Source organism: Pongo abelii, chromosome 6, assembly GCF_028885655.2.
Source record: "Pongo abelii isolate AG06213 chromosome 6, NHGRI_mPonAbe1-v2.0_pri, whole genome shotgun sequence".
In the NCBI taxonomy this organism is placed as follows: domain Eukaryota; kingdom Metazoa; phylum Chordata; class Mammalia; order Primates; family Hominidae; genus Pongo; species Pongo abelii.
The window spans coordinates 105,788,193-105,860,281 of NC_071991.2; positions in this window are offsets into that span (position 1 = coordinate 105,788,193).

Sequence of the window (72,089 nt, forward strand, 5' to 3'; positions counted from 1 at the left end):
ATTAAACATATAAATATGTTTAAAATTCACAAACCTTCATGTGGTTGACAGTAGGCAAAAGCATGACATTTGAAATTGTGTCTTTATTGCCTTCTGAGGGCATGAGATGATTGGCACATCATAACCTACTTGTAACTGTGAGACTGAACAAGTTATTCACATAAATTTATTTTCTTCATGTTTGGGGCTTAGATAATTGGATTAAATCATAGCAAAATAAATGAGGCCTGGTATACTTATGCTTCCTTCAATGGATGAGATTAGCTATTCTGGCAAAATGCACGTATTTAAAAAATGTCATTATATGTATGATTCTTTAAAAAGCAAGCAAAATATCCCGTTTTAAAATAAATAAAGTAACATATAATAATTAGACTCCATGGCTTTTGATTTCCTCAGCTTTAATATGGAGGTCAAGTTAAGGTTGTACTAATTGACTTCTATAGACCCTTCCAATTATAACATTTTATGATCTCTAAAAGTAGTTTCAGTGGGTGAGCTATCTGTAGTTGAGTTATTAACCTGGACAATGCCATATACTAGTTTTCCAACATATCTTTTCCTTTTTTCCTCCAAGAAAGCATTTCCTTAGTTCTTTTTGAGATAATTATGCCTTTTTACTTCAAGTTGTTAAGGTAGCTCAAATGGAATGTGGGAGTAATTTCAAACCTCATTTTTAAATGGCAGGAGTCTTATGGAAAAATTTTCATGGAATTTATTAAAATGCAAATTTCCAGAACCCATCTCCTAAGCTTACAATTTAATGGTTTGAGACTGGGCCTGGGAATATGCATTTTAGAAAGTACTCAGATGGTTCTGAGGTGGGTGGCCAAAAAAAAAAAAAAAAAAAAAATCACACACATTAAAACCCTGTCCCTATAATCCCAGCACTTTGGGAGGCCGAGGTGGGCAGATCACCTGAGGTTGGGAGTTCAAGACCAGCCTGACCAACATGGAGAAACCCTATCTCTACTAAAAATACAAAACTAGCTGGGCATGGTGGCACATGCCTGTAATCCCAGCTACTCGGGAGGCGGAGGCAGGAGAATCACTTGAACCCAGTAGGTGGAGGTTGCAGTGAGCCAAGATCGTGCCATTGCACTCCAGCCTGGGCGATAAGAGTGAAACTCTGTCTGAAACAAACAAACAAAACAAACAAAAAATCCGCCTGTCTTACTTAATATATAGAATTTAGGTAGCTATGTATATATGACTGATTTAGTAATACTGGACATAAGGACCCAATTCGCATGATGTTTAGCTGAAAAATCAAAAGATGCTGAAAATTAACAAAGAAATAGAAAATAAAGGAGAGTATGGCAATCTTCCCAGCTTGCTAAACCTGGAAGAAAACTGCACTGGGAGAAGGTTGAAAGATGTTGCAGTAGAAGTTGTCATATGTACTTTTTATTCAATTATAATATATAGCCTTTCGCGTGAGTTGGGAGGCACCAAAATATTGAGTCCAGAAAGTGACACATCGTATCATGATGTTAAAAAAAAAAACAGCTCAGCTTTGTCTTCTGTTAGTGCCTCCAGACCCACACAAGACAACAGCTACTGAAAATATGGATCTTAAATTTGTAAATAATAAAGTTCTGTATCTCCATCCTGAAATCTATGTTGAATCCAGAAAACTATCAGTTGAAAGTTATTGGATATTAAGAATCCTGTTGAACGATGCTGCTAAGTTGCCTCCCTCCCTCCTTCCCTTCCCAACTCCCTTCCTTCTTCCATCTCTCCTTCTCTCTCTGTTTGTCCTGGTAGTGTTTTTTTCACATTTAGATCTTGTGTATGTGTTCTACAGTTAAGAGGAAAGCCTTATCCATTTTTTTTGCCTTCAAAAAGTTGCTTTTATATTTTTTTAAATTACAACTTCCATAAAGGTAAGAGCTATGACAAATACTGTACTTATCTTATAAATCCTTACTATTTTCTACTGTAATGGGCAATATTAGAATTGCAACCAATATTTTAATGAGCTTTCTGCTGTTTCTTTCTTTCTTTCTATTTCTCTTTTTTTTTTTTTTTTGAGATGGAGTCTTGCTCTTGTCACCCAGGCTGGAGTGCAATGGCGTGATCTCTGCTCACTGCAACCTCTGCCTCCCAGGTTCAAGCGATTCTCCTGCCTCAGCTTCCCAAGTTGCTGGGATTACAGGTGCCCACACCACGCCCAGCTAATTTTTTGTATTTGTAGTAGAGATGGGGTTTCACCGTGATGCCCAGGCTGGTCTTGAACTCATAACCTCAAGTGATCCACCTGCTGTGGTCTCCCAAGGTGCTGGGATTACAGGCGTGAGCCACCACACCTGGCCTCTGCTGTTTCTTTTCTTTTCTTTCTTTTTTTTTTTAAAGACTATTTCCTGTCTTTATTTTTGTTTGTAAACTAAAAAGTTAAGTCTGAGACTTGAACCTTTTGATAGTGAGGAAGATAACAAAGTATGTCCTTGTATTTATTTATTCATTTATTTATTTTTAAATTATACTTTAAGTTCTGGGGTACATGTGCAGAACCTGCAGGTTTGTTACACAGGTATACATGTGCCGTGGTTTGAATCTCAAAGAACTAGTAGGATTCTACCTTAGCAAGAGAATGAGAAATACACTTCAAGCAAAAGAAACAGCAGAGGCATGTGTGACGGTTTGATGGATGCCTCTGCTGTTTCTTTTCCTTGAAGTGTATTTCTCATTCTCTTGCTAGGGGTAGAATCCTACTAGTTCTTTGAGATTCAATGAAACCCTTACTTCTTTAGGATCACTACCCTGCAGCCTCCCCATTCCCCTAAATTAATTGCCTTGTCCTCTGAGTTTTCATAATAGTTTTACCATACTACTTATCAGCTTATGAGCTCCTTAAGTAGGAGGACCATATAACTTAATTTGTTTGAGTTACTTTTCCTGGCATAAGTATTAACGGACCACCCTTTCACTCTGTAAAGTGTTACAGTTTGGATAGTAGATGATGTGTCCGTCTATTATGTCTTTTTATCTCTAGTGTTTAACCTATTACCTGGTAAAAGTTTAATCAAATTCTGTCAATGAGTTGTAATTGAATTTATTATTTGATGGCTGGAAGGACTGTTAAAGTTCCGGCAGAGGCCTGTGGGTATTTTATAGATATTATTATTTATAGGTATTAATGTTTTAAGAGAGCCACACTGGGACCCCACAAAGCTATTAGTGACTCTGAAAAAGGCAGAGATACATAACGTTGCCCAGCCTTTGAGGATTTGGCTGTAACCTAGAGCCCATTGGTTTCTAAATGCTGATCCAGAAAATGTCCAAAGGAAAGTAGAAATCCTTGAAGATATGTTTATTGTTTCATGGCAAAAAGGAAAAAAATAAGGTGCGGGTAGTGAGTTACAACTGAATTTATTATATTTATTGGATTGTTCTTTATTTTAAGATTATAGACTGTTTGTATGTTAGAATTTTCTTTCTTTTCTTAATTGATGGTAATTACTTAAAACACTCTTTCCTTGTCAAAATAAGAACTTGTCAATCCCAAAGTCTGGCAAACATTGTCTAAGAAAATGGGCTGGAGATGGACAGTGCTACCTGGACTCATAAGATAAGAATAATGGAAGGACTCAAATCTGTCAATTATAGAAAGATCAGTCCTCTTTGCTATCCCCTTCTGGGAAACTCCCGTTTGAGAGGGGTAGTGTCTGTTTTGTCCACTGTTTTATTCCCAGGACTTACACAGTGCCTAGCACATGGTATTTAATAATTATTTGTTATATAAATGAATGCATAGACTCTATGAGTAAAATCATCTGCTAAGAACATCTGAAGTGGCCCAGCCTGGCAAACAGTTCAGCCACTGTGCCTGGTTGGATGTCCAGGCTTCCCTGTGAGCAGGTATCAGTTACTACTCCTAGCTCTTATTTTGGTTAAAATTTTGGCTAAGCGTTCAATGTTTCTTTGTGTGGGTTATTGCAATGGTAACTCTTTTTCAGTTTTTAAAGCTCAAAAAAATTGTGGTAAAATACATATAACATTTATTATCTTAACCATTTTTAAGCATACAGTTTGGTAGCACTAAGTACATTCATTTCCTTGTATTACCACCATGGCCATCCATCCACAGAATTCTTCATCGGCAAAACTGAAACTGTCTACCTACTAAACAATAATTTCCCATTCTCTCCTCCTCCCAACCCCTGGAAACCTCTATTCTACTTGCAATCTCTATGCATTTGACTACTGTAGGTACCTCATACAAGTGGAATCTAACAATATTTGTCCTTTGTGACTTACGAGTTTCATTTATCATAGTTTGTCTTCAAAGTTCATTTTGTTGCATGTGCCAGAATTTCCTTCCTTTTTAAAGACTGAGTGCTATTTCATTGCATGTATACATCATATTTTGTTTATTCATTTATTCATTAATAGACACTTGGGTTACTTCTAACTTTTGGCTATTGAGAAGAGTGCTGCTATGAGCATGACTTACAAATATCTCTTCAAGTTCCTGCTTTCAGTTCTTTAGTGTATATATACCCAAAGTGGAATTGCTGGATCATATGGTAATTTTATTTGTAATATTATGAGGAACTGACATACTGTTTTCCATAGTAGCCACAATATTTTACATTCTCACCAATTCACCAATAGTTTGCAAGAGTTCCGATTTCTTTTTATTATTATTTTTTTTTTATGGAGATAGAGTTTTGCTCCATTGTGCAGGCTGGAGTGCAGTGGTGTCATCTGGGCTCACTGCAGCCTCTGCCTCCTAGGTTCCAGTGATTCTCCTGCCTCAGCCTCCTGGGTAGCTGGGATTACAGGCACACACCACCACACCTGACTAATTTTTGTGTTTTTAGTAAAGATGGGGTTTCACCATGTTGGCCAGGCTTGTCTTGAACTCCTGACCTCTGGTGATCTGCCCGCCTCTGCCTCCCAAAGTGCTAGGATTACAGGCATGAGCCACTGTGCCCAGCCAAGAGTCCCAATTTGTCATCTTTGCCAACAATAGTCATTTTCTGTGTGCATGTGTGTGGGTTTTTTTTTCTTTATAGCAGCCTTTTTAAGAGGTGTGTTGTAATGGTCTGTTAGCTGGCCTGCTTGTCTCCAGGACCACTCTCATTCAATCAATCCTCTTCACTATAGCTAGAGTACTTTTTCTTACCTGCATATCTGACCATGGCAAATTTATCCATGACTCTCTTTGTTTCTTGCTTTAAATTCTAAACTTCTTAACATGCTTCCTTCATGGGACTCATTTCTATCCACTCTATTTGTATTCTAGTTGTAAATATCTGCGCTTCTTTATACTTACTGTCTTACCTGATCTGTCACTCAAGTCCCTACAACTTTGTACTGGTGACTTTTTCAGTATGGATTACCTTAATCCTGTGTTTCCCAGATTTTGTGTATTACTTTTGTACCTTTTCCCTCATTCTTCATTTCCCAACTATAGATTACTTTTCTATAACTTTTTCCTTTGGTAAATTGTAAACAGTTTACTTTTTAAAACATTCTCATTCTTAGCAAAAATATCCATGAAATAAGGGATTTAATGAGCTGGTCATATTCTTCTTCACACATCTTGAATGAATTCATATTAAATAAAAAGTCTGTCTATATATTACCAGAAATTCATCTCCGCCAGTGCTGTATGAGCCACACTTTGTAAAAAGACTATGCTAATTTACCCTCCCAGTCTACCTGATCATCTTTAACTCATCTTTAGGATGAGCTCATCCATTGGTATTAAATAGTGTAGTGAATCATGGTGTTAGCTCTGGAGTTAGATGAGTGGTCCAAAGCCTAATCTGTCACTCCCTAATTGGGTAAACTTGGACTGTTCCTTAACCTCAGTAAACTCTGTTTTCTCTTTTGCAAAATGAATTAATAATTCCTACTTGAAAGACTTGTTGTGAGAAGTTAGAGGATAATGTGTGCAGAACTCAATATTTTCTAACTATTCTAGCTTTCCTTTTGCTCTCTATATCATTAAAAGATGATCAACATTTGCTTCAGTGAATTCATTCAAAGTTCTTCCATTATGAAATTGATGAACAAAACAGTAAAGTGGAATCAATATAAGATATGCTTTTATGGTTGTTCTAACATAAGGCATGTATTGCAATCTTTTTAATTTCAGAGCCAAATGGGATGTAAAGTTGACCCTGAGGATATTTTTCCTATCTGTTTTAGTCAAATTCTGTAAGATTAGGTAATGTATCTCTAATGGAATAGACGCAGCTGAACGTGAAGCCAAGTGTCAACAGCGGCCTCTTTGGGATCCCAGTGGCTTCATAGACAACTAGATAAGATTGAATATTTATTTCAGTTTCTAGAATTAGAGAACATGAGAACAGTTTTAGGAATTGCTTATATCTCTCAGCCTTGTTCCTTTCCAAGTCTCTTGAGTCCAAGTTAGATTTTTCTCTATTCTCTATTGTATTTGCTGGTTCCCTTGGCAGCTCTTTGTGCTTAAAACTGTCTGCTTTCTTTACTCTTTTGCCCTCAAAATGCAGTTTTTTTCATTTGCCATTTTTGCACAAATTCCCTGTGCAAAGAAACTGAAGGAAGAAAAAAAAATGAAAGTATAAGAGGAATAAAAAAGAAGAAAAATCAAGAGATGGTTGAAAGCCTGTTCTTCTGTAACTCTGACGTTTAACTGAAGCATTGGCTTTCTTGTTATATGTAAATGACTTTGTTTGTATTTCTTAGATAGTAAGCCCGTTGGGCAGAACCCATACCTCTGCCTGCCCTGTATGGTGTGAACATTCCATAAGGAGTGATACCATATTATTATCTTCAAACTGAAAGACTCTCTTTGTAACATAAGTGACAGGCAATCAGAAGAATGCTATTTTTTTTCTACCAGATCCATTTTGGTCTTACGTATTGAATAGAAACAAGATTTATAAGTTATTATTTCCATATTAATAAAATAGAAGGGTAGGCATGATTTTCTTTTGAAATGTTCCTTTTTATCTGAAGTCAACTTAAAAAATTAAGATTTTTTCCTTAGTAGTCGCTTAATGTATAATATTTATGTATCCAAGACTTTATCTTCCAACTTTATGGACTTCTAACATTTAACCTATGTGAACATGACATTTAAGATGAAGTAGGTGGTGTGGCAGTGACACCTGAAAAACCAGGAGTGTACTATTTTTCATTTCTCTAGCTCCAAGTTCTTATGATGCCTTCAGAGACATTAGACCTTTTGATTCTAATACAATATTTTGTATTTAAAGACTAATAGGCTATTTGTCAAGAATGCTCATTAAATGAAAGGTCATATCTTTGGGCAGAAAATATGAATTATGAATAATACAAGTGAGTTTACTAGAGAATTCAAATTATATTTCAAAAGAAGTTCACAGCTTACTTTGGTAAATGAGTTCTTAGTGCTTTTAGTTAATCAATTCTGGCAAAATAATGATTAGTTGAATGCAAAAAAGAGTCAGATCACAGTTCTTTTTGTATTGATTCATTTCTGCATATTTCTACCAAAAGTTGTGTGTCAAACCAAACTTTATTTTTATGTTGTCATAGAAAAATTTAGTAACACTTGTTACTTAAAACAATCTCCTTGAGCAGCAGAAGAGATTTAATTACATGTCTCTATGAGAACCATAACCCAATTTTATAAAATAAAATTAAAGCATTTTCAGAGTTGCTGCAAAAGGAAGCATCTTCAAGCAAAGAATATGTGAATTATGTAATGGAATGTGGGGTACCTTGGGGAAAACAAATTGCCAAGGATTTCCAATTATTAATTTTAATTAAAAGGAGTAAAATATAATGTAGCTATAATTCTTAGGAGGGAGAAAGAAGGATTAAATGTTAATCCTCACCTGCATGTTATTTTCCCATTTTAAATAGTGAATGTACTGTTCTGAATCCCTTTGATTAGCACGAGCTTACTCTACAGAGACCTGGAACCCTGGTTGGGGAGGGGTTTGGTTATTCTGAGATATACTCAAGAACATGGTCAGTTCTGTTAGACCAGTTCTAGCTTAGGATGGGATCTGGGCTGCATGGCAGCTTATATCTGGCAGCAGATATAAGCTGTGACTGAAACGTTCTTGTAGCATAGCTGAAAAGAGCCTTCTGAGCAGATATCGTTAAGATTTGTAAAGACTCTAGATTAGCAGCTGCCATAAGTGGCTGAGAGGTAATAATAAAAACTGATAGAGAATCAGCATTTAGAGATTCAAAAAGCCCTGGGTTAGTAGGTCAGAGAATGGCTCAATTGAGAAGCATTTTGAAGTCCAGGATGGCTCAGGGTAATTGATTAGGACCTTTAACTCCATGCCAAATTGTTGCTTCACTTAGCAGGTATTTCCTCAAAAAACACGCAAACAAGTCTTAATATATCAGGACAGTAGGGTTTCTTTCAAGTGGGTGTCAAAATCTAGTCTTGGAAGGAAAGATGAGTAAGAAGAGCTGCTACATAAGAAAGGTTAAGTGACACTACTTCACAGAACACAGAACAGGACAATAAAGAAACCTCGAACTGTTGCCTTGTACAGTTCTCTGCTTCAGTCCTGATAACTGGTTTGGCTCTAACTCCTTTAGTATTATAGAACACTGCAAGCATTAATTGCTCAACATGAAAAATCATTTTCACATTATGCAATATGTATAACATTTAAAATCAGCTGTAAGTCTTATCTTTCTGCCCCTCCAAATACACAGTTGGGGGGAAAGTACCAGCTCTTTGATGCTTTCTGATGTGAGGAATGACCTAATTGATGAAGACGATGAGTTATTTTAACTTTTCAACTGAAGAGTCTTTCCACAGGGAAACCAGAAGGGCTGCCAATTACATTTCAGCTTTTTCCTCTAAGTCACTTTGTAAGATTACATCTCTCACAGATGAAATGATAAAATTAATGAGGGCGTATAATAATGTTTGGATATAATAAATGATACCAAATGGAATTTCTGTCATCCAGTCCAGTAGATCTGTGGTTGACCATTATTCTCTAGTGAAAGCTTTGAAAGCAAAAATAAAGTCATAATAAAGTACCCTACTGAGATGTGAGAAAATCTTGGCTTAAATTTACCTTCCATCTCAGAATTAATCATGTGTTAGTTGAGGCAGAGTGTGGAGCAAAACAAAACTCATGAGTTCTCTCCTTTTAGTTTGGCTACTTGTTTGAAAAGTGTAGTAGGGAGATTAATTTTATTAAGTAATATTGATGAAATTCTTAATATATGGAAGGAACAATAGGGAACAAAAAGGGTTAAAGCATTGCATCTCTGTTAAAGAATTTACCATGTTCTGGGAGAGATAAAAATCTAAACAAAAGTGACTATTAAGATACAAAGGGTTGTAATAAGTCAAATCTCTGTAAATAAGACTGGGAGACGTGGAGGTCATTACAATGATATGAAGAACAGAGAAGAAAATACACCCCTTTCTAAAGACTTGGTGCTTGCTACTCCTTATAAATTTTTTACTAAGTGTATAATGTTGGTGTCTTAGTGTGAAATCTCCATAGGCTTCTCTCATTTACCCTCCATCTTTAATCCTTCCCCAAACTAGGGAATGATAATTTAGTTGCTAAAATTCAGGGCATTGATTAGGCAGTATTTGCTAGTGTGCAAATTGGACACTGCACATCGAAAATTACACACATACATTTTGTGCGTTTTCTTCTTCTTGCCCAATGCAGCTGAGGCGATAAGCTGATCCAGGGTGCACTATCAGAACAATCCTGGCCAGATTTCATCATATATTTCCTTTCTCCTTCTTCTTTGTCAAAGAGCTTTGTCCAGCTTTCTGGGAGTAAAGTTACCCATCTGTTTTCTGCTCTCTGATGTTCCGGCCACATCTGGACTTAAAGCTTTGGCCCTGTTCTATCTAGGCAACCTTGACATTAACCTTGGAAGAAAATTCCTTTTGTTTCATCTACTGCAGGATTTTGGAATGTGTGTTGGATATGACTTTCAGCATACTGCAGTGGTAAAGTCCTATACTGGGTCTGGAGGTGGTGGAAAAACACAGGCATTACATATTTTTTAATATGGTTAGTATGGCATGTTTTCTAGTATAGCTTTCTGTGATAGAGTGGGAACACCTAAATGGAGACTTATGTTTGGGAAGTGATGTGCCTCATAGCAAGATGAAACATCCGTCTGTTTTACGTGGCTGTCACAAAATAGTCAAAAACTGAGTAATTTATAAAGAACAAAAATTTATTTCTCATAGTTCTGGAGGCTGAGAAGTCCAAGACCAAAGTGCTGGCATCTTATGAGGGTCTTCTTCCTGTGTCCCCACAGGGCATAAGAGTGTAAGACTATGAACTCATTTCTGCAAGCCCTTTATACAATGATGTTAATTCATTCATGAGAGTGGGGACCTCATGACCTAAACACCTCCCATTAAATTCTACCTCCCAACACTGTTGCACTGTGCATTGAGTTTCTAACACATAAATTTTGGGGGGCACATTCAGACCATAACATGGAGTTTTCTGCATTGAGAGATGAAGGATCCATTTAATACAGGGATCTCAAAATATAAAGAGCAAACTGACTGGCTGTATGGAGCTAGACAAAGAGAAATAAGAAACTACTATTTGCAAGGCTGTGTAATTCCAAGGACTGTTATTCTTGGATACTATGATGTTTTTAAAGAACAAACTACTATACATTTGCAAGTTATTAAATTATTAATATTATTTAAGAATTTCAAATGGCTTAACTAATCAATGTGACATAGTGGGAAAATTGGGCCTTTAGTTGAAGATACAGTTTGCTGATTACCACTTGGTAACTTAGCCCTTGCTTCCCTAACCCTCAGTTCATCTTGTAAAATGCATTAGTTCTACTCCATAGGGGTATTGTGAGATTTAAACTCAGTGCAGCATATTAAGCACCCAATGTAGTCCCTGATACATAGTGAAACATCAATAATAAATTGTTGCTACTGGTAGAAATCTCTTGGCATTTGGTAGATTTCCAATAAATACTAATTCTTCTAAAACTTTTAATAATTATGTAGATAGATATATGCCTAGATCTGGTAACATATATGCTATATCGATAGTCAAAACATTCTCTCTTAATTTTATTATGATATATATTGGAAATCTTAGTGTGGTTTTGATTATACTAACGTAATTATATGGCATTAGTATGCCAAATGTACTCACAGTTATGCCAAAATTACCTGCCCCAAATTACAGCTAATCCTTTCTGTGGTCCTAGGAAAGATACACACACTAGGAATATCACCATGGAAGCCAAGAAACACTTTATTACTGCCTGGGCTTGTATCTGAAATTCTAAGACAGAGTTCTTATAACATGGACTTTTCCTTGCCTCCTAGTTCAAGCTTGAGGGTTTACTGTGCTCTTGCAGGGAAAGATAAAAGAAAGTGTCAGAGTGAAGGAATGGTCAAATGTATGAACTCTTCTTTGATTTATTAATTTAAATACAGTGACTCTGTTCACTAGTAAACACACCTAACCCCTGTCTTAGAGTCAGATTAACATCTTCTTTGAGGACGGCCCAAAGAGGAAAAATGCAAGGATGAAGCCTAGAGAGGTTTCCATCTCATATACTTATATTCCACTATCTTTGGTTCTTTCTTTCAACTATTAGACTTAAACCCAACTGTATAATTAATCAAACATGTGGATATTTCCTTGGAGGAAGAAATAGAGAAGTGTCAGGGAAGTTCGACCACCACCTAAGTGTGTCTGCTTTTTTAATATTGCCTTATGGTCTAAAGAGATGGGTCAAAAGCAGGGTATTCATTTCAAGGCCATACTATATTATATGCCATCTATTCACTCCAGGCTGCTTGTTGTTAAGGAAGAATAAAAACCTTGATATCAAAGAGAATTAAGCTCTCAAAATTAGTTACCCTTTCACATACGAAAGTAACCTTGAGCTTTCCAGCCTGCAAATTTCTCTCCCTTAATATTCTTTCTCTGTTCCGTTCCACTGAAAGTGATGTCACACTGGTGTAGTTAGAATTTGGGTTTCTCTTTCCTACAGAATGGTTCTTCAGTACCTCTAGAAAGAAAACAGTCCAACATCAAGTCTTGCATGAGTTTTCCTTTACCAAAGATCTAGTAGTCTACAAGATATTTAAAAATCACATTATTGAGCCCACATCTGCAAAAAGGAGAAGCATATACAATATTCTTAGAACTCAATACATATTACTTGTGTACTTGTCTTTGCATGGACACATGTTTTAATTTCTCTCGCGTAAACACCTAGGGTTGGCATTGCTGACCCACATGGTAAGTGTATGTTTACCTTTATAAGCGTCTGACAGTTTTCCAAAGTGACTGTACCATATTAAATTTCCATTAGCACTGTTTACAATTTCCAGTTGCTCTGTATCCTTTCCAGCAAGTGGTATTGTCAGTATGTTTAATTTTAGCCATGATAGTTAAGTGTAGAATGATATCAAATTATGGTTTTAATTTGCATTTCACTAAAGAATAATAATATATTTGCATGTACTTATTTGTCATCAATATTTCTTCTTTGGTGAACAGTTCAAATGTTTTGTGCATTTTTATAGGGTTGTCTTCTTATTAATAAGTTGTCAGAATTCTTCAGTCTGAATACCTGCTACAAATTTTGCATTATTTTATCTCAGTGTGTGACTCGCCTTTTAATTTTATTAATATAATTTTTCAAAGAGCAGAAGTTTTAAAATTTTGATTGTCTCAATTATCTATTTTTTTATGGGTTGTGCTTTTGATGTTTTACCTAAGAAATCTTTGCCTAACCTAAAGCCCCAAAGATCTTCTTCAACATTTTCTTTTAAAAGATTTTTAGTTTTAGGTTTCACATTTAGGTATATGATCCACTTTAATTTTTACATATGGTACAAGGTAAAGGTCAAGAACCATTTTTCCTTTCCTTTTCCTTTTTCTTTTCTTTCTTTCTTTCTTTTTTTTTTTTTTTTGCATATAGATGTTCCAGTGCTATTGCTTAGAAGGTCATTCTTTCCTTATTTATGTATCTCTTTAGCAATTTTATCAAAAATAAATTGAGCTCATACCTGTGGGTCTGTTTTTGAATTCTCTATTCTTTTCCATTGATCTATATGTATGTGTGTGTCCTTAGACCAATAATTACTTTAGCTTTAGACTAATCTTTAAATTAGGAAGTGTTAGTCTTCTGACACTGTTCTTTTAACAATTATTTTGGTTTGCATTTCTTTATAAATTTTATAATCAGTTTGTTAATTTCTAAAAAACATCCTGTTGAATCTATACATCAATTTGGACCTGACATTTTAATGATAATAAGTTTTCCAACCCATAAATATAACTATTAGTTTTGGTTTTCTTTAATTTCTCGCATCAATATTTTCCAGTTTCCAGTATATACAGTGTACTTATATTCCATTAAATTTATTTCTAAGTCAGCACCCTTTTAGTTTTCTGAATATCATGAATAGTTACTAAATTATGGTAAATGCCTTGTCTGGGACATCTGTTGAGATGATCATATGGTTTTACCTTTTGTACACTGCTGACATAAAGAATTAAATGGACTGATTTTTAAATGTTGAATAATCATTGCATTACTGAGGTCAGGCCTACTCTTCAAAATATATTAAATTTTATTTGCTAATATTTTTGTATGGATTTTTACATCTATGTCTATGAATAGTTTATTTTCCTCTAATATCTCTGTCTGGTTTCTGTATCAGGGTAATATCAGCCTCATAAAATGAATTGAGAAGTGTTCCCTCTGCTATGCCTCCTGGAAGATTTAAGGAAATTGGTATTATTTATTTATTTATTATTTAATAGAATTGAACAGTGAAGCTTTATGGGCTGAGTTTTCCTTATGGAAAGATTTTTAGACTACAAATTAAATTTATTGTATAAACATTGGGACATTCAGTTTATCTATTCCTTCCTGAGTGATGACTGGTAGTTTGTATCTTTCAAGGAATTTTGCTATTTTATTTATCAAAATTATTGGGATTATGTTGTTCATGATAATTTCTTTGTATGCCTTTAACTGTGTAATATGCAGTGATGTCCCCTCTTCCTATAAAATATTAGTAGTTTTCATTTTGATTAACAATTCTAGAAGTTGATCAATTTTGTCAGTCTTTAAAAATAACCAATCAGCTTTTTAAGCTAATAAGCAACTTCAGCAAACTCTTGGGATACAAAGTCAATGTGCAAAAATCGCTAGCCTTCCTATACACCAAGAACAGACAAGCAGAGAGCCAAATTATGAATGAATTCCCATTCACAATTGCCACAAAAAGAATAAAATACTTAGGAATAGAGCTAACAAGGGAAGTGAAGGACCTCTTCAAGGAGAACTACAAATCACTGCTCCAAGAAATCAGAGGTGACACAAAACAAATGAAAAAACATTCCATGCTCATAGATAGGAAGAATCAATATTGTGAAAATGGCTATACTGCCCAAAGCAATTTATAGCTTCAGTGCTATTCCCATTAAAATATCATTGACATTCTTCACAGAATTAGAAAAAGCTATTTTAAAATTCATATGAAACCCCCAAAGAACCTGAATTGCCAAGTCAATCTTAAGCAAAAAAGAACAAAGCTGGAGGCTTCATACTACCTGACATCAAGCTATACTACAAAGCTGCAGTAACTAAAATAGAATGGTACTGGTACAAAAACAGACACATAGACCAATGGAACAGAGTTGAGAACCCAGAAATAAGACTGCACACCTACAACCATCTGATCTTTGACAAACATGACAAAAACAAGCAATGGGAAAAGGATTTCTTGTTTAATAAATGGTGCTGGGAGAACTAGCTGGCCGTATGCAGAAAATTGAAACTGGACCTCTTCCTTACACCATATACAAAAATCAACTCAAGATGGATTAAATACTTAAACCCCAAACTATAAAAACCCTTGAAGAAAGCCTAGGCAATACCATTCAGGACATAGGCACGGGCAAAGATTCATGACAAAGGTGCTAAAAGCAATTGCAACAAAAGCTAAAATTGACAAATGAGATCTAATTAAACTAAAGAGCTTCTGCACAGCAAAGAAAACTTTCAACTGAGTGCACAGAAAACCTATGGAATGGGAGAAAAGTTTTGCAAACTATGCATCTGACAAGGGTCTAATATCCAGCATCTATAAGGAACTTAAACAAATTAATAAGAAAAAAAATCCATTAAGAAAGGCAAAGGACACAAACCAGACACTTTAAAAATAAGATACACATGCAACAAACAAGCATATGAAAAAAGGCTCAATATCACTGATCGTTAGAGAATTGCAAGTCAAAACCACAACGAGATACCTTCTCACACCAATCAGAATGGCTATTGTTAAAAAGTCAAAAAATAATATATGCTAGTGAGGTTTTGGAGAAAAGGGAACACTTGTACACTGATGGTGGGAGTGTAAATTAGTTCAACCATTGTGGAAGACAGTATAGCAATTCCTCAAAGACCTAAAAAAGAAATACTATTCAACCTGGCAATTCCATTACTGGGTATATACTCGAAAAACTATAAATCATTCTATTATAAAGACAGATGCACGTGTATGTATGTTTATTGCAGCACTACTCACAGTAGCAAAGACATGGAATCAACCTAAATGCCCATCAATGATACACTAGATAAAGAAAATGTGATACATATACACCATGGAATACTATACAGCCATAAAAAAGAACAAGATCATGTCCTTTGCAGGGACATGAATGGAGCTGGAGGCTGTTATTTTTAGCAAACTAATGCAGGAACAGAAAACCAAATACCACATGTTCTTAGTTACAAGTTGGAGATAAATGATGAGAACACATGGACACATAGAGGCGAACAACACACACCGGGGACTGTCAGAGAGTTGATGGTAGGAGGAGGAAGAGGGTCAGGAAGACTAGCTAGTGGATGCTGGGCTTAATACCTGGGTGATGGGATGATATGTGCAGCAAACCACCATGGCACATGTTTACCTATGTAACAAACCTGCACATTCTGCACATGTACCCCTGAACTTAAAAGTTGAAAATAAAAAAAAAATTCTTTGAAGACTGGTAAAAAGAGCACTAGCTTTTGTGTTTATTAATTTTCTCTATTGTTTTTCTATTTTTAATTGTATTGCTAGTCTTATTTTTATTACTTCCCAACTTTTACTTTTTTGGTTTTAATTTGTTCTTCCTCTTCTATTTTCATAAGGTAGAAGCTTCTATTGTTGATTTGGGAATTTTCTGCTTTTCTAATGTAATCAATTGATAGTATAAATCCCCCTCTAATTACTGCCTTAGCTGTGCTCCACAGATTTTGATACATTGTGCTTTCATTTTCAGTCAATTAAGGTATTTTCTAATTTCCCTTGTGATTTTTCTTTGATACATAGAAGTACTTAAAATTACGCTGGGTAATTTCCAAAACATTTTTGGTTTTCTAGATAGCTTTCTGTTACTGATTTCTAATGTCATCCTGTTTTGGTCAGAGAATACAATTTGGATGTTTTCAATATGTTTTCATATTTCACATTTAAAAAAATAGCAAAATATATGTAACACCAAATTTGCCATTTTAACCATCTTTAAATGTACAGTTCAATGGCATTCCAATATATTTACATTGTTGTGCTACCATCACCATCATTCATCCACAGAACTCTTCTTATCTTTCAGAACTGAAACTCTGCCCATAAACAATAACTTCTTACTGACCCCTTCTCTCAGCTATTGGCAACTACCATCTTAATAGAATTTGACTACTTTAGATACCTCATGTAAGTGTAATCACACAATATTTATACTTTTGTGATTGGCTCATTTCATTTAGCAGTATGTCCTCAAGGTTCATACATGTTGTAGCATGTGTCAGAACTTCCTTTCCTTTTCTTTTTTTTTTTTTGAGACGGAGTCTTGCTCTGTCGCCAGGCTGGAGTGCAATGGCGCAATCTCCGCTCACTGCAACCTCCGCCTCTTAGGTTCAAGTGATTCTCCTGCCTCAGCCTCCCAAGTAGCTGGGACTATGGGCACCCGCCACCACACCTGGCTAATTTTTGTATTTTTAGTAGAGATGAGGTTTCACCATGTTGGCCAGGATGGTCTGGATCTCCTGACCTTGTGATCCAGCTGCCTTGGCCTCCCAAAGTGCTGGGATTACAGATGTGAGCCACCGTGCCCGGCCCGACTTCCTTCCTTTTTAAAGGCCTAATAATATTTCATTGTATGTGTATACCACATTTTGTTTATTCATTTATGTTGACATTTTTATGGCTCCAGCTATGTTCCATGTTGGTGAAATCTACACATGAAAAGAAGGTATATTCTGACATTGTTGGATGTGATTTAATATATAGAGGTGAAGTTGGTTGATAATTATATCTTCACTGATTTTCTCTCTAATTGTTTTGTCAATTACTGAGAAAAGTATTAAAGTCTCCAACAAAGCATGTATTTGTCTATTTCTTTCTTCACTTCTGTCAGTTTTTGCTTTATGAATTTAATCTCTATTGTTAGATATATACACATTTAGTATTGTTACATATTCTTGATAAATTGTCCCATTTGTCATTATTTAATGCTCCTGTGCATTCCTGGTAATATTCCTTGTTCTGAATTCTGTTTTGTCTTGTATCAGTGTAGGCACATTTGTTTTCTTTGACTAGCGTACAAATAGTATATTTTTTATTATCCCTTTACTGTTAACCTGTTTATTTTTATACTTAAAGTGGGTTTCTTACAGACAGCGTTCAGTTTTTTATTCAAAATGACAATCACTGTATTTTAATTGGGATATTTAGGCCATTTACAATTAGTGTAACTTTTGATATAGTTTGACTTAAGTCTACCTTTTAAATAGTTTTCTGTTTGTCCTATATGTTCTTTTTTTGTTTATTTTTCATTTCTCACTTTTTTTTGATAAATGTATTTTTTTATGATTCCATTTTATTTCCAGTATTGGCTTATGAGTTTTTCTTTAACTTTAATTTTAGGTTTAGAAGTACATGTGGAGACTTGTTATATATAGGTAAGCTGCATGTTATGGGGGTTTGGAGTACAGATTATTTAATCACCCAGGTAATAAGCATAGTATCTGATAGGTAGTTTTTGATCTTCTCCCTCCTCCTGCCCTTCACTCTCAAGAAGGCTCTGGTGTCTGTTATTCCCTTCTTTATGTTTATATGTTCTCATTGTTTCATTCCCACTTATTAGTGAGAACATGTGGTATTTGGTTTTCTGTTTCTGCATTAGTTTTTTTTATGATAATTGCCTCCAGCTCCATCCATGTTGCTGCAAAGGACATAATCTCATTCCTTTTTATGTCAGCATAGTATTCCATGGTGTATATGTGCCATTTTTTTTTTATCCATTCTATCATTGATGGGTACTTAGTTTGATTCCATGTCCTTGCTATTGTGAATAGTGTTGCAATAAATACATGCATGCATTTGTTTCTTTATGGTAGAATGATATTTATTCCTTTGGGCATATACCGAGTAATGGGATTTCTGGGTCAAATGGTAATTCTGTTTTAAGTTCATTGAGGAATTGCCAGACTGCTTTCCACAATGGCTGAATGAAATTACATTCCCACCAGCAGAGTATAAGCATTCCCTTTTCTCTGCAACCTCATCAGCATCTGTTATTTTTTGATTGCTCAAAGCAATTTACAGATTCTGTGCTATTCCTGTCACACTACTGATGATATTCTTCACAGAATTAGAAAAAAAACTATTTAAAAATTCAAGTGGAATCAAAAAAGAGCCCAAATAGCCAAGGCAATCCTATGCAAAAAGATCAAAGTGGGAAGCATCACGTTACCCCATTTCAAACTGTACTATATGGCTACAGTAACCAAAACAGCATGATACTCATATGAAAAGAGGCACAGAAAGCAATGGAACAGAATAGAAAGCCCAGAAATAATGCTTCACACCTACCCCATCTCATCTTTGTCAAAGTTGACAAAAACAAGCAATGGGAAAAGGATTCCCTATTCAATAAATGGTGCTAGGATAACTGACTAGCCATATGCAAAAGATTGAAATTGGGGCCCTTTCTTACATCATATACAAAAATCATATCAAGATGGATTAAAGAATTAAATGTAAAACCTAAAAGAATAAAAGCCCTGGAAGATAACCTAGGCAATACCATTCTGGACCTAGGAACTGGCAAAGATTTCAAAAGCAATTGCAACAAAACCAAAAATTGACAAATGGGACCTAATTAAACTAAAGAGCTTCTGCACAGCAACAGAAACTACCAACAGAGCAAACAGACAGCCTACAGAATAGGAGAAAATATTTGCAAATTATGCATCCAACAGAGATCTAATATCTGTAATCTATAAGGAATTTAAACAAATCTACACACAAAAAACAAATAATCCTATTGAAAATTGGGCAAAGAACATGAACAGACACTTTTCAAAGGAAGACAAACACACAACCAACAAGCATATGAAAAAATGCTCAACATCACTAATCATATAGAAATGCAAATCAAAACCACAGTGAGATACCACCACACAACAGTCACAATGGCTCTATTAAGGAGACTTAGTAGTTATACCACCTTTAAAAATAGTTATTTGTTGCTCTGCTTTCTATATAGTATAAGAACCTTACAGTAGTGTACTTAGCATGCTAGTGGACTCTCCCAGTTTCCTACCATTCTCCAATCATTTTTGCGTTATTCTAAACTGTGAATTTATCACAGTTATTTTAAACTTTCATGCTAGCCGTTTAAAATTTTATGTTTGTCTTTTCTCTTCTTACCTGCTTGTATAGTAGTCACTTCTTCCTCTATGCTCTGCTAAAGGTGAAACAATTTGTGTTTCCTGTTTACCCCCAGAGGGGCTTGTCACTCTGGAATTTGTTTATTTGGGTGCCTAGTGGCTTCAGTTCTCTGATAGGCTCACAAAACATTATGATTTTATAAATTATACAGCTTTTTAATTGTTATTGGAAACAATGGCTTAAGTGATATTATCTTGTAGCTTTCTGCATCCTTAGTGGCAGTGGAACTTCAATGAAGGGATTTTGGCATTTAGATGTTAAGTGAATGCTCTAAAATGCCATGAGTAGAGAGTGGTGTTGAACTCCGAAACTCACTTTCCCTCCATTATATCACATTACATTATTAAGCTCTTTAAATATTTGAATAATATTAGTAAGTTGTATATTTATACAGGGGTTTTCCAATTAAGAACACTTTAGTTTTTACACTTAGCCAACTAACTGAATCTTTGTAGTCTTGTGATTTACACATTACTAAGGTCCTCAGTTTACAGGTGAGAATTAATAACTGAAGCTGGTAAGTAATGGAGATAAAACTCAAATCTGCTTCCAAGCACATAGAGCTTTTCAAAATCCATGCCTATCTGTGTGGATTTTTAAAGCAGATATAGCCATATGGATTATTTAAATGTTGAGTTTATTCCCTAAAAGATAAAACATAATTAGTGAGAAATTTAGTTCCCAAAATGGAAAACTAATTAGTGAGAAATGGCACTTAATAGAAAATTTATTAATTGTAGAGCTACTTATAGTCATTGATATTATCCTTCTCTGTAGGTGAAAGTCAAATGGATGATTATCTTTGGAACTGTGCTGTTATTTTGGAAAAAAAAGAAGATTTTGCTGTTCTTGTAATGAGCTGTAACTGCTTCAGAAATAAGGTCAATATGTCTTTCCTAGCATTTGCCTATCAGTTGGAGACTATTATTAGAGAACAAACTAATATTTTATTAATATTATCGTTTACACATCCTATTTTAATAACCCATGCACAATTATACTGAAAAATAAAAGATCACATAAAAATGTATCTTAAGGACAAAGAAAACATTATTTTTGAACTTACACATATTTTAGACATTAAAATTTATAGAATTCAAAGTCGAGGTAAGTAGATGGTTCACTCATGCCACACATATGAGAGGGCACAAATTTGAGTAGGATGTTATTCCTAGTATATGTTATACATGAATTGCTCTTTATTTCTAAAATTGGTTTGAAGTCACATGATGAGAAATGGTAAAGCATTGAGTTTATAATATGGGACAATTATACCCCAAATACCTTAATAATTTAATAGGTTTCAGGTCAAGGTTCTAGAAATACTTATGAACTAGAAGCATGTAGTAAGAGTTGAAGAAAATAACAAATACTAGTCTCAAAATACATTCTATAGTGCCTAAATTCCTGCCACTGAATTACCTTTGCAGGTTTAGTGTATTGCTTCTAAATGGAGCCTGGAAATTTCACGTTTTGTCTGGAAGAAGAAAAAAACAGTTGGGCTAGCCAACCATCCATTTGCAAAACTGGTGGTCCTGAGGGACTGGGATTGTGCCAGATGACTTTGAACAGGAAACAGATCAGAAAGAGTATAAAGCTTATGACACTTCCTCAGAGAACGTGGTCTCGGTAAACACAAGGAGATTGGACATACAGGAGAAGAGAATGTAGCAAGGAGTAAAAGATTTCAAACCATGTGATAGTTTTTCCCAGAGACTTAGCAGACAATGTACTTGCTAACAAGGATTGTATCTCATCCTTGTCAACACCAAATGAGCAAGTGTACACTATTTACCAAATCTTCACCATATTCACAACACTATTCTGGAAGCAATGAATATAAAAAGAAGCATGTTTTCTCATTTACACAGTCTGTTATATATTTGGAGTTATATTAGTACAGAAAAAAGCAAAGATAGGCAATAGCAAAGATAAATATCCACAAAAGAAACTGAGAATCCTATTGAGTGTAACAGAAAAGTCTGATAGGCAATTTCTAGATTCAGATAATTGAGACCAAATTCCAGTGAGGCACTAGGATTTGAGATAATCCCTAAGACTACTCCTAAGATAAATGTTTGGATGAGTGGAATTTTGGGGTGGCATCCTCTGAAGGGAGCTACTCAGAAGAAGCAAAATTCAAGAGAAGTAGACACAGTTCTCTGGAGCAGATGATTCTCTGTTGGTAAAGTTGGGAGATTAACAAGGAGTTTTAAGAGAAGATTGGATTGTGGGGTCTACTTCTCATACCTTTCTTACTCTGTTTCTTAAATGTTGATGTTGCCTTGGCCTCCAGCCTCAAGCTGCATTTCACTCTGCATACTCTCCCCGGGAACTCGTATTTTCTCCTAAGACTTCAATTTTGAAGAAAATGTGTTGAAGGTCTTTAAGCTTATATATCTAACCATTTTGTTTGTAAATTGTTTGCTTTCCAATCTAGTATATCCAATTGCTTATCAGACTTCTATACTTGAATGTCTCAAAACCATCAGAGACTAAAGTATTAGAATCTGATCTCATAATCTCTCTCAGCATCCTCTCCTAACTCCTCTTCCTATAATCTTCTCTACTTACTACCTATGTAGCTTTGGGCAAGTTGCTTAAGCTCTTTGTATCTTGGTTTCTATATTTGAAAAAAAGGACTAAAAATATTGTTATTTTTAGGAGTTTCTGGGAGGACAAAAACAAGTTAATACATGTCAAGCTCTAAGAATAGTGCCTAGCACGTAAGAAGTCCCCAACAAATATCATTTTTTTCCAGCCATCTAAATCAGTATATCTTATTACTTTTGTCTCAGCATATAACTGGTCACAAAGTGCTATCAAATATATGCCTCTTCATTTCCTTCTTTCAATCCCCTCTAGTATGACCTTAGTCCAGATGTGCATCACTTTTCAACTGTATCATGATAATTGTAATAAGGTGAGAGAACACACACTCTCTCTCTCTCCAGTTTCACTTCTCTTCCCTCTGTCTTCCAAAATGCCACCATTGTGACCTTTTGAAACTGCACTGAACAAAATGCTTCAAGGATGAATGACATTCATAGTGAGACCCAAATTCCCTCGAACAGCACTCTAGGGCCTATGGGTACCTCTTTGGGTGTCTATTCCACTGCTTTCCCAGTGACTCCTGGTGTTTCAGATATATTAAATATTCCCTGTCCTCTATATTTTTGCAAATGGAATTCCTTCCACTTTCAAAGTCCATTCTCCAACCCCTTTCTTCTTCTGTCTAACTTTTACTTTTTCTCTACGACCAGGTCATACACTTTGTCTTCCTCACTGTGATCCTTCCCAGCCTGCTCTGGGTTGGGTGATGTATCAAGAAACAGCAGGAAACAGGTGGCACACTCAGGTGAGTAATTTGAGGAGGATTTTATAAAGGGATTATTTACAAAGGTTTAGACAGGATTAAGGGAAACCCACAAAAGTAGAACAGAACCCTAGCAGTAGCAATAGCTTGGTGCTATTATTACCCCTAGGCCTGATGGGGAAAGAGGAGGTAATGTCTTATGGCTTATCCTGGAGAGGACCACCTAACAGGAGATGTGGTCTGTTGTACAGCCTGCAGCTATCCCTCAAGGAGGAACTGGGGGATAAATATCCTTTGCTCAGTGTCCTTGCACCCTTTGCTTACTTTCTCTTATTGTCTGAACTCAACCTGAGGCTAGAAAGTAAGGCCGTTAAAGTAGCTATAAGGTCTGTGTCCTGGGAGCACTGAGCACTGTGGAGGTGTGTGGAAAGGGGATCTGGAAGGACAAATGAAAAACATTCAACAGAGATGCTTTCTTCTGCAGGACCTAGTCCCTAGGACATACCCTTATTATGAAACTTAACATACAATATTGAATACATGTCCACTTTATCATAAATTGAGGAATCCTTTATCATAGGAACTATCTTTTTATTTTCTCAGCTTCCCTATACTTTAACAGGTGCTTGAATGAATGAATTGATTAATAAATAGCAATGTTAGGGTAAGGTCTGTGCCCTATAAAACACGAGGAATATTACTGTATGAAGTTAATTACCTAATTTGCTTTCTAGAACTTTAGATTTGTGCTACAATTTAGGATTTTTCAGTGAAGACATCATGTCTATTTCTCTTTGGTATAATATGTAAATGAGTGGAAGTGTGCACATGTGTTGTTTACTTCATAATTTAAAAAAATGATGATGGGTCAGACAAATACCAGACAATTCACAAGCTTTAGACAAATATGAGAAAACAATTTCTCTAAGAAAATGATCTCCATTTAGTCATTTATTCACTTGATTTAACCCCATGCTGCTATTAGTTATGCAGGGAAAATAGTGTTTTAATGACTCTTCAGAAAATGTTCACCACAGGAAGAAATACCGTGTGACTGGAATAGGCTAACAGGATATTTATCTCTCTGTGCATTTTGTGGGTCTTAATACCATCACACCTACGTGCTCCAAGAAAGATATTACAGTAGAGCAGCTGCTAACAAAGGGCTAAATAATTCATATGGAAATTAAGACTTTAGAAAGAGCCAAGTCCTTTTGAACATGTCAACTAGTCTAAATATGAGATAGAAATTACAGCCGGACATGGTGGCTTATGCCTCTAATCCCAGCACTTTGGGAGGCCGAGGTGGGTGGATCACCTGAGGTCAGGAGTTCAACACTAGCCTGGCCAACATGGTGAAACCCCATTTCTACTAAAAATACAAAAAAATAGCTGGGCATGGTGGCGTGTGCCTGTAGTCCTAGCTACTTGGGAGGCTGAGGCATGAGAATTGCTTGAACCCAGGAGGCAGAGGTTGTAGTGAGCCGAGATCATGCCACTGCACTGCAGCCTGGGTGACAGAGGGAGACTCTATTTCAAAAACAATAACAAAAAAGAAATTACGTGATCTACCATTTATATTAATCAGCATGACTATGGTTACAATTAAAGATAGCTTAGAATATGAAGAGTTAATAATGTACAGTAATTCTGTATCTTGGCTTTGTAAAGTAAAGCACTTTTATCAAGTATTGTTAACTGGTTATGATAAATATAATCAACCCAAATTCTTTTGTAACAAAAAAAAAAGTTTTTAAGAGTTTGAGAAAGACATACAAATTAGAAAAAAAACAGATGAAGAAACTGATATCAAAGAGATCTTAACCATGTGAAATCACTTTCTAGTTGGATATAGAGATAGAACCCCTGTTTCTGGACTCCTGAGCCTAAATTACAGCTATCACATCATGCTGCCTCCTAATGCTAAGCACTAGTGGGATAAGATCATATAAAGTTGGGCAGTCGATTTCCATAGCATTCCATGCGGGGGCTGTGCTGTCTGGAGAGAGCCAAGAACCCTGTTACAGAGTACAATGATTTGCTTAATAAGAGTTTTAATATGGAAGCCCAGATCCATTTATAAACTTATAAACTACAGAACTAGAAAATGTCTCTACTAAGGACATTTTGTTGGCGAATGGTTGTAAGATGGCATCATTAATAGCTTATCAAAGAAAAGCAGGACTAGTCCTGCGTTATTTTTGGGAAAATAGTTTTCATAAATAGAAATAACCATTTTTTAAAAAGTATCTTTTGTATTAGTCCACTTTCACACTGTTACAAAGAATACTACTGGAGATGGGGTAATTTATAAAGGGAAGAGGTTTAATTGACTCACAGTTCCACATGGCTGGAGGGGTCTCAGAAAACTTACAATCATGGCCAAAGGTGAAGGCGAAGCAAGGACCTTCTTCACATGGCGGCAGGAGAGAGAAGTACAAGCAGGGGAAATGCCAGACACTTGTAAAACCATCAGATCTCATGAGACCTCACTCACTATCATGGGAACAACATGGGGGAAACTGCCCCCACAATCTAATCACATCCCACAGGGTCCCTCTCTTGACACTTGGGGATTATGGGAATTTACAATTCAAGATGAGATTTGGGTGGGACATAGCCAAATCATATCACTTTTTTATGGGAATTCCATTTCTTCCCTTTTGTACTAAGAATTTTACTTTCCTTATGTTTTCATAGCTCAGATTTACCATTAATTTTCTTGACCTGTTCTCAGCCCCCTCCCTAGTCATTCGTATTGGCTTGAAAGCTGAATAAAGGGGAAAAATGAGCTGAGAAACAACTATTCACTTGATTAAATTGAACCCATTTATTTTCATCTCACGGATGAGAACTTATCATCTGAAATCTCATCACCATTTGTTTTAATCTATTCTATGTTTCTGGTGGCAAAGTGAGACTCTTCAAGGCTTGGAGCTATTTTTTTGATGTTAATCCTTGTAAAACTAGTACTAATCTTTGTCATTTATGACAGGTCCTGACACTGGAGCTGCTTAGTGCCAGTTTGGAGGAAATAGGATACAATGTTATCTGAGCCATTTTTCCCTACCTGGCAAACATCAGGGATCTCTCTTAAAATAAAACAGAGATTTTCTTTCTGCTTAGAAAGTCTTATCTCTAGCCCTTCAACCTTTCCATGGATCCCAAAGGGAGATCTCTAACTCCCTCTGGATTTTTCTCAAAAGCTTCTCAAACTTGTCTCTTCCTTTCAGAACTTCCTCTTCCATCAGTCTTCCCCAATTCAGTTACGTGGAAAATATGGCCCCAATTTGGGTGATGGGAAAGGCTAGAAGTGGCCAAAGAAGAATATAGAGACCTACACTAAACACCTAAAATCTCATCCACTCGTCTCTTCGAGAATGCAATTAAACTATGCCACATAGGAAATGAATTTACAAGTCAATTAGTCCATCTACCTGCCTTGAGGTAGTGACTACACCTAAACACTCACTGATGTAGGTGAAAAACCAATCCTCTCGAGGCATTTAAAAAACATATTCTGAAGTAGGTATTATGACTTGTGTGTGAAAAGATGGGTAGAAGGTTGAATATGAATTTGAGATATGTATGAAAAACAAAGACAAAACAACTGAAGCCTATTCCATGAGTGGAGCAGTGTGAGTGTCTTTTAGGGGGAAGCCCTTGTACAGTGTGAAGGGAATTTTCTGCTGTCTTTGAATTGCTTCTCTCTGAGGTATTTTGTGAAATTATTAGGAACAGAGCAGGGCTCAGCTTTAGTAAGGTTTTGATTAGTGTTTGAAAAGCCTTCAGAGTTTGTCTTAGATGCCTATAATGGGTGAAAGTAAACTGCATGTCATAAATCATACCAGTTTGTTAGTAGTAGGTGGAATAAATCCTGAAGTAAGTGAACAGAGAATTAATGAGAGTGCTTTATTCCTAAAGCACTTTATAAGATATGTATGCAGTGAAACAGCTACAAGTAAAAGGTCTGGCAAGAGGTAGAAGAGGGAGGGTACTGAGTGAGATGGCATTCTTTGAAACTACAGGTATTTGCCACCAAACACCTTGATTTTGGGTTGCTCAATGTTGCAAAAATAGCGGGTTGTGTGTCCGAAGAGATTATACACAATGACTGGCTGAAAAGGGTCAATTGTTGTTTTTAAAAGTATTTATCCTGGGCTCCTAGCATCCATGAGCTGAATTTGTTCCTCAGAATGCATTGGGAGACCGGCAAGAGACTAAAGGAAAACCAATATGTAAAATGAGAGCTCATGAGTTTTGTTACCCCTAACAACCCCATACTGCCTCTTCCTAGGAGTCACTCTTATTTCCCAGGTCTCTCATAGCTTCAGGATTTTCCTCCTCCCTGGCCCTTTAACAGCTTGTCAATACACACAAATGTCCGCATACTTAACAGCTATTATAGCATCCCTTGATCTTGAGTCCCCTTCCTGCTCAATATTCTTTCTATTTTTTTTTTGGTAGCCAAATGGGAAAGAAAAGTCTATTCTCACCGCCTCGGCCTTCCTCAACTTCCTGGGATTCTCACATCCATTACTTTGCAGAAGTGGGCTTCTCCCAGGTGACTGATAACCTCCCACCAACCATATCAGTTGCATCCTCCAGGATCCTGTGGCTTCTGAGTCACTACCATCTCCCAATTTTCCTCTGAACTTTTTGACTACTATTTATCAGTCTCCTTCCAGGCTTCTTTTACTTTTTGGAAGCCTGTAAATGCTGGTATTACCAAAGGATGAGTTGTTGGCTCTGTGACACTCTCATTCTCATATTCACTGCCATGGCCTCAAATATCATGATTTCCACAACCTCTATCTCTAACCTAGACTTCATATCTGAGCTGCCGATTATCATCTTCACCTGGTTGGCCTTAAGGGATCTCAAAGGTCATACAGCTAATTTCTATCTTCAGGTAAGTTTTCTCCATCCTCTTAATAGAATTACTTTGCAGTCACCCTTGCTGGAAACCTTGCCATTTTTGACTCCTCCTTTTCACACCCCCGGGAATCAATCAATAAGTCTTGCTGATAGCATATCAGAACTAACATCACAATTTCCTTTCTCTTCCTCTGTTGTTTCTGCCATTCCCTTCATTTGTGTTGCCTCATTTCTCAACTAGTTTAAATAGGCTCCTAATAATGTTTTTGTCTGTAGGCATCTCAATTCTTCCCTGCACTTCTCCCATATTACTTTCTCTAATCATGTCTCTTTCCTTCTTAAAACAATGAATCTGTATCAAGAGCATCAAATTGGTTACCATGGTATTTAAGGCACTTCATAATCTGTTTCCAGGCAACATTTTCAACATTACATTGTTTTTAACATTATATACATTTCTTTTCCACCACAGTCTCAAATCTTGTCTTGAACTCCTAAATATCAAATCATATCAGACTACGTGTTATCACCCAAAATATGCTGTGTGCATTTGAGCCTTGATTATTTTGCATATACTTTCTCCCACCCCTCATTTGGAATTTACTCTTGCCGTCCTTTGCCTCCTGGTCTCTCCTTCTTCAAGCCCAGCTCATGTGTCCTTGCGTCTGTGTAAACTTCCTTAACTCCCAATTCCAGAGGCAAAATGAAGTCCCATTCTCCCCTCCTCCCCCTCCTCCCTTCTCCACCCGTCCCTTCCCCTCTCCCCTCCTCCCGTCCCCTCCCCTCCTTTCCTTCCCTCCACCTCTCCTCCACTTCCCTCCCCTGTTGTCTCCCCTCCCCTTTCCTCCTCCTTTCTTCCACTCCCTTCCTTTCCCCGCTTCCCTCCCCTCCGCTCCCCTCTACTCCCCTCCTTTCCTCTTCTCTTTTCTCCTCCTCTCTCTCCTCTTCTCTTTCGCATACTTTGAGAAATCATGGAGCAATGTGGAAAGGTCATGGTTCTGATGTCAGAACAACTTCAGTGCCCATCATAGCTTCTCTACTTTCTAGCTCTGGACATTTAGTAAGTTATTTAAACTTTCTTTTTTTTTTTTTTAATTCAACCATCTGTAAAAGGGGTTGTTGATATGTGTCTACCAAAGATGCTAATATTTATTGAGAGTTTACAGTGTGCTAGTCACTTTTTGAGGCTTTTGAGATGAAGTAACTCATTTAATGAAGAGTAGTTTTAAAGAGTCTATTGCATCATAACCATTATGCCAGCAGCAAAACACTTATCACACTAGGTCACTGTTCCTGGTTTATGAGGATCTTGTACCCCTCCAGAATGTGTTCTTTTTGAAGGTAGAAACTAACTTCTTCATCTATCACCTTCTCTATCTGGCAAAGCACTAGCATAAAATAGGTGCTAAATAATCACAGAGCCATCAGCAAAGCAGAGTTGGCTGTTGAACGGATATTGTATTAGATGCAACTTTTTGTTTTGCAAATGGGTTTCCATATTCATACATAGGAATAGTCTAGCAAAGAGTAAATAGAAAGACAAGTTTTAAAATGTTATCTCTTTGTATTAAAATAAATACAACAAATCACATTGTGATAAGGTTTCTTAAATATTTTTAAGTAAATGCTAATTTTATCCCCATATTGACTCATGCTCTTACTTTTGATAGGACTATTTTTGTATGGGGCAGAGTGAATAATTAAGATTAAAACTGGCCAGGTTTCTAGTAACAGAAAAAGGAAAAATGGATTGTATTTGGAGTTTTGTGAGTTTTAAAAAATTGCTTCATTTTGTTTTAATGATATCAGATGGGTGAAATGTTCAATATTGACATTTACTATTATAATTTGAATTTCTTATTCAAATGGAAAATATCTGATGGGAACTCAGAATGCTCGACTAGGCTTATTCCATTGGGTCTTAATTAACCCAGAAAATGGAAGAGTCAGTCAGGATTGGGAATCTTGAGGGTCTCCGTAGAGAGATTGTTCTATATTCCGTATGTGTTTCATGATGATCCAAATGAGTCAGGAGAATGGGGTCTGGAGGCAGGGAACTTAAGGTCCATTTGTGATGAATCAAGGAAAAACATCAAGGCCCTAGGGCGGGGAATGTGCGGCAAATTTGTGCTGACTTCCCAAAGCTGGATCAAAAGGAAAACACCTGGGTCTGGGAGCTTAAGGCCAATTAAGGCAAACTTCCAAAAGCTGAACCAAAAGGAAAAACCCCATCTCCCCATGTCTAGTAACAAAGGGTCAAAGGCTACTCTCCCTACAACCCTCCCGTTTCACCGCATCTCAGACGGAAAGGGATAGTGTCCTGGATTAGCTGTGGGCCAAGCAGGGACCATCCCTTCATCTGCATAGGGCACCAATTCACCTCAGCCTTTAATTAGCCACAGGCCAAATCCTTCGTCCAGATAAGGGGTAACTGGTAGGAACCTCAAAAGGAGTACTTAAAACACAGAAAACTTTATAACTGGGCCCTCGAGCTGCTTGTTCGGCTGACTCCCACCCTGTGGAGTGCTTTCTCTCTTTAATAAATTCCTGCTTTCGCGGCTTTGTTCTTGTGTTTTGTTCTTTTGTTACTTTGTGCATTTTTTCCAATTCTTTGTTCAAAACACCAAGGACCTGGACAACTTACACTCAAAGTTCTTCTGGTAACACAAGTAGACTGAGAAGGATTTGGGTGTTTTCTTTTGTTCATAAAGGAAAGGGATGTTGGGGTAGAGGCATATATCTGATTGTCCCTAGTTCTGCTTCTCAGAGATTGTTTTGCACCACCCCACTTCACAGCAAAACAAACAAAACAGGTCCTTTAAGGGGCATTCAAAAGAGGAAGTATAGGCGTGTCGCAAAGTACTAAGGAAACTCCATCCTGAAAAGTCAAGTCCCCATTAAAAGGAAAGTACTAAGTAAAGAAAAGGAATTTGGAAAGAAAATAAAATAGGACTATAACTTGAGTAGCTTGTTATTATTATAAAAGTCTCTTTTTTTTTAATAGAAGTAGTAGAATTTAAAAGTTTAGGATCGTTAGTCATTGGGGTCTGCTTTCTAACTCTCTGCTGAGATTTACTTATCATCTAAAAGCTGATGCCCCAGATCACTAGCCTAAACCTCTTTCTTCAGCTCCAGATCCATACATTCAAGAGCCTAGTAGACTTCACACTTTTATGTCTCAGAGACAATTCAGCCTAAAACAAAACTTAATTCTTTCCCCCTTCCCCTTCTTTCTTCCCTTAAGTTCCTATATTTCCAAGCTTGGTGGATGAGCCTCCTCCTAAACCAGAAATGTAGGGATTATCCCAGATTTTTTCATTTCTCTGTATTCCACATCCGACTGGTCAGCAAACCTTATTCAATTGACCTCTGATATGGCTTGGCTCTGTGTCCCCACCCAACTCTCATCTTGAATTGCAATCCCTGTAATCACCGCATGTCGAGGGAGGCACCCAATGGGAGGTGATTTGATCATGGGGGGGCAGTTTCCCCCATGCTGTTCTTATGATAGTGAGTGAGTTCTCATGAGATATGATGGTTTTATAAGTGTCTGGCATTTCCCGTGCTTGCGCTTCTCTCTGTGGCTGCCTTGTAAAGAAGGACATGTTTGCTTCCCCTTCCACCGTGATTATAAGTTTCCTGAGGCCTCCCAGCCATGCAGAACTGTCAGTCAACTAAACCTCTTTCCTTTATAAATTACCTAGTGTCGGGTAGTATCTTTATACCAGTGTGAGAATGGACTAATACAACCTCCTTAGTATCTCTAAATTCAGGTCACATTTTCCCACTCTATCCTCACTACCTTTGTTTAGACCCACGTCATTTCTTGTCTTAAAAACTGCAACAGCCTGGATCATCATGATATCTATTTCCTTGCCTGCATAATGTAGTGGGCCCTCCGTCCCTCCCTGTCTCCCTCTCTCCTCCCTTTCTCCTCCCTTCTCCTATGCAGACAAAACACACAAGAAATAAAATCAAAGTTCTCTTTCTGAAATCTTTGCAATGGTTGTATCAGCCCTGTGCTCATTGCTTTGATTTTGCTCTGTGAGGTGGTTTTGAAGGAACAGTTTTATCTTCAGGCTGTGCTTTATGGGAAGGTTAGGGGAGCTTGACTCTAAATGGAATCTGGAAGAGAGTAAGATACCAATAGCTTGTTCTGGCAGTTTCCTAAAGCAATAAAAACCACAAGCCCACCCACAGAGGGATTGGACTGCATGTAGGGCTTGGCAATTCTCCCCAAGATGTATGTGTCTTCCCTTGATCTGCATTTTGTTTCTCTGCTTGTCCTTCTTGGAGAGCCTACTTCTAGGAAGACAACCTGTCTGATACAGTTAGAGCATCCAGAAAACTCTCAGAAGAGCTCTCATCATTGTAGTTTTGTTATTTTCTCCTTTCTTTCTTTTTACATTTCATTTTGTTAGGTAGGAGGAACTAAGCCTAAAATTTGTTAGGTTAGGTTAGCAAAATGACTAGATGTTGCTACACTGCTAATTTGTTTGTGAGATTCTCTTTCCAAGCTACATAGATCCTGATTCTAATTAGCTGACCTGGAATTAAACTAGGTGAACTAGATTTTCCCCACAGAATCTAGTGAATTTTTTCTCCCAAAGTCTTCTATTACTTCAGCACATCTGAAAGTGATACTTTTATTATTCCAATTTGATACTTTCACTTTTTTTTCTTAAAAGTCTTAAAAGGCATATGATTACCTTTAGTGTAAAATTTATGTTGAATGATTTGCTTTCCAAGCAGTGTACTGTGACCTCCCACGCTTGTCCTTTTCTACTTTCCATTCCTTCTGCCTAAGGTCCCCCTGCTCCTCAGTACCATGCATTTCTTCATCTGCCCCTGTCTTATCCAATATTAAAAAGTCATCTCCAGTGCCATCTGGTCAGGGAAGGATTTGCTTATTATCATTATTTCTTCCCACTTCCCACCAAACGTGGTGTAGGTAAATTTCCCATGCCCTCATAAAAAGAACCTGGTACTTACTTTTGTCCTAGCATTGGTGTACTTCTTGATCTCACTATCCAACAGACTAAGAAGTCCAAGATCACGAGTTTGACTTATTTGATTTTGTTCTCTTGAGTCTAATACTCAAGAGATCATTAGACTCAAGTGCCTGGGGCTTAGTAGTATTAAATATATCTTTGTTGACTAAATTTAAGAACCAAGTATAGGTCCCGGGGTATGCTGTTTTCAACGAAATTTCAAACCATTTTTCCACAGGTAACCCAATACCTTCTAGTTTGTGTCACACCCTGTGAAAGACTCTTTGGACATTAAAGTTGACCTAAATAGTTCATGTAGTGCATCATTTACGATTGAGGCAAGAAATTACCCATATAAATCTATGATGTTTTAGGTGACATGTATAAAGAAAGAATATTTAACATGATTATAAGTTAAGACTCATTAAATATTTTTAGACTCTGACTGGATTATAGCTCCTTAGAGAAGAAAGAGAAAGTTTATAATCTACTATAGCTAAAGCTTTTTGGTTTACTTGGGGTGGGACTGAATTAAGACCAAATGTTTATCCATCAATTGCACAAATAGACGACTTTTTCGTATATTATCAGAATAGATATTAACAAGGTTTGGTTTACTTAATTGTTCGCATTGAAATGATTGAATTGATTCTAAAATTTTTCTGATCAGGTTCATGTGAAACAGCAACACACAGGAATAGGAAGGGCAGGGGAGAAAGCCCTCCATCTCCCATATTGCTGTCTTATTCTCACTTTGTCAACCTTGATTTGTTGCATGAAAGTGGCGCAGTTGGAGTAAACTATCTCTCCATCTTTCATATTGACCAAAAATGCTTGCTTTATTTACCTATTTTTGGAAAGTCTCAAAATGGAGGCCACAGATCTCTCACTGAGGGCCCAGTAGTGATGAGCTGAATCTGCCACTAGGTGTCATCGAATTTTCAAACAAATGGCTTTAAAGAACATTTCAGTAAAAGCTAGCTTCAAGCCCCGGATTTTTGTTGTTCCTTTTCATGGCGTCTTTGGAGTAAGTAATAATGCTATCATTCATCTGAACACATTTGGCCTATTTAAATTTTGAAATTTATTTTGCCTTATCCAGCCCGTTGCATTGTGAACTGGTGCTTAAATGCGTGAATGGTACTTTTCATAATGCAATACTGATCTCGTCTTCACTTAAAAGATGTGAAAACTATTCAGAAGCACAAAACAATATATATTTAATAGCCTTTCCATTACAGAAAGCTAATAAAAATTCCAACATGAATAGATTTTGCTTAGGAAATTACACTTCCATTTCTGTTGGGAAAAATGGGTACTTTATTTTTTATGTTCCTTCGTAAATGACTACAAAAATTGCACAACTTCTGTGCATTCTAGAGTTGTGCAGCATTTTATCAACTTTTAAAAAAGTGCTACTAAATTTTTGTTATCAATTACAAACTTTCCAATATGAACTACTGATGTTGTGTTATTCATACTTTACCAAGCAGCTGTACATGCTGTTTTTCCACCAAAAAAAGGTAAGATTAAATGTAAGAAAATGTAATCAGTAAAGCATAGCAATCTCTCACTTGCGTATTTAATAATCTCTGATCACAGCAGGTATAATCGTTATCTAGTGGCATATCTAAATAATAGGCTTTCAAAATCAAGCCAAATGTAGTGTTATTGTGAACTGATGTATGTTTCTCATTTATGTTTTTTGAAAAGATTATTAATAAGTGAAACTCCTTATAAAGGACTGACATTTAAAACCGAAAATCTCATTTTCTATTAAGTTCATACATTGCATCTTTCTGTCCATTTCACCTGTAGAAACTAGAAGTTTGCAGATTTAAACATAAAAAAGGTCTTCCTTCAATACCACTGACATATCAGATCTATCCCATTTACACATTGTTTCCTGAATGGAGGATTTTTTTTCTAGAATAGTCAATTCCATGCTATTAAAACCTCTAAAATAACAAAACAATACAGGGATTATTATGTGTGGTTAGTGCCCTATAATTCTTAACAAGTGCTAGCAAAATTGATTAAACTTCTATTGGGTTAAACTCTGACCTAGGTTTATCATGAGAGCTTCTTGTCCTCTGTGGCTAATTCCCTGATGCTGCAGTAAGTGTTACTTTCTCTCTACTGTGTCCAGGTCAGGACAGTCACTGAAGTTGTTCATTTTGAGGGAAAAAATATGTAAGGATAAAGATTTTCACCCATAACAAGAAATCTATGGGTGACAGACAAAGGCTTAAAAATGAACAAAGATGATCAAGAACACTACACTATACTGAGAGGTGATACTATGTCATTGATATCTTGGTATCATGGGCACTGAAAACAGAAGGAACTGGATAAACATTCTCTTGGTTGAATTAAGAAGGATTTTCAAGCACATGTAGAAGTCTCTGCTATTCTATGAGGTCTGTGTTCCTGCCTATACAAAATTATACTGTCTTTTGAGCAAGAAAATATCATAATGGTATATAGTCAGGGTGGTATGCTTCAGTGTTGGGTAGTTGAGTTTTGGTGATAATTTTTTGGTCATACTCTCTTGCCTGTTCTATGTTGATCACTTGCATTGGTCACGAACTGGGTGCTGGGATTAGTGGACACATTTTACTTCATTTGACAGAAAGAGAAGGAGCCTCGAAAGGAGAAAGGGGCCTTGTACTTGCAAGAGAGTTGTGATTAAAGATGCAAGTGCTAGTAAGTACTAGTGTAGAAATAGACTAAAGTTCAGATACTTACCATATGGAAATTAAAACCATAGTTTTCACCTCGTTAATGCAGTCTTCTAACCATCATGATCATTGATCATCTCTTGCATATATAAAGGATAGAGTTCCACATGGTTATTATTCTCCCACAGTCACATCACACCTACTGTAGTTACATGTGATTGCTCTGAAAATTTATTGTCATGTGGGAAAACTCCCGTTTACATTTGCACCTCTGCTCCTGAATGGAGACCAGAAAATCAACTGTTGTCTTATTCAAACATGATTATACCCTAGGTCTGACTCTGGAAAATTAAATGCAAAGGGGTCACATGTATTTAAAAATATAGTTATAAAGGAAGAGACTTCTGTCTAGCAAATTCAGGAGCAACATCAGAGGTACTTTTCCAGAAGTCCATAGATGAGATGATCTGAAGGTGGATTTCATTTAGACCAGTAGACGACGGTTGGAAGTTCCATCATACCCATTCACTCTTGATCAGAACAGCTCTGCTACATCTGTTTTACATGCAGAAGCAAATTGTGTAACTGGGCTCCTGGGCAGACTGGTTCAAAACTTGGCTTCCTTCCTCACAACTTGGGTGATCTTTGCAACTTAGTTAACTTCACTATTACCAACTTTCTTCATCTGATGTAAACTGGGGATAATAAAACTACCTGCCTCTGGGTTGTGTTGTAAGATTTAAATAAGCTAATACATATATTTAGAACAGTACCTGGCACATAGTAATGCTTAGTAAGCATTGGTTCTTGCTATTATCTCTGTTATTATTTTGGATTTCTGCCTGCTAGTTCCTTTGAAAAATGGAACAATTTTCTTTGGTCAATAAATTTTGAAACCTACCAATCTAGACTATTAATATATGAAAATTCTCTTTTCTCCACTCTAAGCATTTTGCCTGGTAAATTGGAATGGGTTCCACAGATCAGAGCAATGAAGTGTTGAGGTCAGTGCTCAGTGAACCCTGATGAATTGTTCTTTGGTGAGTTGTCGTTTTCTATTCTTAAAAGAGGCATTAAGAATTTATAACAATGTCCTAGTTGCATTATCATTTGGATGGTGTGTTTATGCTAATTTCTTCTGCCAATCCTAATTACCTGTGGTTAAATTCATTAAAAAATAATTTTTTTTCCCAGACTCTTGTCTAAATCACCTTGCTTCCTAGAATATTTCAATTTCCTTTTGGTTCAATTGTCACAAGTATCAAATCATTTATTCACCAAATAGTGTAAATCAGAGGCACTTTTATTTATTCACTAGGCAGTTACTGAGTGCTTCTGTATGCTTTGTGGGTATCTAAACATTTCCTACAGAACCTTTGGGGTCATCTAGTCCAACAGATCACATATTAGAGTTATTTTATATGCTCGGTGACAGGTGGTTTTCTGTCTGTTACTTGAAGACTAGATTCTTGCCTGAGAATAGATTATACTGTAGTTGGTAAGACATTATATAGAGTTAAGAGTAAAGTTACAAAGCTCTCACATTTTGCAATCTGGTAACTGAAGTGCAGATGTCACTTACTTGCCCAAGTCACAAGATATGTAGCAATAGGGTTGAGAAAAGAATTTAGATGCTCCAACTCATTAAACACAACTTTATCATTATACCACTTTGCTCAGAGCTATTTTCTCTTCTAAAAAGTGCTATAAACAGTAGTTAGATGTTTAGATAGGCTACAAAACTAGACTTAGTACAAGACTTGCTTTTGTGGTCAGAAGTCATGGGTAAGAAATCAGGCAGTGCAATACTTGCTTTTGTGGTCAGAAGTCATGTGGTCAGAAATCAGGCTGTGTCACTGAACAGTTGTGTGAGATACGGTCAAAATTGTAGAAGGCTCTACATCTTTTCAGTGGAAGGAAGGAAAAGATTCTGGAATACGGTTGATAGACAATAGAATTAACATTTTAGGAATGGTGAAATTGTACACCTTCTACTTCCAGTTGTCCTGGCAATGAACATTTATCTTATAATGATTTTATAATGAGAAAAATTCTTTTCTGCCTCATTCAAGAAAAATAGTAGTGTCTACTGCCCTTTGGGGAAGTTTGTGAGAGGACTTCATGGTTTTTGTTTACAAAGCTGAAGCCCCATGAGATTTTAAGAGAGAGGGGTTTGTTCCGAATTAAAGGATACTATTAGAGACTAAAAGAGGAACAGGTAGAAGATTGTGGAATAGTGAACAAAAATAGAGGTTTACATAGTTTTACTATTTCATTTTGGGGAGAAGTTTAAGGCAAAATCTTTAATGATTCTGTGCTGCAGATAGAAGAAAAAATGATGAGGAAAATAATTTTCAACTTTTATAGTTATAGGATTAAATTGATTTTAGAGGTTTCAAAGCTCCTGGGCAAAGAGCATGAGTAATGTTTCAGGGCTAATCAACTAAGCGACTGAAAATCCATGTGGTCTTCCCTGTATTTCCCATCCATTTGAGGTCTGAAAGGGACTTTGTACTCAAAAACCAGTTTTATTTCCTGACCTGTCAACTTGGCTAGAACTGCAGTGGTCTCTTGTGTGAATGCTCTTTCTGTCTTATGTTATTGGCCTGAAGCTTTGAGACTGCTAGCAGATGAAAAGAAGTGGAACCACTGAAATAACCAGCATTCTGACTTTCCTTACTCTTAAGATCAGATGCCTGTGCTTTCTCCATGCCATTCATGGATTGTGAGACTCTTTGACCAATCTAGGAGACCCAGGCCAGATTCAATTTCCTTGAAGTTTTATGTGACTATGGGTTGCAGTAACACTCCCAGTCCAATGGCTCATAACTCAACCAGGAGACATCCTTCTCTTTTCAAACCACATTCCTTCCAAGGTACTAAGCTTGTGAAAAGAAAAACCAGGATACTCTGCCATGAACGTCTCTTGAAACAAACAAACATGGAGTCTACTCACTGCTTCAATAATAAAGGAAAATAAAGAAAATGTAGAGTAAACCATAAATTATATCCTGGCATGATTCTTCTCCATATAGATCGCACATATGTATTTCGTCTGTAGACTGAGAACAGGCAAATGAAAACTCAGCCAAACAATGGGTCTTCTAAATGTCCATCTGTCTCATGATCACGGAAGGCGTGGCTGGTGACCCTTTTTGCCTTGGATCATTCATCAGAGGTCTTTGCCATTTGAGTAGCTTCCAGTTTTTGGGTATTCATACTCCCAGCTTCTTCTGCTTGCCAGGAAATCTGTATCTATTGTCCTCTGGGATCCCTGACCTTATTTCATCTTCATTGGGTTCTTTTTCCCCTGATTTTCAGACAGTTTACTGCTGGCAAATAACTCACCTTCCATGTTGGACCAGGAGATGGTGATTTCTTCTTGGCTGTTTTCCTATGACATTACCATTTTTCTCTCTCTTTTCTCCTCACAACGTCTGGCATCATTTGTCAACCTGCATTCCAAAATTCCCTGACATAAAACTCAACTCACAAAGCATTTTATGAAGCATGCAGGGCTGTATAAGTGAGCAGTTTTTTTCCGTATTAATGATATTCACTAAAACTTTGATTTTTCTCAAACAGTTGTATTCAAGGAAAATCAGTTTTAAATGGAAGAGGATAAAACAAGCAAATGATTTTGGATCTTTTAAAAAACGTTAAAAATTAATCGCTCTTGTTCTTTTTGTATTTCTTATGCTGGAGCTACCTGTGACAAAATGGAGTCCTGGGTATATTGTGTGAATGCATTCTTGGCCCAAGTTCCATCAAAAGACTCAGAAAAATCTTTCCATCAGACAGTCCACAAAATTTCCACAATTGGCAGTCCAACTGGTAGTTGCCAACTGGTTGTCTAACTGGCACTGGTGGCTCGCACAAGATTGAACATAAAAATGTTTAAACACGAATACCTCTGAGCTGCTTAAATCATGTGTCTGTACTGTGGGGAGACCTGCTTTTAGCTGTAATTCCAATTGCAAAGTTATGTTTCCTCCCAAAAGAATAAGTAAGATTGAGCCTTCTCTTTACCGGATGATAATCAGAGAATGCAGAATCAAATGGCCAGGCTGTGTTGCAGAAATGGATTATGCACGTGTAAGAATACCCACATAGGGCTTGGCATGGTGGCTCACAACTGTATCCTAGAGCTTTGGGAAGGCAAGGCAGAAGAATTGTTGAGGCTAGGAGTTCAAGACCAGCCTGGGCAATGCAACAAGACCTTCATTTCTACAAAAAATAATTTTAAAAAATTAGCCAGGTATGGTGGTGAGCACCTCAAGTCTTAGCTACTCAGGAGGTGAAGACAGGAGCATCATGTGAGCCCAGGAGTTTGAGATTGTAGTGAGCTCTGACTGTGCCACTGCACCCCAGCCTGGGTGACAGTGCGAGACTCTGTCTATAAAAAAATAAAAATTAAATAAAAAGAATACCCTCATGGGTTAATGAAGATGACAGAAACCTTAAAGGACCATCATATATGTGACATTTTCTAATCGAGTGCCTGACACATAGTAATGGACAAAAAACCTCAGCTGAATATGAAAATTAAGCATATTAGAGGGAGTTCATACCTTCTGGATGACTGTTACAAGGCTCAGAACTTAGGGTAACTAAGTGATCACTGACTAGAGATTATGAGTTCTACCCATGATTGCTTGGTGATATGGTTTGGCGCTATGTCCCCACCCAAATCTCATGTTGAATTGTAATTCTCATGGTTGGGGGAGGGACCTGGTGGAGGTGATTTGATCATGGGGGTGGATTTTCCACTTGTTATTCTTGTGATAGTGAGTTCTCATGAGATCTGGTTGTGAAAAAGTGTGTAGCTCTTCCCTCTTCACTCTCTGTCTCTCCTGCTCCACCATGGGAAGATTGTGCCTGCTTCCCCCTCACCTTCTGCCATAATTGTAAGTTTCCTGATGGCTCCCTAGCCGTGCCTCCTGCATAGCCTGTAGAACTGTGAGTTAGTTAAGCCTCTCTTCTTCAGAAATTACCTAGTCTCAGGTATGTCTTTATAGCAGTGTGAGAATGGACTAATATAGAAAATTGGTAACAGAGAAGATACCTGAAAATGCTGAAGCAACTTTGGAACTGGGTAATGGGCAGAGGTTTGAACAGTTTGGAGGGCCCTGAAGAAGACAGGAAGATGTGGGAAAGTTGGAATTTCCTAGAGACTTGTTGAATTGTTGTGACCAAAATGCTGATAGTGATATGGACAGTGAAGTCCAGGCTGAGGTGGTCTCAGATAGAGATTAGGAACTTATTGGGAATTGGAATAAAGGTGACTCTTGTTGTGCTTTAGCAAAAAGACTGGCAGCATTGTGCCCCTGCTCTAGAGATCTGTGGAACTTTGAACTCAAGAGAGATGAATTAGGGTATCTGGTGGAAGAAATTTCTAAGCAGCAGTGTTCGAGATGTGGCCTTAAAGGACTATGCTTACTTGCATAAACAGAGAAATGACCTGAAACTAGAACTTTTATTTAAAAGGGAAGCTGAGCGTGAAAGTTTGAAAAATTTGCCACCTGACCATGTGGTAGGAAAGAAAAATGCGTTTCTGGGGAGGAATTCAAGACTGCAGAAACTTGCATAAAAAGAGCTGAATGTTAATAGCCAAGACAATGGAGAAAGTGCCTCCAGGGCATTTCAGAGACCTTTGCAGCAGCCCCTCCCATTCACAGACCTGGAGGCCTAGGAGGGAAAAATGGTTTCATGGGCAAGGCCTACGGCCCTGCTGCAATGTGCAGCCTCAGGACATGGAACCTCTAAATTTCAGAGGATGTATGGAAATGCCTGGATGTCCAGGGAGAAATCCATCACAGGGGCAGAACCCTTATGGAGAACCTTTACTAGGGCAGTGCAGAGGGAAAATGTGGGGTTGGAGCCCCCACACATAGTCCCCACTGGGGCACTGCCTAGTGGAGCTGTGAGAAGAGGACCACAATCCTCCAGGCCCCAAAATGGTAGGTCCAGTGACAGCTTGCACTGTGCACCTGGAAAAACCACAAGCACTCAATGCCAGCCCGTTAAAGCAGCCATGGGTGCTATACCCTGCAGAGCCACAGGGGCAGAGCTGCCCAAGGCCTGGGAGCCCACCCCTTGCATCAGTATGACCTGGATGTAAGACATGGAGTCAAAGAAGATTATTTTGGAGCTTTAATATTTGATGACTGCCCAGCTGGGTTTCAGACTTGCAAGGGGCCTGTATCCCCTTTGTTTTGGCCAATTTCTCCCTTTTGGAACAGTAGCAGTTACCCAATGCCTGTACCCCCCTTGTATCTTGGAAATAACCAACTTGTTTTTGATTTTACAGGCTCATAGGTGGAAGGGACTTGCCTTGTCTCAGATGAGACTTTAGAGTTGGACTTTTGAGTTAATGCTGGAATGAATTAAGACTTTGGGGGGACTGTTGGGAGGGCATGATTGTTTTTGGAATGTGAGAACATGAGATTTGGGAGGGGCCAGGGGCAGAATGATATGGTTTGTCTCTGTGTTTCCACTCAAACCTCATGTTGAATTGTAATTCCCAGGGTTGGGGGAGGGACCTGGTGGGAGGTGACCGAATCATGGGGACAGATTTCCCCCTTGCTGTTCTTGTAAGAGTGAGTTCTCATGAGATCTGGTTGTTTAAATGTGTGTAGCACTTCCTCTTTGGCTGTCTCTCTCCTGTTCTGCCATGTGAAGATTGTGCCTGCTTCCTCTTCACCTTCCTCCTTGATTGTAAGTTTCCTGAGGCCTCCCCAGTCATGTTTCTTATATAGCCTACAAAACTGTGAATCAATTAAACCTCTTTTATTCATAAATTACCCAGTCTCAGGTATGTCTTTATAGCAGTGTAAAAATAGACTAATACACTTGGTATTGAAGTCTGATTGTATACGACCCCCTAACCTTGCCCTGAAACTTATTAATATTGTTCTTAGGACAATGGTCACACTCCTTAGTAAACCATATGCCATGATTTGACACATGTTTATCTTTTCAGGTTCATTTTTAGATGCAGTCCCCATTCCTCAATCCAACTCTACAAAAGTTCTGTGCATTAGCCATCTCAAACAACTTGCTTCTTGAATTGATGAACAAATTACAGTAAATCCATACAATGGAATAATACTTAGCAACACAAAGGCATGTACTACTGATGCACACAACATGAACAAACATCAGAAACTTTATAGTGATACCCAGACACATGATTTCGTTAACATGAAATTCGAAACCAGGCAAAACCAATTTGTGGTAATACAAATTAGAACAGAGATTAACTATGACTGGAAGGAACTGACTTAAAGGGATACAGGGGATCTTTCTTGTAGGGGGTGGTGATGACGTTCTACATCCTGATTGGGGTGTGAAGGACACAGTTGAATATGTTTGCCAAAATTAATTCAAGTGTACATTTTACTATATGTAAATTTTACCTAACAACAACAACAACAACAAAACACAACTTTCTCTTTATAGATTAAGTTATGCTGTGTCAGGTCTCCACTCGTTTGCTCAGGCCTTCTGCAGGGAATTCTTATCTCCACCCTCAACAGCACCTTTCTATTCCACTAGTTTATGAAACTCAGATAAAGAGATATCCTCCTCTGAAGCATTTCTTGACATTTCCCAGTACCAATCAGGCGAATTTTCTCTGCCCTTGTTCAGAGGGTAGTACATTCTTTGTATTCTCTTTACAAGTTCCTTAATTAGAAGGTACTGGACATTTTTATCCATACTCCATGAATATATCACCTATAGTTGTTGAATAATTACCCATAAATAACTATTCAGTAATGATAACTATTTAACAACTACAACTAGTAATCTTTAGGTTATAGTTTCAGCCATTCTCAGGAAGTTCTTTTCTAAGGTATTTTCTTCACCATCCTCTTATGGTGTGAATCTTCTGGTGAGATAGTTTTCTACACTTTCCTCCACATGCTGCCTGTCTTCTCAGGAGACTCTGGGATGGTAGGAAGTCTTAAGAGTCACACAGACTCCCACAAGAATGGCTTCCCTCATGAGCTGTATGACCTTGGGACAGTAACTCAATTTTTCTGGGTCTTGGTTTTTTCTTGCCTGAAATGGAGATAATAGTGTCCAACTCTTGACATTATGAGGAATAAATGCAAACGTAGTTAACAGCTCACAGTCTAGGACTTGGCCACAGTAGGTGCTGCATAAATAGCCCCTAGGGTCTGCTGCTGGCCTGATTGGATCATTGCTTTTCACTAATATGGGCTCTGTGGCTTGTTAGGCTTGCTGCCCACTGCTGGCATGGTTTCAGTTGTGCTGTCTGCTGGCCAGATAGATATCTGCACCAAGGGCAATCATAGCTTTTCCTATGTTTCCTGACTGTTGAGGCAAGTGAGGTTATAGAGAGTTTGGGAGTTCTCCTTGGCTAAGTTGGCCTACATTTTGTTTGTTTTTAAGTACAAGCATACCTTCTATAATAGGTATTGGAGCTTTCCTCTTGAGTCATATCTTCTCTGTTTACAAGGTAAATGTGTCTAGTTTCCCAGCTAGTCACCCAAAGTTGTGCCTTTCATGAAGTAACACCTCTGATCTTCTTTGGGGTACTTCTTATTGACTACCAAAGGCCATGCAGCACTGGGACATTGATAGCACAGCCCTACTCAGGTGTCTGCCTTGCCTCCCAGCCACAGTAAGGGAAAATCCTCTTTCCTAAAGGGTAGTTTCAGATATATCTTAGGGATCAATGTCTCATCATTCTCATCATCATCTGACAAAAGCAGTCAAATTAGCAGAGGCTATTGTTGGCAAGCTACATCATCACCCTCCTTTTATAAGTCAGTTGGAGGGATGAGGTATGGTGAGGATGAACTCTTCTAGAATCAGGGCTCAGGATCCTTGCTGTGAAAAAGCAGAGATAAGAATAATAACATATATGACAAAATTTCAGTTTCTCTCTTAAATAAACATGCATGTGTTGTTGGCACTGTTGTTAAATCATGGAGATTGGACTAACTTTTCAACCCATACATAGAATGAAGAGAGGGGACATATATTTTCCTGAGGTTAATAGCTGACACTAGTGGTCAGGAACATAACTTGTTAAATGAAAGAGAGAAAAGACATAGGAAGAGAGGAAAATGATGTTCAAGGAGATGAGAGAATAGAAATTACATAGAATTACTGTTTTACTGGTGGGAAAAGCAGTAGGGGGTCACACGGCCTGTCTCCTATGCCTTCCAGAAGAAAAGAAGACAGCTCTTGGAAGAAGACACTTCTGGCACTCTCTCCTTAGTAAGGCTGTTTGTGCAGAATCCTAGGTGGGGAGGAGTGTAAGGAGCAGCTATGCAGAAAGGGAGAAAGAAGGCAAGAAGAAGCTCACTGTCTCCATGGAAAGAATGCTAGAAAGGAAGGTAGTGGACTATGTGAAATGGTTGAACCCCTTCCTTTAAATTAACCTGCAAATGCCTCTGTAATAATTCACAGGGCACCTCAGAGGATTGCGTATTTGATTGGCAGCATGTGGGGGAATAGATCCCCTTAAGGCACCATTTTGTAGGAAGGGCTTCTTGCCCCATCTGTCCATCCCCTGATCCCGAGTCACAGCTGCTGCAGACACTTTCAATCACGTGGTACAAATATCCACTTAGACACTCTTATAAGTTTAGGTTTTATAAAGACAACATTAAATGTGACTAGGTGAGAAGCTGAATTCGTGTATATAGTCATTGTGTTTAATTAATAATACTTAATAAACAGAAATATTAAACTTTATATATGCATATGGTAAACTGTATCGTGACTCACAGAATTGTTTTGGTATTATTGGCAACTAAGGAATTGGACACTAAAGGAATGTCTCTTCTGGATCTAGTGTGGGTCTTTTTAAAAATTTTTGTGTGTATGATGATCCTCTTTTGTGTTCCGCATGATTCTTGCAGAATCATGTGTTTCTTGAGTCAGGCTTGATTAATTGTGAAAATTCTCAATGGTTTTTATTTGCAATTGATAAAAATAAAAATTAAAAAATTACAGCCTTTGTAACCAGCACCATCAGTTCTTAATTTACTGCTTTAGATGTTTGACATGAGAGACCCCTTAATAACAGCAACAATAATGGGAAATGCTTATCTATTCTACGCACTCCGTGTGTGAACAACTTAATTTAACAAAAACTTCATGAGGTAATAGCTATTGCTATCCCCATTTTATTATTGGGAAATTTAGGTACAGAGATATAGAGTAACTTGCTCAAGGTCTCTGTACTGGTAATTGGTAGAGGGGTTGAACCTGACCAGTCTGAATCCAGAACCTGTGCCTTTAACCACCATTTACCTCTAAAAAGCTTCATTTTCCCCAAAAGCATCTTTGAAACTTGGCTGTTAGTATTATCTGGAATGGTTTCTGTCCTCTACCTCACAATCAGAAGAATTCCATGGATCATCCTGTGTGTTGACAAAAGATTTAACATCCAACAAGACTGATACATGATAAAACTAATCCTACTATGCAGAAGTCTTTTTATCTTTTTTTTTTTTTTACTTTTCCACACAAGCCAAAGTCTCTATAACCTGCTATAACTTTTAAATTCAATAAATAGATTTTCATTCCTGTTTGTATGTGCTACAAATTAAATCATCAATTTTTTTGCCTTAATATGCATGTAATCCAAAGAACAGGATAGGATATAGTCAAAGTTTGGCATAGCACACTGGGGAGGGGGATGAGGAGTTGGAGAGAGCACATCTGGATGTATTTCATCCACATCTGGCTAGGGAGAACAGCTAGGGAGAGAAATGATGATGGTACCTTGATGCAGATGTTGAAAGACATCTGGATGTGTTTCATCCACATCTGGCTAGGGAGAACAGCTAGGGAGAGAAATGATGATGGTACCTTGATGCAGATGTTGAAAGTGGGAGAGAGAGTTCACAAATGGGCAGGGAGTAGAGCAAAGCTAAGTCTGGCATCTGTCTCATAAAATCATCATTCTCAGTAAACTATCGCAAGAACAAAAAACCAAACACCGCATATTCTCACTCATAGGTGGGAATTGAACAATGAGAACACATGGACACAGGAAGGGGAACATCACACTTCAGGGACTGTTGTGGGGTGGGGGGAGGGGGGAGGGATAGCATTGGGAGATATACCTAATGCTAGATGATGAGTTGGTGGGTGCAGCGCACCAGCATGGCACATGTATACATGTGTAACTTACCTGCACATTGCGCACATGTACCATAAAACCTAAAGTATAATAATAATAATAATAATAATAATAATAAAAGAAAAAAAAAAAAGAAATAAAGGAGTGATAGGAAGGAAGGAGCAGTGAAGTGAGTTTTGAGCCTGACCTTGAAAGAAATGATGGATTTGGACTGATAGTATGATACAGGGTAATCTGTATGGGTGAAAATATGAGCAACGTTTGGAGGGAAAAATGACCAAGATGTGGGGAATCTGCAGTAGTTCTCCTCATTTTTCACCAGACGTAGCAGTCTCTATTATTATGGTTATTGGTTTTTGGCCTCTGAGATAATTTTAACTTATTTTTAGAAATTTTATTACAGCTTTATCTTCATTGTGACCAGATGTGAGCAGACTCCAAGCAATTGGAGTCGTCTGGATATATTAGAGTGTGTGTATAGCAGACACATAAGTCAGAGGTAGACTGTGTTAGATTATCAACAAATGCCAAGACACTTTGCACAAATGACAAAAACAAGAAACAAATTAAAAGCCCTATGAAGATTAATTGTTAATTTATGTAGCTATTACATGTAGTACCATCTAGTTTAGTAAGTTGTTTTAAATGTATATTTCTTATAAAATCACTGTCTTGTAAGCTAGTGCTACTCATTTTTGGTCATTAATTTGCCCTTCTCTATGAGAACTAAGAGCCTTATAAAGCATTAGAATTATAAAGACTCGAGAGACAACTGAATCCAATCTTTGCATTTATGCAAATAGTCAAATAGAGGCTTAACGACATGAAATTATCGTCTTATGGTCACACAACTGGTTATCATCAGGTCTGATGCTAGAATTCTGATGTCCTGACACTAGATGTCCTCTTTGGTGGCCTCTCTGGTGGCAATTTGAATTCAACATCTTAAGAAACTGGTATTGATTACGTCATACATTATACACAAACAGTATGCTATGTTGTAAGTCACATGAAGACTTTATGGAACAAAATAAAATATAACCAAAATTGAACTTTTGATCTATAACACATTAGAGAGATTGAAATTAGAAGCAAAGAAATAGAAATATGAGAGTATTTTAGGGGTCTCGAATTAAAAACAAAACAAAACAAAAACGAAAAACTCAGACTAGTAGTAAACCAAAGTAGTAGATTCTTCATCAGGGAGTGATGAGATTCTTTTGCTGTTCTAGAAAGATAGAATAATCTTTCTAGAACACCATAAGAATATATATCTTATGGCATATCTTCTATATATGAATAAGACATACCATATATATGGTATGTCTTGCCATATATAGTAATAAGATATGCCATAAGATATATATAAGAATATTCACATATGGCCATATATCTTTGGCCATATTCATATATGGTCAAAATGCCAGAAGGAAACCAAGAGAGGAAAAATGGTACCAGAGGCTTCTGATGTACACCAGGCTTGACATGATGGTGTACCTTACAGGGATGGTGGCAGCTCTGGACCACTTTTATTATGACCGGATAAAGGCAAGAATGGGGAAAAATGAAAGATTATTTGCCATGTTTCCTAATCAAGGCTTTGAAATCTATGAAGATTTGAAAAATGTAGCTACCCAAGCTTCAACTTTTATGATTCTGACTTTGTCTTGGGTGGATCCATCCTTCCATTGTGATAGTGTGTATGAAATGATAAGTGAGAACTGTGGGAACCAATAGAGGAAAGATATCTTTTAAAAAGCAGATTTAGAGATTCTTAGATATATAAAAGCAATTTTATTCCTTTTCTTTGATAAGTTGTTTAACAAGTTGCACAAATAATGGCCACTACCAGTTAATGTTATCCTTACAGATAACAAAGGTTAGGCTTAAACACTCCCAAACTACCAACTAGGCTTATCCATTTAGAAATGAGTAAATATTAGAAACTCAAGGATTATTTGCTTTTGAGTGTACATTTATTTGTATTTCATCTTTATTTCCTTTCTCTGTTTTCATTCTCTTCCCCAAATCCTTTGGTACTCTCTAATTTTTCTTTTAATAGCTATATACCATTCTGCCCTTGCTCAGGGTCCTCTTTGCAGACAGCATCCTCTAGGAGGAGGACAGAAAGGGAAACTAATGGTGCCAAACCACGTATCTGAATGAGAAGAGAAACAAAGTATTATAACTGTTTGATTTTAGGGCAATAGAGTGGTAGGATTTCTTTACAAGCACAGATTCTTGTCTCTGTCTACATCATTAGTCTATTTTCACACTGCTATAAATAACTTACCTGAAAATGGGTAATTTATAAAGAAAAGAGGTTTAATTGACTCACAGTTCCACATGGCTGAGGAGGACTCAGGAAACTTACAATCATGGTGGAAGGGAAGCAGGCACGTATTACATGGTGGCAGGAGAGAGACAGAGTGTGTGAGAGCATAGGCAAAAACTACTATTTATAAAACTATCAGATCTTGTGAGAATTCATTCACTATTGTGAGAACAGCATGGGGGAAACTGCCCCTATAATCCAATCACCTCCCTCCCTCGACATGTGGGGATCATAGGTCCCTCCCTTAACATGTGGGCATTACAATTTGAGATGAGATTTGGGTGGGGATACAGGGCCAAATCGTATCAACCTAATTCACCTGCTCTACTTTAGACATTCTGATCTGAAAGTCTTGCTGTAAAATGTAGAAGAGTCATGGAAGGGCTCTTTAATCTTTTAAAGATTACCACTCACTCTTTTACATTTCAAGATTATGTGTATCTCAGCCTCCACTTTGTAAACTCTGAAGGTACAGGCTGAAGATTCACAAATTCAGGTCTTCATCTTGGGCTTCTCTGAACTCCAGACTTACATATTCAGCATCACCACTTGTACCTGTAACAAGCATCTCACTTTTAATGCATGCATAACTGAGTCTGTTAATTTTCTCCCAAAGCCCGCTTCCCCATTCCTACTCCTCCTGACTTCCCCATCTTGGTTATTTACAAATTCATTCATACGGTCCTTTGGAACAAAAACACATGAATAAAGAAAACCCTGGAGTCATTCTTAAGTAGTTTCTTTCATTCACCTTTCACATCTAATTTGTGAACCAGCAAATTCCATCCTCTAAATCTTCAAAATATACCCAGGCTTCCGGGTATGATCAACTGGCTTGGTGCTAACCAATCCTCCCAGTGAGAGCAACCAGAAAATCTGAATAAAATACAGAAAGGCATCTGCTTAGAGTCATTGGATGGCTACCAAGGCAGTCAGGATTTGAGAAGTCATAATCCTAGAGTAAAGGGAATTGCAGAGAAGTTATCTTGTAAGCCACTTTTCCTCTTGAGGCAGTGCAGGCCAGGAGGTAGAGAGGCTAACCAGAAAGCGGCCATCAGCAGCTGGTGGTGCTGCAGAGATAAAACTGAAGGTAGGGTCTGCCAGGTAGACGGGTCCATATCCTTAGTTGACAGCCTTAAAGGACTGCATGCAAAGAATAAGAGAAAATCAGAATTAGAATAAACCTGATAAAGATTGAAACCTTCAAGTCAATCAACTTAAACTCTGATTGAGATAATGGTCCTGCTCCTACTCCAGCTCCCTCCCAGAAGCTTAAGAAGCCCTCTTTGGAGACAGAACTCACCCTTTTGGATCTTTTATGACTTTTGTGTACAATGTCCTGATACATTACGAGACAAGACCACTGGAAGAAATAGAAAACAGAAACACCCAAGGTGATTCAGATATTGAAATGCAAAATAATTCTAAAAATTATGTTCAAGAAAAAGAGAAAAGAAAACAGAGAATTTCCCTGGAGAACCAAAATCTATAATAAAGAATAAATGAACATTCAAGAATCAAAAATCATCCTTTCCTGATAGTGATAATTTTTTAAATGCCCTCTCTTTTTTTCTTGATAAATTAGTGGTTTTAAAAATTTTGTTAGTCATCTCCAAGAACATCCTTTGGTTTTATTAATTATTTCTAGAGAAACATATTTTAATTATAGTTTTGTTTCCAATAGGCAGCTATATGTAACCCAGTAAACTACTCTAGGATTCAGTTATTACATCTGAAAAAAATGCAGGTTTTAGATTAAATGAGTATTTATAGAACTTGTATAAAATATTGGGTTTGAGTTGTGAAGAGAAAAACTATGTTGAAATGTGCCATAGACAGGTGGGAATTCAGAAGTGGGCTTAGGAGAGAAGTCTGGGCTAGACTTGTAGGCTATTTTAGTCATTTGCAAGAAGTGGTAGTTAAAACCAAGAGGGTGGATAGAATCACCAAAAAAGAAAGTGAAGAGGTGAAAGGAGTAGAAAAGCAGATCTTCAAATCTTTGTATTTCAAATCAGCTTTCTTAATCAATCCAAAAGCTTGATCACCAGCTGAACTACTATAATATAATGGCAGGAAAATGGGGTGGAATGTGAAGCTGCTAATCAATGGGCATAAGTTTCTATTAAGCAAGATAAACAAGCTCTAGAGTTCTGCTGTACAACATTGTACCTATAGTCTACAGTAATGCATTGTACAATTAAGAATTTAAGGGGGTAAATCACATTACATGTTCTTACCGCAATAAAATAAAAAGACAGCATTATTACAGAGAAAAACTCCACACATCCTTCCCTTGCAAAAATGAAACAGTTTATGTTTTCCTAAATGATTTTCTTTTTCTTTTTAAGAAATCTTTTCTAACAGAGGAAATATGTGGATGTACGTATATATGAGTGGATGATATACTTCAAAAGAGTAGGGTTCTTGAGATAGGCAAAAGAAAAATGGCTTTTAAAGATACAGTGAAAAGCAAAGATTGTGCAGTTTTCATCTGTGGGATCAATTAATTTAAGGGCAAAATTACTGCAGTGGCCTACATTATAGATGAATCTAAGGGACACTGTGACACCAGGGCATAAGAAGATTTCCATCGGCCTGTAATTTCAAAGCAGGTGTGGTTTCTTGAAAAATAAAGCATCTATTAAAGGTATATATTTATCACAACTGAAATATTTTCAAGTGTTTTGTTTTAGTCTTTCACATCTGTGTCATGTCCAAGATTCAATGCTTTTAATTTCTTGAGCAGATCAACCATAAATACTATGTGAACTTGATGACATGTTAGTCAATGGCCTCTAATCTCAAATTGAAAACTGTGCTGCTCTGGCATGCTGTGTAAGAAATTTTCATCTCTCTGGTATTATCAAAACCCTGACATGCTTTTAAAAAATTGTTAAAATTAACTACGACACTTGCTTTAGTATACACATTGCCTTATAATTTACAATGCATTTGCCATGCTGAAAGATTGATTTCAGATAGGTCTAGCTTGTCTGGCTGGGGAGAGAAAATTGTCATTCTGTTTTGTGGAATAAAGCAAGATTCCACAAGACACATTCAGTTAAAATGAAGCAAAAACTGCAATGTTTGAGAATGGTAATGCCTTGTGTTATCTAGATTTATTGATCAAAATAAAATCAGTGTTCCATTTCAAATCTGCCTGCAGCAGCATGCTCTTTTCAACAGCCACAATTTTTTGAAAAGCTTCCACTGCATCCCTCTACCTCTTTTGTGCTGAAAAAATATTATAAAATTGCATACTACCTGGAAGATTATTGAGTTGGTTTCTACAAAGTTAAATTAGAAAGTGGGCCAATGAATTAAAGACCCATAGGTAGAAAAGCTTTTGAAAGTTGCTTTCTTAGCACCTGAAACTTCAAGGACTTTCCATTCAACTCAACAGGTTATATTGGAATAATCTAATATTACTTTAAAAATTGTAGCCTTAGACACTATGTAAAATGTTCTTCCATATAGACTCTTAAAACCCTTTCTTTCGTGGGAAATTATGTAAATAAGGTGTTAATTTTTAACTCAACAAAACAGGAGAGAAAAAGAAAAGAAAATGATACCTATTCTGGTAAACTATTGCTGCAAACTACCACAAAAGAACAAGCATTTTATTTCTTTTCGAAATCATATGGGCCAGGAATTCAGGCAGAGTTTGGCTGGGTGATCTGCATGATGCTGATTGAGATTACTTAGTGGTACTCAGCTGGCAGATGGACCGGGCTGGAGGTTCCCAGATGTTTTCACTTGCATATCTGGCATATTGGTGTGGATGGTTGGAAGCCTTGTCTTACAGGGCTTTCACCTTTTAATGAGAATAGTTGCAAAGAACTTACAATTATCTTTAACACAGCAAACACAGTGTCAGTATGGATCCTTCAAGAAGCCAAGATGGGGATTAGATATGCAAGAGACTTATTGAGGGGAAACACCTGTGAAAAATAAAGAAGGTGGAAGCAGGATAAGTCTTCAGACCACAATGTAGGTCTGACATCTAAAAAAGAAAAGAGAAATAATTGAGTAGGAAAATACTCAAACTTCAATGCAATTCTGGCTATGTCTCAGCTCTGAGCCAAAGTTTCCCATGACGGGGCTTCCTGTGGCAGGCAGAAATGGGCTGGATCCAGCACTCCCACTGTGCTGAGTCATTGGCTGGGAGCAGACTGAGGAAAGTATTGCCTGGTGAATACGAAGGGGCAGTAGCGGGAGCTTTCCATAAGCTATGTTTCCCACAGTAAGTTCTGCTGAATGGTAATGGAAGTGAGGCACCTCTGTGGCCACCGTATTTACCCAGGTAAGCAATGCATAAATAAGACTGGGAAGACAAGGTATGGCAATAAGATGAGTAATTAGGTTTATTATAAATAAGTAAACAGCAATGTCTGAACTATTTCATATAGATAAGTAATGAAGAAGAACCATTGTCTTGATCAGCAGGCCTTGAGGGAGTCTGAGGAGTCACACTTGCTTCCTCCTTGCTGCCCAAAGAGAAAACAGCTGTAGTCTGGCGCAGGCACTCAATTCTTTGGCCAGGTTTATCTTTCGGCCATTTCTGATTTATTGCATAGCATTCTTGTTTTTGTCTTTCCACAGGTCATTGGCCTGGGCAGGGGCTGGGTGTGGGCTGAGAGCTTTGTTGGGATGCTTGGGGAATAGTGCTGTCATTGCTCTACAGAAATGTGAGAAAAATAATACTGAATGCAGACCATAATACCATGCTAGGAACCATTATGCAAAATCACCCAGGCCAAAGCAATTCTATTTGACTTATAAATTATGCCTAGAAGAAAGGTGAAAATAAAGTTTCTAGGAGCTGGAATGTTAATTTTCTGCTTTGGCTCTTCAACTGGAACTGTCCAGATGACTTCCAGGACTGGAACTGCTTTTATTTTCTGCCTTTGAGTGCTTTTACATTTCTTCTCCAAGAAAGTCAGCACTGACTAAAGTGGATTATCCTTTGTTGTCTTCAGTAGTGACAGGCCCTTCTGCCTAAGATCATGAAGAGGAGACAAATAGGAATTTGCTTTGGTTCTTGTCCTGGAATGGAAAGCGATTTCTGTCAATTCTTGAAAGCAGAAGTTATTGGATTCATTTGGATGATTTATTAAAAAAGCAGGCACCAGGGCTCCAGCCCTAGAGATTCTGGCTCTGCAGGTGTGGGATAGGGCCTGAAGCTTCTTTCCGTAATTTAAAAAAGTTTCACTGCTAACTCTGGTGCACACTGAAGTTTGAGAATTATTGCTGTCAAACCTACGTAAGAGAGAGGAAGCAGTTATAAGAATAATTCTCCATATCTGGTTAATCCACATTGCATTATGATATAATTAACTATGGACATAATGTATTTTCAAATAGTTCTTTTCAACAAATACATCATGAACACCTACTTTGTATTAGGATCTCTTCTTGGAGATGGAGACACCGAAAAAGAATCAGACAATCTTTCCTCAGGCAGCTCACAGTTTGGTGGAGGAAATGAGAAAATATACATTATAGTGACAAATGTATTTCTATCATAAATAGAAAAATATCTATAGAATAAAAGTATATAGAAGCAGTCGATACATTCTGAGGTCACAAATGGAGACTTTACAGAGGAAGTGATATACAAGCTGGATTCTGAAGGATGCATTGACGTGTACTAAATGGATTATGGCAGGGAAAGTAATCTAGAAAGATGTACTGGTTTGTGCATAGGCACAGAGTTGTGCTTGAGTAACTGCAAGTAGTTTACTTTTGGTGGAGCATAAGATATAAGGGAAAGAGATGTAAGAGATGAGTCTGAAGAGATAATTAAGAAGCAGATTATGAAAGGTCTTTATGTTCCATGCAAAATATCTTAGATTTGTGTCCATTATGTCAGTAGTCTTCGAAGCTTTACTGGGTCAAGGACTTTTCAGAAATAATCTATCAGAATGTTTCACATACTTATTCAAAAATTTGTTTCACAAAAAATGTTTCACATACATATTCAAAAAATTTTGCATCTCATTTCAGGGAAGTCACGGTCATGGAGCCCCTCTTTTAGACAATCCATAAACAGAATCACATGGTCAGTTTGTGTTTCAGATTAATTGCCCTTGCTGTCGTCAGGTCAGCAAGTTGGACTTATGAGGAAAGGCCATGCTAGAGACAGGGAGTTGAGTTAGGAGGCACTGGCCATATAAATGAAATGGAGAGTCACCATGATCAGATTTCAGGATTGCTTGTATAGGAAAAGGAAGGAGTTGAAGACCCTGCCCAGGTTTCTGACTAGGCTTTTTATTATACAAGAGTGTTATAAAATGGAATAGGAAGCATAAGAAGAATTCTCATGGCAAAAGCAGTGTATATAAATTTGATATGGAGTAGATGTTTTGGAAAGAGTTGTATCCATGAGTCTCTTGCTCAGGGGAGAGATCAGTGTAGCACATACAGCTGGTACCCCACTACATCTGTACCATATCCATTCTTCCTTGCTGGTAGAGCTCTGACTTTGTTCCCTCAGCCTCCTCTGTGCAGCCATGTGATCTGGGAAGGTGAGACTAGCTTCATCCTCAACAAGGGATGCTGAGAGGTTGCTCAGCTTGAATAGTCAGTTCCTGTTGTGTTGATACTGTTCTTTGATTCAATTCTGGTTAATGAGAAATAAAAGGATGTTTTTTGGGCTCTACAAGAAGAGTTCCTTAATGTTTAAGAAGAGAATGAAAGAAAAGAAGTTCTCTTTTCTGTCTGTGGCCATTGATGTGTGAGAATGTGAAGCCTAGAGCAGGTGCAACCATCTTGAAGCCAGTTGTGTTGATACCTCACAACAGATTTAGTGGGGGTAGCAGCTGCATGTGTTATACTGGATAGATAGATAGCTGTGTCTATTTGTCTATTGTGGTGAAAAACAAATGGTAAATAACAAATTTACCATTTTAACCATGGTTAAGTGTACAGTTTCATAATATCATGTATGTTCACATTGTTGTGAAACAGACCTTTAGAATTTTTTCATCTTGAAAATCTGAAACTTTACACCCATTAAACAACTGTTCCTTTGCCCCTCCCCCAAGCCCCTGGCAATCACCATGGGTTTTATTAATGAATAAGCTATAATTAAAACCATGAAACAGAACATAGTCCTTTCCAGAAAGAACACAATACTGGGAACAGGGATGTTTTAGGAGTAGGCAGTGGAAGAGTTCCACAAAAGAGATGAAGAAATATCAAAAGTGGAAGGTAGAAAGAGAAATGGTAAAACATGAGGTCATGAGATCTATTAGGGAGAAGGATTGGAGGAAGGAGTGGCTACCCTGCCAAGTGCTACAGAAAGGTATTAAAATAAGGTGTTAAAATGTCAACACTATTGAGTAATTAGGATGTCATGGGTGATGTCACATGGTAAGAATAGTTTCAGTGGAGTAAGAAGGTTAGAAGCTAGACTTGAAGAGTGAATAGCAACTGAGGAAAGAGGAGGTTTCACAGCAAAGGGAAAGCTACACAATGAAATTCCCACTTTTCTAAACTGAGATAAAATTGAAACTCACCCCTTTATTTATTTATTTATTTATTTATTTAGACAAGGTCTTGCTCTGTCTCCCAGGATGAAGCACAATGGTGGGATCTCAGCTCACTGCAGCCTCTACCTCCTGGGCTCAAGTGATCCTCCCACCTCAGCCTCCTGAGTAGCTGGCACTACAAGCATGCACCACCATGCCCAGCTGATTTATGAATTTTTCTGTAGAGACGGGGTTTTACACGTTGCCCAGGCTGGTCTCACACTCCTGGACTCAAGTGATCAGCTTGCCTCAGCCTCCCAAAGTGCTGAGATTACAGGCTTGAGCCACTGTGCCCAGCTAAACTCACCCCTTTAGTACACAGCTGATGCGTTGCCTGTGTTCAGTTCTATGCTGTAGAGAGTGATGCCATGGGACTGGAACAAAACAGAAGCTTGAGCTTTGGAGGCCTTGCCATCCTCCCACTGCCTAAATGAGCATGTATATGCTAGGGCAACTTTGACTGTGTCAGCTTTGGTCTAGTTTTATGAGCTCTGTGACCATAGATTGTTTTATACTTACATGGGGGTCTGGGAGGAGGTATTGCTTCTTCAAAAAGGTAGATTTTGCCCAGCAGAGAAAACTAATTGCAATGCTGTCCTAGTTTTAGAGCTATATACCTTGGGAGACATATTTGGTCCTTTCTCTAGCATTGCTTATAGCACAGACTTGTCTGCTTTAAATTCAAAGCGACATCATTATTTTTGTTTATTTATTTCCCTATATCAGTTTAGGTGGAAAATACATTAATATTATGTAGTGACAAAGGTCACTTTTCCCTCCATAAGTTTCTTCTCTGTATCTGCAAAAATGGGCATTTCACCAAAAGATTGCAGTCTGTTTAATTATAACCCCAAGTGGATGAGATGCCAGTTTAGTGGGCTAATGCCATTCATCCTCTGAAACTCTATAAATGGAAATAATTTATAGCAGATTCCTGGATATCCTCAGGGCTAACTTTAAATGTGACTGGCTTATAAACTCCCTAAGCTTTACCAAAATAAATTGTTTTTATCTTCTCTTAAGGAGATTAGTGGGTGAAGATGATCTTAAACTCCACAGAATAAACATTGTCAGATAATAAAAATATCCTTACTCCTAGGAAATCATGTAGAAAATAAAATTTGGATGTTGATGAACATCTCATTTAGTCATTTAATTTATATTCAACAAACAAACCAAGTGTCTAATATTTGTAAAGCTCTGAGGCAAGGTTTATCTAAAGGGGTCCTCTATAAAAAACATTAAATGTTTTGTGACGAAAAAGAATCTCTTATTTTTGGAAAGTCAAGTTTGCATATGTTGGGATGTTTTAGTTTGGTATGAGAATGATATGTGTAGTTTAGTGGCTCTTCTCTGCTAGGAAATATTTATCTTGGCTGGGTATGGTGGCTAATGCTTGTAATCCCAGCACTTTGGGAGGCTGAGGCAGGAGGATCGCTTAGCCCAGGAGTTCAAGACCAGCCTGGGCAACATTGTGAGACCCTGTCTCTATGAAAATAATGATGAAAGAGAATATTTATCTTTTCTCCTCCTATTTCAAATTGTTGCTTCCAACATCAAATAGATACGAGTGATTCTCCTGCCCATTAACATTTAGAAGTTAAATCCAGACTAAAGTGCTATTAAGATAAGATGAAAATTTGCTGAGTTACTCAGTAAAAGTATGTGAGCAGAACCATCTTTGAAATAGTATGTGAAAAAAATCTTTTTGATAGGCAGATCGGTTCACAGAATGTTTGGTGCTTTCAATGAATGAAATAAATTTTGAAGCAACTTGAGGCAGTAAAGATCAGTTAAATCCCCCAAGGATAGACACATGTTTAGAGGACAAAGAAAAGTTTTTGGAGGACAAACCATCCTGGGCTTCTGAATATTTAAATAAGAATGTTTTACTGTTCTACCAAAATAGTGGTGTTAAATAAAAAGGCAGTGACTGAACAAAGTTCTTTTGTGTCTATGTTGCTACTTTGCAGTCAGAGTATACACTGGGATCCAATCTAAGGTATCTGTTTATTCGTTTGCCTGATTCCCAAAATGCCTCAAATGTAAAATTGCTTGCTGGATTTAGGCCCTGTGGGTTCTTACAGATTTGAGGATTTAATTACCTACCTGTTCATTTTATTATGAAGTGGTCAGCCTGTGAAGCCAGCTCTAAGCTGATAATCACCTAGGAGGAGGAACTGCTGGTTTTTACCCTGAAGATTTTAATTATCATTGGTAGCTCAAAAATAGTAAGTATCTTTAAGGTTGCAATTATAAAGAATTTTTGACAGCAGGAAAAACAGGGAATATATTTTGATGTTAGAAGTGCCCAGATAGAAGGGAGATGCTATTCACAAATGAATGCACTGATTGCAGAGAAGACTATAATTGGATGTCCTCTTTTGTTTCTCTTTCCTCAAATTCCCAAGATAACCAATTTAGCCTTTAAAAAGGCCTTCTTTGGACTAAAGTTATTATTCTCCCTATTTTTAACGCTGTCAACTTATTAAAAAAGGAAACAAAACCCAAAACAAAACAAAACCACTAAGAATTTCAAACTAAATAGGCCTATGGGTTGATTTCTGCCCGTAGGCCACCAATTTTCACTCTCTGCTCCAAATCTTCCTTACTACATATGCAGGGGTGATTTCTTTTTCTTCTAAGTTTGTACAACAATTATTTTCTGTGCAACTCATTTGGAAGTTAATAATAAACTGCCTGATGACATATTTCATATTATATCTTGAGTTATTTAATTTTTTGTGGCTCTGGAACTTTTCCCTTGTCTTGAACCTCAAATCAATTGTTAACCCTTTAGTGCAGAAACTGTGTCTGATATTTCTTTGCATTTCCCCCAGTGCCAAACACAATGAATCCTCAACAAATTAATGTTGTTTTGTTTTATTTCATAAGGATGCATAGTATTCCAAATCTATGCTCACCTTTTCTATAAGAGTACTGAAATGACAGAAAATAAGATGTAATCAGTTTATATTCATGAAGTGATGTTTATTTCTTCCTGCAAATCACTGCAGAATTTTAAAAAAGATGCAAATACTCAAAAGCAAACTCAGTAACTGACTCACAGATGCCTCAGATGTGCTTCCCCCTTCCCCCTTTCTTTCACTGAAGAGTGAGCAGGTGAAGGAAAAGAAGCAGCACCCTATTAGGAACTTTACATACCCATCTTTTAATTCTCACAGGTATGTATGTAGGAATTATTTTCCCCATTTTAGAAATGGGCAACTGAGATTTATAGAGGTAATGTTCAGGGTCACATAGCTGCTGTTGGGGCTTGGGTTTCAATTTTCGTCTATTTGACTTGCAAATATGGGCTTTCTCTTAGCCAAGCAGCTTCTACTTGCATGCTCCATGAAGGCAGGTGCTTATAAATTCTCCAGATGAAAGGGCTACAGGACAAAGTCAGCAAAATGCCAAAATGGTGACTTGGCTTTATCCCTAACAGTTCTCGCCTGTCTTCATTTCTCATCTTTGCACCCCATTGGCTTCAGTTCATGCTTCGCCTGGCTACGGGAAGCCACATAGCTTCTTCTGAGGCAGGTCTCCCCGAGCCTGAGCATCAAACCTACAATTGAATCTAGATCTTCACTTTGCTGCATTCCTATTAAGGCATTAGTTCCTTATCCCATTACTGTTGTCTATTAAGTCAATCTTCATTTATAGATTGATGGCCATTGATGAATTAATATTATTCTTCTAGATAACATTTAAAAGAATATTTAGAAGACAACAGGTCTTTTTAGGAATTTTGGATGTGATAGAAGGCACAATGCAGGAGTTTTTGGGTTAGGAGTTGTTCATTTCCATCTTAAGACAAAAGTTCTATGATAGATGTATCTGAAAGGAAAAATGCTTTTTCTATTAGATGCTCATGTTTTTTTTTTATTCTTCAACAAATGAGAAATTCATTTAAGTAAGCAGATTAGTTGCTAACATCATGCATGTACAACATCAAGCACATTGTGGAGGCATTTTACTTGCCCTATTCTAAGGAAACTGTCTCTTCAATAAGTGCATAGAAGGGCTTTCACAAAGCAGTAATAAAATAACTTAATGGAAGTCAGTAGGCTGAGATGGCTCCAATGCCCTGGGTTCCTGTGTAAACAAAATGAAAATTAAGTTTTGCTAATCACAGATGGCCAAAGGAGCATTAGTTATATAATAATGAATTTTTCACTGAGATAAACCATATACAAAAACTGCTCAAATTTTAACCAGTGAAATAATGCTGTTACTCTGCTTCTGCATTCATCATATGAAAGCCTTCCCTTCAAACTCCTCCCTTGGAGCCCCAAATCACTTCCCACTTAATGCTGCCTGATTTATGAATCATCGTTTGCTCAAATAAACTCTTTTTTCTTTTTTTCACTCTTCTGAAGACACATTTGCAAAACTCCTTAAATTTTAATGTGCCTCAGTTTATCATTTAACAGTAGTATTTTTATTGATATTTCTTTTATCAATACATAATATTTGTACATATTTGGGGGTTATATGTAATATTTTGCTACATGCATACAATGTATAATGATCAAATCAGTGTGACTGAGATATCTATCACCTTAAACATTTATTTTTTCTTTATGTTAGGAACATTCCAGTTCTTCTCCTCTAACTATTTTGAACTATACAATACATTATTGTTAAGTATAGTTACCCAGCAATACTATCAAACACTAGATCTTATTCCTTCTATTTAACTGTATTTTTGTACCCGTGAATCAACTGCTCTTCATCCCCCTGCTTCTCAGCCTCTCGTAATTACCAAATAACTTTCTATCTCTGTGAGATCCATCTTTATTTTGCTCCCACATATGAGTCTGAACATGTGGTATTTGTCTGAGCCCAGCTTATTTCACATAAAATAATGAACTCTAGTTTCATCCACGTTGTTGCAAATAACAGGATTTCATTATTTTCATTGCTGAATAATATTCCGTTGTGTATATGTACCACATTTTTTTAATTCACTCATATGTTGACTTGATGAACATTTAGGTTGATTCTATATCTTGGCTATTGTAAATCATGATGCAATAAACATAGGAATGTGGAGTGTAGAGTGCACATGTCTCTTCGATTTGTTGATTTCTTTTGTTTTGGCTGCATACCCAACAGGGGGTTGCTGGATCATATGGTAGTTCTATTTTTAGTTTTTTGAGGAAACTCCATACTGTTTTCCATAGTGGCTGTACTAATTTACATTCCCACCAACAGGGTACAAGCATTTCTCTTTCTCCACATCCTTGCCAGTATTTGTTATTTTTTGTCTTTTGAGTAAAAGCCATTTTAACTTGGGTGAGACAATACCTCATTATGGTTTTGATTTGCATTTCTCTGATGATTAGTGATGCTGAGCATTTTTTCATATATTTGTTGGTCATTTGTATGTCTTTGATAAATGTTTATTCAGATATTTTGCCCATTTTTAATTGGAATTTTTTGTTCTGTTATTAGTTGTTTGAGTTCCTTATATATTTTGATTATTGATCCCTTGTTGAATGGACAGTTTACAACTATTTTCTCCCATTTTGTGTGGGTCATCTCTCACCTTTGTTGATTGTTTCCTCTTTTGTGAAAAAGCTTTTTAGCTTGTTGTAATGCTATTTGTTTACTTTTGCTTTTGCTGCCTGTGCTTCTGAGGTCTTACCCAAAAAGTCTTTGCCCAGACCAATGTCCTGAAATGTTTCTCCAGTGTTTTCCTCTAGTAGTTTTATAGGTGCAAGTCTTATATTTAAGTCATTAAATGTATTTTGATTTGATTTTTCTATATGGTGAGAGATAGGGGCCTAGCTTAATTCTTCTAAATATGGTTATCCAGTTTTTTCAAATCCATATATCGAAAAGGATGCCCTTTACCCCATGTATGTTCTTGGCACCTTTGTGGAAAAATGAGATGACTGTAACTGCATGGATTTATTTCTGGGTTCTCTATTCTGTTTCATTAGTCTATATGTTTTTTTAAATGCCAGGACCATGCAGTTTTGGTTACTATGGCTTTGTAGTATATTTTGAAGTTATATAGTACAATGCTTCCACCTTTATTCTTTATTCTTTTTGCTCAGGATTGCTTTGGCTATTTGGGGTCTTACATGGTTCCATAGGAGTTTAGGGATTATTTGTTTTTCAGTTTGTTCACTATTGGTGTATGGAAACACTACTAATTTTTGTATATTGAGTTTGTGTCCTGCAACTCCACTGAATTCATTGATCAGTTCTAACAGTTTTCTGGTGTAGTATTTAGGTTTTCTAAATGTAATATATCCTGTGTGAACAATGTGTGAATAATATGGCTTCTTCCATTCAATTTGGATGCCCTTTGTTTTTCTTGCCTGATTGCTCTGGCTAGTACATCCAGTACAATGTTGAATAAAAATGGTAAATTGGGCATCCTTGTTTCAGATCTTAGTAGAAAGGCCTTCAATTTTTCTCCATTCAGTGTGATGTTAGCTCTGGGCTTGTCAAAAATGGCTTTTATTGTTTTGAGGTATGTTCCTTCTATGCCCAGTGGTATCGTTAGGCTTTGCCCACCCGAATCTCGTCTTGAATTGTAATCCTCCTAATCCCCATGTGTCAAGGAAGAGACCAGGTGGAAATAATTGAATTATGGGGGTGGTTTCCCCCATGCTGTTCTATGATAGTGAGTGAGTTCTCATAAGATCTGATGGTTTTATCAGGGGCTCTTCCCCCTTCACTTGGCACTTCTCCTTTCTGCTTCCTTGTGAAGAAGGCACCTTGCTTCCCCTTCACCTTCTGCCATGATTGTAAGTTTCCTGAGGTATCCTCAGCCATGCTAAACTGTGAGTCGATTAAACCTCTTTCCTTTATAAATTACCCAGTCTCAGGCAGTTCTTTATAGCAGTATGAAAACAAACTAATACACCCAGTTTGTTGAGAATTTTTATCATAAATGGATGTTGAATTTTATCAATGCTTTTTCAGCATCTATTAAAATGATCATATGGTCATATGGTCTTTGTCCTTGATTCTTAGAAGCAGTGTTTTTGAAAGTGTTATTCTATATCAGAATTAGAGGTAGTTAAAAATGCTCGTTCCCATGCCCAATGAACCAGACTGTCTGTTTTAAGAAAATGTTCATTTAGATTGGTGAAGTTGTCTTGATAAGTTTTTCATAATCAAAATTCACTTCCTGGAAAATACATTATTTTTGGTTAATTCTGCTGCTCACAATTGCCAAATATATTTGAAGACAAAAATGTTTCATACAAAAAAAGTCCCTAGATCACCAAAGTCAAAGATAACCTACACAATTTTCTTTAGCACATTAAACAGAGGTAGAGTATACTATATTCTTTATGCTGGGTAAAACTGTCACAAATATGCTTCCCTTACATTTTAGTATTTCCCAGATAGTAACTGGGATTTCATATAGAAGATGAAAATGTGCTGAGCTCCTAACTGCCAAACCAGTCAATTGTGCAATCACTTAAAAACCCCATTTAATATATTCTGTCTTATACCCTAAAGCTTTTTTTTCTTCCCCTTTTGTGTTCTTTCTCTTTTTTTTTGAAACAGAGTCTCACTCTGTCACCCAGGCAGGAGTGCAGTGGCAAGATCTCGGCTCACTGCAACCTCTGTCTCCCAGGCTCAAGTGATTCTCCTGCCTCAGCCTCCCAAGTAGCTGGGATTACAGGTGTGTGCCAGCACCCCTGCTAAATTTTGTATTTTTAGTAGAGACGAGGTTTCACCATGTTGGCCAGGCTGGTCTCGAACTCCTGACTTCAGATGATCTGCCTGACTTGGCATCCCAAAGTGCTGGGATTACAGGTGTGAGCCACCACAGCTGGCCTCTTTCACTTTTTTCTTATTTTTAAATTCCATGGAAGGCAATCCTTTTAGGAAAAGCAATTGTATCTGAAATAACTTTTTGGAAATAAAAAATTTAAAAAAAGAAACGAAAAACCTTTTGAGTAAATTCCCTGATAAGGATAGCATGGTGGTTTTGCTTCATTCTCCTTAAGTTGGAGAGTGATTGGTCCGTGAGTCAGGAAGAGTTAGATCCTGGCTTTGTGGTTAACGGACTTTTCAGTCTTGCTGACGTAGCTGCCTCTTGCCATGCTCCGAGTTTTCCATCTGTAAAATGAGGAGACTGGAATGTTTAATTTCTGATGTCCCTTCCAGCTGTATAGTTAGGAAAGGAGCAGTAGTCTTTGCAAATGTTTTCCTTGTTAGAACATGTTAATATTGTCAGGAATCTTTTCCACTTTCACTGTGAAATAATATCTATGTTTCCCTTAAGAGAAGACTCAGAAACAAAACATAAAATGGATCATTTACATTTGAACTACTTAAGTATAACGGAAATTACTCACTTATTTAACTGAATCAGTATTTTCACTTGAAATCTAGTGTGTCTTCATGCATTTCTTAAGTTAATCACTTCAGGAAAATGGCTCTGGAGGTGAGTAGGCCAAAGTTAGCAAAAGAAGGTAATTAAAAAAAATCCAACAATGCTTTTAATGTGTAAGTACTTGAATGAGTATTTCCTTAGGAAATAAGTTTGGTCAGCGTTTCAGAGTAAATCAACTAGAAATTAAAAATTGGCATGTGCTTTTTTTTGTTTAATTTTGTTTTTAAATTAAACTGATCTCTTCTTGCCCCTTGTTCTGTTCTCTAGAAGAGTGGCCTCAATATTTTTGAATATGCACATCTATCAGCACACAAAAGAAAACCTTTCTCTCTCTCTCTCCCTCTCTCTCTCTCTCTCTCTCTCTCTCTATATATATATATATGTACATGACCATCTCTAGTTAGTATCTCAAGAAACAATATGCAATTAGGATGAACTTCATTATTAGAGAAAGTAGATGGAAGCGTTTGAATAATTTCAAATTTTCAGGGGGCTGACACAGGGCCACATATGATTAGATCATTGTTATTTTTATTTACAACATGGCAAAGAACTCAAACTAAAAATAGAAATGTTTACTCTGTCATTTTTTTTCTTGACCTTGCATTGTTAGTTTTATCTTCAATCTGGCTTTCCTTGCAGAGATTGTTGTAAAGCCCTCTGACAACTTTGAGAAGATTTAGTTTAGTATAAAAATAATCTGTAAATCTATTTAATTAGCCATACACAATCTTTAACTGAATGCAACATGTTGAAAGCTAAGGAACCAGCAAACAGGGTGGGTTGGGGAAGAATTGACCTTTTCTCAATATCCTGTACATGGCATATGTGACATGTGGCTCTTTGACATATAGACTGAAGGTGAGAACCAAGTTTCTCTCAACAGAAAATATTAGTAAAGCTTAATTTCCCTTTTTATTTCTGGAATAAAATACATGGAAGTTCAATGTTTTCTTCCCAAATCCCACTTCAAAAATTACTGCTCTGACAGTATAATAACAGGGACAAGCTCCCTATAGCAAATGAGAAATGACTTTTTGGAGCCATGACTAGTAGCAACTACATAAGAAGTATAAAAGATATGAAATATGTTTTCCCTTCCCTCTTTCATTCTTCCAATAGTCAAGCGTGTGCCTTTTTAGCAATAATTAAGTTGATTTTAATTCAGGTGGGAAGAGCAGAAAGGAAGAGTCTGTCTGTCATTACTATCTTTCTCTAAAAATAAGCCACTTTATGAGTTTATGTTTATGACTTTCCCTTCCTGTGTGGTTTGTGGCTTTCTTAACCAGGAATTCTTATCTGCTGAGATAGAAACACTGTGATAACTGTCCTTGGTTAGGGCCGTAACACAAAAAGTTAGTTCAAGTGCAAATTGTCTATTTTCTTATAGGGACTATATTCCTTTGCACAGAAGGAAAAATAGAATACCGTTGAAATAGAATATGTTACAAGCCTTTTAAATCATGATTAATATAGCTGCCCAACTGCGTGTTTTGACAGTTGGAAGCCATTCATATTTTCCTTCTGTCTTTTCTGAGTCTCTGTTATTCTCTGGGACGTGTTGTGAGATATATAAAGCTAAGCTCTGCACACTGATGGTGGTTTTGCCCTGAATAAACATGTATAGTCGGCCCACATGTTTTCTTGTGTAGATTGTCTTAGTGATCTCGTGGCTGCTTTTTAGTGCAGTACTTAACTTTCTCCACTGTGAAACATTCTTGTCTTCAAATGCATTTGGCACTTGCTAGTAGTAGAGTTAACTGAAAATAGTGCATTTTTTCCAGGCAGTGATTTGCTTTGATCATGAAAGAACATTTCCTGGGATTACCCTGAGAGAGCATGAAAAGAAAAATGATTATCACAAATACAGTTTTGATGTCCACCTTTAGATACACGTTTCACAAATGACTACTGTATACTTAAAACATGTTCAAGATACATAAACTCAGGAGAGAAGTTTATCTTATTTTTAGAACCTGAAAATCTTTGGAGCTAAATAATATAAAGGAGAAGTGAAAAGGTTTGACATTTCATAACCATTCCACGTTAAAAATGAATGCGTACAACCTACTATCCAGTACTGTCATTTTCAGAGAGGGAATAGAGGAAAGCTTGCCAGGATAGAACATAATGCCATGCTATCTGCCAGAAAGCCACGAAGAGAAGTTATAAACCCCATGCTTCTAATTAGAATCACTTATTTAAAATTGATATTTTTTCATTTAAACTATATAAGCAATACGTTCTTCTTGTAAAAAAAAAATTAAAAAGTAATGTTTCCCTACCCTTCCCACAGACCATCTGCTTCCCAAATCCTGCTTCCCAGCTCTCCGGAAGGAGCCATTATTAACTATTATTAAGAGTTTCTTACACGTGCTTCCATGCATTTTTGATGCATATTAAAGGGCACGTGAGAAAACATACACATACATACACACACACACACACACACACACACAGACACACACATCATTGGACAGTGAGCTAAGGTTCCTAGAAGGGGGAGTTCTGAGTGAATCAACACACAAAAATGTGGGTGTCATCCATATGGAGGTACATTGATTCATAGGTCATACATAAGCAATTGATTTTCTATGCTCATTTAATCTCCCAGAGTCATGTCATGCCTCTGTCTAAGGTTTCCTCCAGCTTTCCAATGATTTCATGCAATTGTTGCCCAATCCTGCCAGAGTGTAGTGACACTTCCATTAGTTCCATTGCATTAGTTCTGTGCACTTCTATTAGATCCATGCACTTCCGTTAGTTCTCAGTTATTGGATGAGGCCTTTCTTGATTACTTTTACCATTGATTCAAAAACTCTCTCTCTGTTTTTTAGAGACAGGGTCTTGCTTTGTTACCCAGGCTGGAGGGCAGTGGTGTGATCATAACTCACTGCCTCGAACTCCTGGGCTCAAGAGATCCTCCTGTTTCAGCCTCTAGCAGCTAGGACTACAGGGGCCAGCCACTGCTCCTGGAGGTGTATATATATATACACACACACATATATATATGACATATCTATACATGACATATATATGTGACATATCTATACATGACATATATATGACATATCTATACATGACATATATATATATGACATATCTATACATGACATATATATGTGTGTATATATATATATGTGTGTGTATATATATATATACACTTTTTTTGTAGATGCAGGCTTTCCCAGGCTGGTTTTGAACTCCTGGGCTCAAGTGATCTTCCTGCCTCAGGCTCCCAAATTGCTGGAATTACAAGCATGAGCCACCATGCCCAGCCTCAAAAACTCTTTCAACATCCCAGACTTGCATTTTAAGCAACAATGAGACAGTTTTTATGTGGGGGGAGGGCAGGTCTAGTGCTGTTACTAACAAACCTTCAACAATTGTTATGGATTTAATTTTTTAGCTGGTATATAAATAGCAGAAAGAGAGATCATCATAGAGCAAAAAATGGAAGATACAATGGCTGTAGTTATAGCTCATTGACTCTATTTGTAGTATGTGGTCTCAGTGGTTGGAAGTGGAAAGTATAGTCTGCTAAGAAGAGACTGTCTTTGGTTGAGAGCACACGAAATGCTCAGATCATGGGAAAAAATATACGTATTGCAGTTATCTATTGTGTAACAATGAGAACAAATGATAATGGCATTAAACAACCAGTTTGCACTTCCCACAATGTCTGGGGTCAGGAACGTGGCCTGAACCCAGTATTGATGGCTTATCTCTGCTCTACAAGGAAAGACTGTGAGCCCGGGGCTCATATCGACAAGAGGCACATTAGCTCACATGTCTGATAGTTGATGCTGTTTGTTGGCTGGGCCTCAGCTGAGGCTGTAAACCACAGCACCTATAAAGGGCCTCTTCATGTTGCCTAGGCTTCCTCAGAGTAAAGCTGGGTTCAGGAGCTAGTATACCAAGAGGCAGAACATGGAAACTGCCAGTTTCTTGTGGCCTCGGCCTGGAAACTAATCTGGTGTCACTATTTTCCCTATTCTATTGATGAAGAAGTAACAGAGCCCAGATCCCAGAAGGGGGACAGAAACTCCATTTCTTTATGGGAGCTAGGTAAACAAACAAACAAAAAACCAAAACCCTATAGGACCGTTTCTTTTTAAATTTTCATAATTATGAACAGTGTACTCAAGTGAATTGTTTATGTATTTTCTCCCACATTAGACCAAAAAAAATCTCTAAAGGGTATTGTGTTGAGCCACTCTACCTATAAGTAGTGTAAAAGCAAGTTTCCCTTCTTCTAACCCCATACTTGGTATTATATTATATTTTGCTGTTTTACAATTTCCTTTTATTACACATAGCTTGAAATACCAATATTTATTTTTAATGTAAAGTTTTCTTCCCTTTTTACTGCCTGTATAGCATTCTATTGTATAAATATATGGACTTATTTAATTAGTCTCCAGTTTGATTTTTAATTATTTTATACTTAAATAACACTTATCAGATATTAGGCACTGTTCTAAGCACTTTATAAATATCAATTCATTGACTTTTCATAAAAACCTAATGACATAGAGTCTTATTATCACCTGTTTTACAGATAATGAAACATAGAAACAGAGAGGTTAAGTATCTTGCCTAAAGTCAAACAGCAACAAATAGTGGAGCCCTCAGAGTTTACTCTTTTGACCATCATGCTGTGCTGTCGGTTAGCAGGTATTGATTTTTTCCCCTGTTTTTCACTGGTATAAGCCACGCTATAGTGGACAGCCATTACACACACTGTGAGCACTTTTCTTGGCAAAGGTAGATTTCTTGTGAAAGTATTAAAGCTAAGCCTTCAGAACCCCTCACTTGCACAGGATCTCTGAACACTGAGAATTGCAGAATATTTTTGGTGGAGGATACCGGGATTCAACCAGAAAGCACATCAAAATAAGCAATTCTGATAAATTTTCCTAATAGATCTTAAGACAAAAGAAAGGACCTGATTTCCAAAACTCTTCTGATTTGTTTTATTTTCCCATTACACATATTCACTTTTTTTTCCCTTAAACAACAGAAATTTAGTTTTCACATTTTTGGAGGCTGGAAAATCCAAGATTAAGGTGCTGGCAAGGTCATTTTCTTCTGAGGACTATTCTCTCCTTTTTATTTTATTTTTAAAAATTTTTATGGGTACCTAGCAGGTGTATATATTTATGGGGTACATGTGATATTTTGATACAGGCATACAATGTGTAATAATCATATCAGGGTAAATGGGGTGTCCATCACCTCAAGCATTTATCATTTCTTTGTGTTACAAACAATCTAATTATACTCATTTAATTATTTTAAAATGTACAATAAATTATTGTTGACTGTAATCACCCTTTTGTGCTATCAAATACTAGATCTTATTTATTCTGTCTACCCATATTTTTCTACCCATTAACCATCCTCATTCCCCTCTTCCTACTCCACTACCCTTTCCCAGTCTCTGGTAACCATCATTCTACTCTCTATCTTCATGAGTTCAATTGTTTTAAATTTTAGCTCCCACAAATGAGTGAGAACCTGTGAAGTTCGTCTTTCTGTGCCTGGCTTGTTTCACTTAACATAATGTCCTGAGGCCTCTCCTCTTGGCTTGCAGGCAGCTACCGTCTTTCTGTGTGCTCATGTGACCTCCTCTATGTGTACATGTGGATGGACAGTGAGCGAGCTCTCTGATCGTCCCGTCTCCTTGCCCTTTTTTTCCCCAACTGGACTTTTTAAAATTATGATAAAATTCACCATCCTAACCATTTTTAAGTGTATAGTTTATTTAATACAGTGAAATGAGCTTAGCTAAATACAGTTCGCATTGTTATATTAAAGAGGACCTCCAAAATTACGTAAGTTTCTGGCCTCACAAAGCCTAGATCTGCCTTTGTTTCTAGGACAAATTCCTATGAGTGAAGTTGCTAAATCAAAGGTCTGCTTATTTTAAATGTTGATAACGATAATAATAGCTAATACTAATGTAGAGCTTTCTTTGTGTGAGACACAATTCTAATTACTTTGAAAACACTTATTTATTTCTTACCATACATTATAAGTAGATATTATTATCCACACTTTCAGTTGAATAAACAGAGGCACAGAATTGTTATAATCTATAAAAACAAATATTTGCACATCATATTCTTAAATGGTTTCACCAGTTCTGAGTGTAAATGAAAAGTGACTGCATATTATAGAATATTTTAATTTTTAAATGTATTTGATAGTCAAAGCATTTTAATTTACATCTCATGCTATGAGCGACATTGAGCATCCTTTCCTATGTTCACTGGCTAACTATACTGCTTTTTCTGTAAATTGTAACTGATCTTTTAACTCTCTATTTTAAAAAAAATCCTAGATGCTTTGAGAAATGAGGTACACATGAGGTCAGATGGATGCCAGCTATATGAGACAGGCCACTGGATTGATTCTACATTGATTTCAGGGAATGGCAGCTGATGCAGAGATGATGTGTGAAGATGTAATGGCAAGGTTCAAGAGTTGAGGCAAATGAAAACATTGTATTAGGCATCTTGTTTGGTATCATTTAGACTCAATCCAAGTGGATAATCCTTATAAAAGAAGAACAGGTATAAAACACTGAGAACTCTGGAATAACATGGGAGTCACTAGCATGTGAATTATGTGAATTGCCATTTTTTTACATTAGGTCCTTTTGTATTTTCTTTTTTAAGACAGGGTCTCACTCTGTCATCCAGGCTGCAGTCCAGTGATGCAATCACTACTCACTATAGCTTCAACCTGTCGGGCTCAGGTGATCTTTCCACCTCAGCCTTCTGAGTAGCTGGGACTACAAGCATGTGCCACCATGCCTGGCTAATTTTTTTATTTTTTATAGAGACAAGGTCTCCCTATGTTGTCCAGGCTAGTCTCGAACTCCTGAACTCAAGTGATTCCTCCGCCTTGCCTTCCAAAGAAAGTGCTTGCATTACAGGCATGAGCCACTGCACCCAGCCCATTAGGCACTTTTAAGATCCAGATTCCAAAATGTTTTGCTCATTGTGAGAAGTAAGAGAATAAACAAGAACCATGAGACTCGATCAGGAGAGGCCACAGGATGGGACCAGAGTGTTTAGTATGGAAATTTTCTATATAACCAAAGCGGCCGTCAAGAAA